Here is a 72,089-nt window from a genome sequence, read left to right on the forward strand (position 1 = left end):
ATGCATCTTGGAATCTATGAAAGAAGAAAAACCACCTCAGAAGAGATGTCTGAGCTTACACAAGGACTGTTAAACAGAAACTGGGAAAACAGCAGATAACTGCAAAGAAACAGTGCCTGTAACTACAATACTACCAAGACTGTCTGATGAGGAGGTACTGACAACAGTATAACCAAATGAGGGAAGAAACCAGGCAAGTCAGAAAAGGGTGATGTGAGCTAAGGCTCTAAAGTCTATCTTAGCCTGGGGGGAGGGCCCAAGGTGGGTTCAATTTATAAAAATTGGTAAGGTAAATATGCTTGTAAAAATTGAAGAGCAACCAACGATGGGTAGAAATACATTACAGCGACTCAAAAGTTTGCAAGAAAAATAGAAAGAAAACCAAAGAAACAAATTCACGCCTTCCAATATAAGATATAACTCAGGAAAGAGAAAAAATAAGTCCAGGAAAAACAGAAAAAATAGGATGCAAAAAGTAAGCTGGTAGAAAAAGTAGTAACTAATAAATATAAACATAAAATCACTAAGTAAATCAGATTGAATAAAAAACAAAATCCAGGCCGGGCGCGGTGGCTCAAGCCTGTAATCCCAGCACTTTGGGAGGCCGAGACGGGCGGATCACGAGGTCAGGAGATCGAGACCATCCTGGCTAACACAATGAAACCCCGTCTCCACTAAAAATACAAAAAAAAAAATTAGCCAGGCGTGGTGGCGGCGCCTGTAGTCCCAGCTACTCGGGAGGCTGAGGCAGGAGAATGGCGGGAACCCGGGAGGCGGAGCTTGCAGTGAGCCGAGATCGCGCCACTGCACTCCAGCCTGGGCGACAGAGCGAGACTCCGCCTCAAAAACAAAACAAAACAAAACAAAAAAAAAAAAACAAAATCCAGAGCTGGACGCAGTAGTATGCACCTGCAGTCCCAGGTACACAGGAGACTGAGGTGGCAGGATCACTAAAGCCCAGGAGTTTGAAACTGTATGTGCTTTGATTGTACCTGTGAATGGCCACTGCACTCCAGTCTGGGCAACATGGCAAAACTCTGTTGAGAAAAAAAAAAGAAGCAGCAGCCAAAATCCAATTTGTGCTGTTTACAAGAGACACACCTAAAATATAAAGAAACAAGGAAGAAAAACATTTTTAAAAAGCAGATTTTGTACATTTATATTAATATTAGAAATCATAAATTTTAAGAAACAAAAGCAGAATTTTGAGTAAAGAAGATAAGTGCATTTTAGTAAAGTTTTAAATTCATAAAGAAAATTTTAAAAATGTAGAACCTAAAATAGCTAAAGCAATTATTGAAAGTGTTGGAAAATTTCAGACTAATGTAACTAAATCCACCAACACTATGAGATATTACAAGTGTTTTTCTTAATTTTGATATACAAAAATAATACTAGTATTTGAATTAACCTTGATTTACACTTGTATAGACTTTTACATATATAATGTGAATCTGAACCTTCAAATCACATGTTCTCATATATGTAAAATATATTTACAAAGATGCATCATAAAGCCTACAATCGCTAAATAGGACACTAATGCAAATGACCAATATGAACTGAAACACAGGAAACCCCATGCACTTGGTACACTTAAAACATTCTAAATCTATTATAAGTTGAAGAGTTATAAAAACGTAAATTTTCATATTTTCATTCATTTACAAGTGAAACATAACAGAAAAGATTCTCTATATACAATGTGGAACACAGATATATTATAGCCTAAAATGTTTATAAAATATTTAAAGGCTAAAAGTTAAATTAGCTAAGCATGAATCTTAAAATGAATATACAATAACAAATCACTGTGCAATAAGGCGATTCACATCACCAAACCTTGGAATTCTGAAGCTGTTGATTAAAAAATATTTTAGATAAAAATACTAAAACTAAAATGGGAGCATCACAACATATGCCAGGTTTTAAAAGGCTTGAAAAAGAAACACTGAATAACTTTGTTACTACATCAGGAAGTTGTGGTAAACACATAAATTAGAAAAATTAACCTACAACAACTGAGTGAGAGAAGAAGCCTGAATAAGTCCAGCAAAAATAATTAAAACTGAATCATTAGAGTTTTAAAAATTCTGTAAAAAGTAGGCCCGGATGTTTATTCAGGTGAATGCTACCAAAACCTTCCTGAAAATTGAAAGAGAAAAAATATGTTCCAATTCATTGTAATAGGATACTGATACATTGACATAAAAAACAAGCAAACAAAAAATACAGGCATTCTCATCTAAAACACTGATGTAAAAACTGTAATCACAACATTAGCAAAACAAATTTCACACTATTTAAGTAAGAAAGTATATGTTATCTAAGCTCTCTTTATCTTGCTAATGCAAAGTACCTTCCTATTTGAAGAACTGTAAATATCATTTACCACATTAACATATCAAATTAACCAAAGTTTGTAATCATTTGAAGAGATTTAGTAAAGATCTAACTCTGGTCAAACTCTTAGCAAAAAATATAATAGAAATGTTTTCATTCTTCATAGAGAAATGCTAGAAGCAATTATACTAAAAACAGGAAAAAGAAAAGGATGCCCACCACCACTAACTCTATTCCACACTGCACTGAAGTTTCTGGTCAGTCCAATAATACAATTAAAGTGGTTTAAGTGATTTATTCATTGGGATGGAAAAACGAAAATTGTGTTTAGTCACAAATTGCAGACCTTTTTCACCCAAAATGTAAAAAAACTTTTAGAAATTATTGGATGTGAGTTCAATATACTGATATAAATTTCCATTCTATGCAATAGGAAAAGACACTTAGAAAAACATTTGAACAGAGATATAACATCAACAGTAAGAAAAAGTGACAATAACAAATATAAGGTATCAAGAAATATTGTAGTGATCAGTTTGCCAGAACTTTTGGAAAACAATAAGAACTTTTTATAATATATTAAATGAAACTTAATATTTAAGAAGGTTTACACAAATCTAAACAGAAATACCATATCATAAATAAAATAAATCTTTCCCAATTTACCTACATATTTAATACAATTTTAGTAAAATTATGATGAATATTTTAAAGCTTATTTTTAAATCTACAGATAAATAGCAAAGAATAGTCACAACACTTCTTAGGAATAAAAAAATAATTAGAGGGTATTTTCCAAACACATTAAGGGTTTACGATAAATCTATAGTGTTGTAAGCAAATTGACTGACCAAAATAACAGAGAACTACTGTCTACGAAGAGGTTATTCATAAAAATAGATACTTGAGTTAGTCAGAAAATAGTAAAAAGAATCTCAAACCCACTGTATTAGTCTGTTTTCACACTGCTGTAAATAACTCTCTGAGACTGGGTAATTTATGAAAAAAAAAAAAAGAGGTTTAATTGACTGACAGTTCCTCAGGCTTAACAGGAAAGCTGGGAAGCCTTAAGAGTTAATGGGTGCAGCGCACCAACTTGGCACATGTATACATATGTAACAAACCTGCACGTTGTGCATGTGTACCCTAGAACATAAAGTATAAAAAAAAAAGAAAAGAAAAGAAAAGAAAGAAAAGAAACTTACCATAAAGGCAGAAGAAGGGAAGCAAGTACCTTCCTATGGAGGCGAGAGAGAAAGAGCAAAGGGGAAAATGTCACACATTTTAAACTATTATATCGCATGAGAACCCACTCCCTATCACGAGAACAGCATGGGGGAAACACCTCCATGATCCAATCACTGGGCTCCTCCTCCAATTCGACACGAGATTTGGGCAGGAAGACAAATCCAAACCGTATCACCCACATTGATTTATGACTTCATTTTACCACCAGTTTACAACTTGTAAGAGTTAAAATAAGTTGTTATTTCATTACAAAGATACATTCCTCTTTAAAGACATAGAGAAAAATATGTACCTATGACTGCCTACATGCATGTATAAATACGTGTATACAAATATACATAAAATCTATTTGAGCTTTATTGTTTAAGATCAGTTAATATTTTCCTAGTTGGTTTTAAAAATTGTTTTATATTTAATGTAAAATAATTATGCTTCATATTTACCTTTTTCAAAAGTATCTAGTTACATTTATGCCACATTTAAACATCAAATTTGGTAGATACTGTACATCAGTTAATTTGTTGAAGATTGTAAACATTTTAACAATTTTAGTTATATAAGATTTATACATATCAAAGAATAATTGTAATATCTCAGTAACTTTAAAGATATTAATAATAAAGTGCACACATTTCATCCAGAAATTAATGTTCATACCATAACACTGCTGCCACAATCCTTGCTCCTGTATTCCTCTTCCCAATTCCAATTCCTGCCCCCAAATATTGACACACCCTACCTTGACTTCAATTTTATAATACCCTCCATGTATGATGTTTTAACTAACATATGTATCCTAAATAATATGTTGTGTTGATTTCTTGCAGTAAAGTTTATTCATAATACATATGTAGTGTTTAGATAATTTTTTACTTGATTTTATTTTTTCTGAAATTCTTTTATGATGCAGTATTAATAGTATACAGCATTCTTTATTTTTAATGCTTTCTCTTCAATCTAGATGCTATTAGCTAATGACAGGATTACTGTTCTGTCAATCTGATTAAAGAGAAAACTTAAAAAATTTCAACCTCCTAATTTTAAACTCTGTAGAAAAATATTTCTATTCACAACAATAGCTAAGGGAGTATGACGTAATAAATCTGAGAACAATTATAGATGCCTTCCCTTTTTCTGTCTCTTTAGACAGACATATCTACTTTTCTTGTAAGTTGGAGTCAAAATATTCCTTTTTTTTCCATATGCACATTCTTGGACCAGCATGCTGAGAGATTTTCTGTTTGACCACTCATCTAAGCTACCTAATTCAGTCTCTTCTTCTCTTATGTAGGAGTCTACCATTTTCCTAATAGGGTAAAATCAACATACTGCATACAAATATTAGCATGGAGAAATACCCACCCATTTCTTAATTAGAGCTGATATTGTCTTAGTTTTTTACTTTGGAAAGAGAAAATATTAGACTATTACATTTTATACTATTCATACATAATTGAATTTATAAATCTTTCTCATAATTGAAATTTATACTCTTAGAAATTAATAACTAAAATGGTTATAAAAGAGAATAATATAAAACGCATATTAAATGAACAACTGAATTTCACTATAGTTTTATTTTATCTATGCTGGATTATCCATGGCAACTTGGCATCATCTCTGCCACCCTTCTAAGATTTTCTCTGTATTTCAGAGGATAAGCTAGAGATGTAATTTCTCAGAATGTCCTTCCCTACATGTTCCAGGTTACAATTTTCTAACACAAGAAACATATGTGAGATTTGGAAGATGAAGAAAGAAAGGTCATTGTTCTGTGAATGGAGCTACCACCAGACTTTCATGCAGCTGTGGGATTCACAGAGCCTTCTTGTTGTGTACTTGGAAAAACCCACACTGATGCTGCAAAATGACAGAGATGATGGAAGCTGTTTGGGAGACATCTGAAAGCTGAAGTCATTTTTTTTTTGGTGGTCTTCTTAGAATTATGCATCATATTTGGATGCAAAGTTTCCTTTCCTTTACTGATAGAGTTTATTTGGAGTTCAAAGCCCAAGAAGGCTCCATAGCAGTTCCTGCCCTCCATACAGGCTTATGTGCCAACTGGGTCATGGCACCCATCAGATAAAACAGTGATTAAAAGAAGGAAGGATCTTCAGCACATATAATTCCATATGGAGGCTTTGGCCCATTTTCATAGATTATTCTTTTACGTTGACTTGCTAGGTCAAGAGTCTGAAGACCACCCACATGTTTAATGCTTCAGTAAAAGGACTCAATACCATATGGTTGTACTCACAACTGAAACTTACTACAGAGACACAGATAGAACATGCAGCAGGATCAGTAAGGAGAAAGGATGAATCAGATGGAGCCTCGAGAATTCATGCATACAATTCCTGTTACTTTCGCTCCTGTTTGAAAGGGTCACACAATGGATGCTGTTTTTCAAGTAGTAAGATGCTTCCTTACATGTCTGCAGTGTTTCTACCCAGGGAGGTCCTGTGAAGATTGACTGTCCAGGGTTTTGCTGAGGACTGTGCATGCAGACATCTGCCCACTGACATTTTGGAGTCTCTGAAGGAAACCAAATTCTCACATTGTTTATAGAAACAATCTGGATAGACTGGCAAAGCCCTGCATACAAACCCCACCAGGCATGGTGTACCTTTTCCTGCACATAAACATACCAATATCTGCAAATGCACACAACCATGTGAAAATATATATTCTCTGATTGAAAAATAACTTCTGGTTTGATACTTATCCCTGGTAGAGACTGAACACTTGGTCACAGGCTATCAAGTACTATGCCCCTCAAGCTGCCCATCATGAAAATGCTGTGAACACAGGAAATAGTAACACAAGGCAGGCTATTTTTAAGTTAGTTCTGAAGAAGAGAAGCACACATAGGTAGTTTAGAGTGTTATAGCAATTATACCTATTTTATTGAATCCTATGTCTCAACCCACATCTATAGCACCATAAGGGGTTAACTATGACAAGTGGACCATGGAGGAAGGTATTATTTTTTGTGGTTTTCTGATGATTTTACACATAAAAGTGGTACACATGAAACCAGAGAGCTAGATAATTAGAATTTCACCCAGCTTTCACTGTCTGAAAGACAGTGATAAAAATAAACTCTATGCACCAGCAAAACTTGAAACAGTGATGTCGGGCTTTCCACTTTACCTGAATGACAGTATGAAGGAGGTGAATATCTGTGTGTGTATGTGTGTGTGTGTGTGTGTGTGTTTTCTTTTTTTTGAGACAGTATCTCATTCTGTTGCCCAGGCTGGAGTGCAATGGCATGATCTTGGCTCACTGCAACCTCTGCCTCCCGGGTTCAAGTGATTCACCTGCCTCAGCCTCCTGAGTAGCTGGGATTACAGGTGCGCGTCACAATGCCCGGCTAATTTTTGTATTTTTAGTAGAGACGGGGTTTCACCGTGTTGGCCAGGCTGGTCTTGAACTCCTGACCTCAAGTGGTCCACCCGACTCGGCCTCTCAAAGTGCTGAGATTACAGGCGTGAGCCTCCGGGCCTGGCCTCAATGTATGTTTTTAAACAGCTTGACTGAGGTATGATTAGCATACATACACGTGTGTATGCATATTTATGTATACATACACATATATATGTATACATGCAAACATGTTTAAATTCATAAGCACGATTAAGAAACTGAACATATCCATCACATCCAAAAGTTTTCATGTGGTCTTTTGTAATCTTTTGTCTCCATCTCTCCCTAAATTTCCTTCCTAGACATCCACTGATCTGATATTTGTCACAATACTATAGTGACATTTTCAAAAATTTCCCTTTAATTACTGGAAGCTAGAATCACATGTATACCCAATTTTTGTCTGTTTTTATGTGATTCAATAATTCCTGTTTTATGAGTTGTAATCTATTATTTGTATACACCACAATTTGTTTATTCTCTAAATGATACATATTGAGTTATATTTAGATTTTGATATTACAAACAAAACTGCTATGAAGATTTTTGTACATAACTTTGTATGGACATATGATTTATTTTCTCTTGGGTAAGTCTCTGGAAGTGGAAAGACTGGGTCATATGATAAGTGTTAATAATTGTTTAACTTTCTTGACAAGCTTCCAAACTCTTTTCTAATGCAATTACACCATTTACATTTGCACCAACAGTGTATGAAATTTATACTTCCACCACATCCTGGCCAGTAATTGGTATGGTCAATCTTTTTAGTCACTCTAATTTTAGCTATTCGATTAGGCGTATAGTGGGATCTCAGTGTGGTTTTAATTTGCATTTTCCCAGTGACTAATGACATTGCGCATTTTTTATGTGCTTATTTGCACCAAAACATGTTCTTTGATAAGAGGTTTGCTCAGATCTTAGGAGTTCAGCTTAACTCTTGACCAGAACTCTATATATGATTTTGCAAGCCTGACCATAGGCAATTACAAAGATTTTGTCTGACAGGTCTGGGAGAGAAAACTGCCCTCCCAACATCAGTGTCAATGCACAGCTAACGCAGTGCACTATTTCAAGTGAGTTGTAGTCAAGGACTCAGGGTCTAATGGCCAGACATTTTACGCATCTCCGTGTTCCTAGCCCACATGCTTGCACACAGGATTAAGTTTCCATGACCTTGGTTTTGACAATGAAGTCTTTGATATGAAAACTAAGTCATTATAGATAAAAGATACAATAGATTAATTGGATCTCATCTAAATTATGAGCATTGTACATCAAAGGGCATTGTCAAGAGGGTAAAAATGTAGCCAACTAATTTGGAGACAATATTTGCAAATTAAGGTCTGATACGGTTGAACTCTGCAGAATATATTAAAAAAACAATTACAACTCAACAACAAGACAGACAACAAGCAAATTTATAAAATGGTCAAAGGACTTAGACATTTCTTCAAAACATGTATGAATGGCCAACAAGTACATGTAAGGATTCTCAACATCATTAGACAATCAGGAACTGTAAAACAAACCCGCTATCTGGTACGACTTGACACTTACCAGGACGGTTATGATAAAACATTGGAAAATTAGTGTTACAGAGATCGTGGAGAAATGTAAACTCTTGTGCATTGCTGTTGGAAATGGAAAATGCTGCAGCCGCTGTGGAAAAGAGTTTGATGGTGTCTCATATGTGCTAAAAATAGCATTTCCAAGGGAAATGCAAATTAAAACAACAATAAGATAACACCACATACCTATTAGACAAAAACCTAAACACTAATATTGCCAAATGCTGGTGAAAATGTGGAACAACGCACCATCTGCTTTACTGCTGGTGGGAATAAAAAATGCTACAGCCATTTTGGAGGACAACTTGGCAACATACTCTCACCATAGAATTTAGCAATTGTGCTCCTTCCAACACGAAGGGTTTGAAAATTTAAATGGATACAAAAACGTGTACAAGGAAATTTGTAGCAACTTTATTCATAATTGCCGAAAGTTGGAAGCTACCATGATGGTCTTTAGTAGGAGAACAGATAAATAAACTGTGGTATATGTAGATGATGAAAAAACACAATTATATATATAATGACATATATAATACTTATAAAATTTTAGAATATAAAAAATATATTTAATTATATATATGCAACTATAATATATAATTATATATTGTACATTTAGTTATATTACATATTATATACAATAATTATACTTTTATATATACTAACAAATATTAATATAACTAATATATGTGTTATATATAATTATATACTATATATTATAATGATGGTATATAATGATATAAAGTTAATATAACTATTACATATTTTATTTGTAATTATATTATATAATAATATATAGTTAATATCACTATGTAATAATATACAGTTAATATTACATATTAGTTAAACCAGTTAATATATTATTTATATTATATAATGATAATTATACATACTATGATTTATTTATATAGTTGAAAATATATTTGTTTATATAGTTTATATAAGTTGAGGATTTGAAGTTTATGTAAGTTGAATATTTGAATAGTTGAAAATTTATATAAGTTGAATATATAGTTTATATAACTTGAATATTTTCAACTATATAAACAAATCAAGTACTGATACATAATGCAACCTGGATGAACCTTGATAATATTAAGGCATGTGAAAGAGGCTTTATGCCAAAAGTCACATATTATATGATGCCATTTATAAAAAATATACAAAATAGAAAAATCTATGAAGACAAAATACAGATTAGTTGTTACCAGTGGTTGGTGGGAGGAGCAAATAAATGAGGAGCAACTGCTTAGTTGGTTTGGTTTTACTATTCAGGTAATTAAAATACTTTGGAATTAGATAGAGGTAATGGTGTTCAATTATTTTTAAAGAAAAATACAATTTTCCTAAGACAAAATCACATATTTTTTAACCATTTTAAGAAGTGTTATATTTTTAGGTTTTCCATTAGGCCTATGATTCATTTTAAGTTAGTTATTTTATGGAATACAAGGTATGGATAAAATTTCATCCTTTTTTCATATAGATATTCTGATGGTTCTAGCACTATTATAAAAATGCTATCGTCTCACCACTCAATTGTCTTGGCTTCTTAATAAAATATCAGTTGTCCTTATACAAGTAGATTTATTCTATAGTTTTTGGTGAATAGGTCTTTTATATATTTTATCAGATTTAGATATTCAACATTTTAAATGGTATATTTTAATTTCAATTTTCATAATTTTGTTACAAGTACACAGAAATGCACTTGATCTTTTTATATTGATTTTCTATATTTTAACATTGCTAAACCTATTTAGTTCTCATATTTCTTTTGTAAATTCAAACAGTTTTTTTTTTTTCCATGAGGACATGCTAACTTCAAATGTTTTACTTCTTTCTTTCCAGTCTGGATGCCTTTCCTTTATTTTATTTGTCTTATTTCTCTGTCTAGAATCCACTGCAAAATTGAATAGTAGTGACGAATGTAGGATGTCTTTGCCTTCTTTCAGATGTTCAGGATAAAGTATTTAGTATTTGACCATTAGGTAGAATAGTACCTGTAGGTTTTTTGGTAAATGGTCTTCATCAGATTGAGAAAATTTCCTTTACCAAAAGTTTTTTTCCTTTTTTTTTCTTTTAAAACTGAAATGAGTCTTAGGTATTTTTTTTTTCATTTATAGAGATGATCTTACATTTTTCTTCTTTAAATTATTAAACTGCAACAACTTTGCATTGGTGGAATAAAACACACTTAGTCATAATATATGATTTTGTTCATACATTGATGAATTCTGTTCATTTATAGTTTTAGCTTCCTCGCTTGTTTGTTTTTAAAATTCTTGCTTCAACATTAAAGAGAGATCTCATTCTCCAGTTTTCATTTATAATATCTTTTGTTTGATTTTATGGTCTCAAACCACATTTTTTTCCTTTGAATTATCATATCTTGTTAAATCTCCTTAAGGTATGCTACATAATTCTCCGATATTTCCTAATTTCTGTTTTAACCATTTTCACAAGTAGACTACTTTTCTGAGCCTCCAGATTAATGTTACATTTCCACTTTTCTGCCATATTTGTAAAATAGTTTCACTGTTCCTGTTTTGCCTTTTGTTTTTTTCATGCTGGCAAGGAAAAAGAAAAGCCCCTATCCACAGTTTCTACTTACTAAATGACAGAGCTCTTTGCTTACGATTGGTCCTTTTAGCGCATTTCTTAAAATGATAGATTCTTTTCTGAGATTAACAAATTTTAGAATGTTTTATAATTGGAATTCCTGATGTAATATCCAGATTCTACATGGCTATTCAAATTGTGCTAATATTCTCCATTGATGAAATACAGAGAGGAGAAAAATTATGTATCTGATAGATGTATTTATATGAGGCAGTTTTATTTTATTTTACTTCCTTTCTCCCTTTTCATAATAATTACTATTATTTTGAAAGGGACAGGGGTAGGCAACGACCAATTGCAGACAACATGGGAAATTATTTTCATACAATGGTGATTTCTAAGTACACTGCTAGCCTGCAGGGAGTCAGAGAAGAGAAGGGCTCAGATCACATTAAGGTGCTGGAATCACAGGGCTTAATGCATCAATTTAAAGTATTTAGTCAGAAACGAAAGGAAAGGGATAAGATAAAAGAGCACACAAGGTAGACGTAAGGGGCACATTCCCTGAGTTCTCCAATATTCACCATTCTCTCCCTTCCTTCCCCTCTCCTTTTGTCCCTCTCTCTTCCTCTCCATCAGTCTTCCTCTCTTGCAGTGTGATTATGAGGACCAGGGTGAAGTCTCAGCAGATAAAAGGTGCTTGTGGCTGACTCATGCTCTATCTGCATGGTTGAATATTCTTGACCCTACCCATATAATGAGCTCATAACCAGCTAAGCAGCCACAGATTTTATCTGTGAGTCTCAGGGCCAGGTCATATAGAACCTTGAAAATGGGGGTCACCAATGGTTAGTCAATTGAAGTCACATGAGTATCCGGTGGCTCACGAGACTCATGACTATGGGTTTCCATTTGCTCTTCTTATCAATGCTTCTTGTGTTCCGCACACAGATGCTCTACATACTCTATCTGGACTTAATTTACATCCCAAGCTATGAGCATCTCAGCTTTGTTTCTTCTATCCTTACTTATTTGTGTCTCTCATTATCCATGTCATACATTAATTTCTCTTAATAATGCAATATATATAATAAGAAATAAATAAATAAAATACATATGTAGAGTGAGAGAGGGAAATTACAGTGATCTTAGTTACTTTCTTCCAACTTTTTGAGAATTATAATGTTGGAATGAAGATTAAAGCAGATTAAATTATAGGTAAGATGTAGAAATTTTAATTGTGTGGTTGCCTCAAACGTCAGAAACAATAGAGAAGCTATTCATCTAACCCAGAGTCCTGGTAAGAAACTGGGGTAAGAAGAAAGAAGGTTTGTCTATATCAGCATTAACTTGTTTTCTAAATAATTGTTATTGCCCAAGTCAGCGGCATCAACATAGTACATGCTCACTTTCTCTAAGTTTCTGGGAACTTGACTCTTCAGTGTTTGCAAGTGTTCATTTTTTTCCCTATATTTTATATTTGTTGCCATAGATTACTTTTAGATGCTCTCTTGCAATACTTAAAATTAAGGTAGGCAACTGACACCAACAAAAGAAACAAAGAGGACTACTAATTTCTCTCATTTAATAGTAAAGACATTGGAATTAGGGATACCAACATGAAAATGATTGCAATAATGGAAAACATTTAGTTGTTTTCCAAATACCTCTTTTGGCCATCAGAGAAATGCAAATCAAAACCACAATGAGATACCATCTCACACTAGTTAGAATGGCGATCATTAAAAAGTCAGGAAGCAACAGGTACTGGAGAGGATGTAGAGAAATAGGAACACTTTTACACTGTTGGTGGGACTGGAAACTAGTTCAACTATTGTGGAATACAGTGTGGCGATTCCTCAAGGATCTACAACTAGAAATACCATTTGACCCAGCCATCCCATTACTGAGTATGTACCCAAAGGATTATAAATCATGCTGCTATAAAGACACATGCACGCGGATGTTTATTGCAGCACTATTCACAATAGCAAAGACTTGGAACCAACCCAAATGCCCATCAAGGATAGACTGGATTAAGAAAATGTGGCACATATACACCATGGAATACTATGCAGCCATAAAAAAAGATGAGTTCATGTCCTTTGTAGGGACATGGATGCAGCTGGAAACCATCATTCTCAGCAAACTATCACAAGAACAGAAAACCAAACACCACATGTTCTCACTCATAGGTGGGAATTGAACAATGAGAACACTTGGACACAGGAAGGGGAACATCACACACTGGGGCCTGTCATGGGGTGGGGGCATGGGGGAGGGATAGCATTAGGAGATATACCTAATGTAAATAATTTGTTAATGGATGCAGCACACCAACATGGCACGTGTATACATATGTAACAAACCTGCACATTGTGCACATGTACCCTAGAACTTAAAGTATAGTAGTAATAGAAAAAAATTTATGTGTATTTTGGGGTATTTGTTAAAATAATTTCTTTTCATTCAGATCACGTGAAAGATACCAAGTTCCTTATTTTTTGTCCGTATATATTAATGTATGATAATGGAATCATGAATTTGGAGAAAATATGAAGGATAAGAGTGAATCAATAGTTAATGAACTCCAGTTTTCTATTTCTTGCAAGATAGCATACAAAGAAACAGTTTGCTTAGAGTTTGAACCTGTGAGTACTACATTTGAAGTCTACAGTTTTAAAGTACAACAAACATTAGAGAAACTACAGACAATCCAAGTGTTCATGGAATAGAAGTATTGTGTGCAGGGGTTTACAACAGCCGTAGAGTGAATAGCAGTTTAAAAAGTAGTTAAAGAAGTTAAAATGAGTTACTTTCACTCTGTGCCATAGTCTGACTTGTTGTCTTTTTAAAATATTGGTATTGTCTCACTCCATTCAGTTTAATGAATTGCCTTTAAAAGGTTGTGCTTTCCTAATAGATGAAACCTGAGTATAGGAATCGTCCCGTTCCATTGCAGTATCTCTGCTAATTATTTAATAACAACAGCATATTGGGTCAATTCTCAAATATAAAGACAAGTCTCAAACAGCAAACACAGAAACATTTTCAAGAGACACGAAGCTCATTTTATCAAAAGATTCAATACATTCCCTGGAGCCAACCACAACAGGGGTTTGCTATTGCAGTTCAACTTCTCTGTCTGGATCCAAATTATTTTTGTTATTTAAGAAACTTGCACAATGTTGCTTAAGACACATACTCAGCAATCTGATAATGAGAAGAGTTTTATTCAATGCTTATAGCAATTGATAAACTTTGAAAACTTAAAACAAGCCAAATTCACAGAGCATTTCTAATGTGTGTGTTGACAATACCTACCTCATACACCAATAAACATCACACTATCTTATCAATGGGCAAAAACTTTTGTCAGTATCATACCTTAATAAAATTTTGCATATTAGAAAAAAGGACATTCTTAGAGTGAACACTTTATTTACTTCATTTGTGAAAATATTAAGTAATGTTATATAGCTAAGGTTTTCAACAAGAAGAGTTCTTTGTTCAATATTTGCAAGACCATCCAGACTTCTTCTGGAGAGTTGATGGAATTTAAATTACTAGAGGTTATTTTAATTATTTATTTATTTATTTAGAGACATGGTCTTGCTCTTTCTCCCAGGCTGAAGTGCAGTGGTAGGATCTCAGCTCACTGCAGCCTCAAACTTCTGGGCTTAAACTATCATCCCGCTTCGGCCCCCCAAGTAGTGGTGCGTGCCACCATGTCCAGCTATTTTTTTTTTTTTTTGCTTTTTGTTTGTTTTGTTTTGTTTTTGTAAAGACGGGGTTTACCATATTTCTCAGGCTGGTCTTGATATCCTGAGCTCAAATAATCCTCCAGCTTCAGCCTCCTAAAGTGCTGGAACTACAGGTATGAGCCACTGTGCCAGCCATAATTGAGGTTATATTTATGGAGCCAAATGCATTGGAGATTATTTGCCTGAAGAAATGCATTTCTAAGGGTCCTTTTGGTGTTAGCTCTTAATCCAATGGTAAACTAATCGTATTATTTGGAATGTATTAGTAAACACACTGTTTAAATATCTGTGAAAATAAGAAAATGGAAAGCAGTTTTTATTTACACATTGATAAGAAATTATTTATTTTGAAATATTAAGTACCTAGAGGGTTTTTCTTTCCCTATTTTAAAAAATGTAATGTGTTAGAATAATTGCTCTTTTGTGCTAAAGGAATTTCTTTGAATCAAATTAAGGTATGATCATGAAGATTGTATTTTTAAATCAAATTATTTTACAGATGAGAAAACTAAAGTCAAGAAAGCCAAGTTGATTAAAATTGTGATTTGTTATTGGCAAAAGAGAGATTAGAGTCTTGGCTATCAACCTAATGTTGATCGCACCCTCCACTGTGCTACTGAATGTTATATGAGATGATTAGATTTTAATATCTGGCTGCTTAATTATTATAAAAAAACATAGAAATCCTTCCTCAACAACCTTATTAAGTAATATGTGCAAAATAGAAGTTAAAAGATGTCAAAATGCTTTTAAAGTTAAGGTGCTTATCATATGTCATAAATTATCCTATTTTAGATGGGATCCTTGAGTAAACCAAAAATTTTGGGCAGGGCAGTTCCTTGTATCTCTTCATAATGAAACCCAGCAGAGATTCCACCAAATGTATTCATTGTACCTGTCTGCTTTAATGTATCACCTTCATCTTTAAATAATCTTAACTCACCAAACCTTCTCCTAAGTACTTAGAATAAAGTTTTCAAAACGGAATACTTTAAAGATTACTTAGAAGGGAAGTCTTGCTGTCACTTTTCACTTTGTGAATTATTAATTATACTTACACATCTTAGTAGTGACATCAGATTGATGATATATTACAGAAGCAAGTAATCAGCACAATATTTCCTTAATAATGTATTCCCTCAAGTCATCAACATCATAGCATTACAGAGATATTACATCCACAGTGGTTTCCACGAGCCTATCATCCATGCAATTGCACATCACTCCAGAGAGGAGGCATGCTCATAAATCATTTGCTGCCACCTTAATAGAGAGTATTAATTTAATGCTGCCATGAGGTAACCGAAGGAATAGATTCTCTTCTTCGTCTATTACTCATTGTCCTGGGAGGTTAAAGTCTTGGATGTCTGGATGCAACAGAAATATAGTGAGATTTCTGTCCAAATATGAGAAGCCTTTGAAGTTTAGAAACAGTCTTTGTGCTGGACAACATTTGTACTTTGGGGGAAAGTAATTCCTGTTGAAGATAATACGAGCATGTATTCCTCATTAAAGGAAAATGACTGTTTAACACACTTTAGGAAATACAGCAATAGTTTATCTATTTTAAGAGTGCTATTTTTGTGTAGATGTGCAATCAACTTTTGAAACAGCATAAAAGGAAAAACTGTAAATAATAAAATTTGTGTAATTTATTTTTTTCTCAACTGTGTCTTTTTTGCACTTTTAATAGAAAAAATAGGCTCTCCTGACAATGACTGTCACCCGGGCTGAGGTGGGAGGATCACTTGAGCCTGGGAGATCGAGGCTGCAGTGATCTGTGATCATGCCACTGCACCCAGCCTGGGTGACAGAGCGAGACCTTGCCTCAAAAAAATTAAAAAATAAATAAAATAGAAGTAAATAAACACACACACACATTATCTCTGTATATGTGTATAGAAAATTATATATAACATGTAATATGTGATATAATTATGTGTGGGTATATATCTATATAAATCCATCTATTATCTACCTATCTGTCTGTATTTCTGCCTGTAACAAACAAAGAGGCAGAGTTTCCCTTTGCTGGTGTACTAATAATCCTGTCTTCTATTCTCAGTGCCTTCTAATATTCTCACTTTATCAAATGTTTCTCTTTTCCATAACACATGGAGTTAAGTGAAACCCTCCATCTGCTTTAGATGCCATTGATATTACTTTGTGCTATTGTTCATTAATGAACTTCATTCATTGCTTTTCAACCACGACCACTTTCCATCTCCAACACTTTTTCTTCATGCCAATCTGATAATCCATACTCAATAAACAGTAATTCCCCATACTCCCAATCCCACAGACTTAGACCCTAGAAATCACTATTCTACTTTCTGTCTCAATGGACTTGTCTATTCTGGGTGCCTCATATATTTGGAATCAAATAATATTTACTCTTTTGTGCCTGGCTTATTTAACTTATTTAACTTAGTATAATTGTTCATCTATGTTGTAGAATATGTCAGAATTTTATTCTTTGTTAAGGTTGAATCATATTCCATGATGTGTATACACCACATTTTGCTTATTCATTCATCTGTACATGGATATTTGGACTGCTTCCTCATTTTGAATATTGCAAATAATGCTACCATGAATATTAGTGTACAAATATCTCTTTAAGTCTCTGTAAAATAGTGCAGCCTTTACAGAGAACAATATGGCACTTTCTCAAAAATTAGGCATATGGGGGGGCGGAGCAAGATGGCCAAATAGGAACAGCTCCAGTCTCCAACTCCCAGCGGGAGCGACACAGAAGAACAGTGATTTCTGCATTTTCAACTGAGGTACTGGTTTCATCTCACTAGGGAGTGCCAGACAATCGGTGCTGGTCAGCTGCTGCAGCCCGACCAGCGAGAGCTGAAGCAGGGTGAGGCATTGCCTCACCTGGGAAGCGCAAGGGGGAAGGGAATCCCTTTTCCTAGCCAGGGGAACTGAGACACACAACACCTGGAAAATCGGGTAACTCCCACCCCAATACTGTGCTTTAAGCAAACGGGCACACCAGGAGATTATATCCCACACCTGGCCGGGAGGGTCCCACGCCCACGGAGCCTCCCTCATTGCTAGCACAGCAGTCTGCGATCTAACCGCAAGGCAGCAGTGAGGCTGGGGGAGGGGCGCCCGCCATTTCTGAGGCTTAAGTAGGTAAACAAAGCCGCTGGGAAGCTTGAACTGGGTGGAGCTCACAGCAGCTCAAGGAAACCTGCCTGTCTCTGTAGACTCCACCTCTGGGGACAGGGCACAGCTAAACAACAACAAAAGCAGCAGAAACCTCTGCAGACGCAAACGACTCTGTCTGACAGCTTTCAAGAGAGCAGTGTATCTCCTAACACAGAGGTTGAGATCTGAGAAGGGACAGACTGCCTGCTCAAGTGGGTCCCTGACCCCTGAGTAGCCTAACTGGGAGACATCCCCCACTAGGGGCAGTCTGACACCCCACACCTCACAGGGTGGAGTACACCTCTGAGAGGAAGCTTCCAAAGCAAGAATCAGACAGGTACACTCGCTGTTCAGCAATATTCTATCTTCGGCAGCCTCTGCTGCTGATACCCAGGCAAACAGGGTCTGGAGTGGACCTCAAGCAATCTCCAACAGACCTACAGCTGAGGGTCCTGACTATTAGAAGGAAAACTATCAAACAGGAAGGACACCTACACCAAAACCCCATCAGTACATCACCATCATCAAAGACCAGAGGCAGATAAAACCACAAAGATGGGGAAAAAGCAGGGCAGAAAAGCTGGAAATTCAAAAAATAAGAGCATATCTCTCCCGGCAAAGGAGCGCAGCTCATCGCCAGCAATGGATCAAAGCTGGATGGAGAATGACTTTGATGAGATGAGAGAAGAAGGCTTCAGTCCATCAAACTTCTCAGAGCTAAAGGAGGAATTACGTACCCAGCGCAAAGAAACTAAAAATCTTGAAAAATAAGTGGAAGAATTGATAGCTAGAGTAATTAATGCAGAGAAGGTCATAAACGAAATGAAAGAGATGAAAACCATGACACAAGAAATACGTGACAAATGCACAAGCTTCAGTAACCAACTCGATCAACTGGAAGAAAGAGTATCAGCGATTGAGGATCAAATGAATGAAATGAAGCGAGAAGAGAAACCAAAAGAAAAAAGGAGAAAAAGAAATCAACAAAGCCTGCAAGAAGTATGGGATTATGTAAAAAGACCAAATCTACGTCTGATTGGGGTGCCTGAAAGTGAGGGGGAAAATGGAACCAAGTTGGAAAACACTCTTCAGGATATCATCCAGGAGAACTTCCCCAACCTAGTAGGGCAGGCCAACATTCAAATCCAGGAAATACAGAGAACGCCACAAAGATACTCCTCGAGAAGAATGGGAAGGAAAAAATCTTAAGGGCAGCCAGAGAGAAATGTCGGGTTACCCACAAAGGGAAGCCCATCGAACTAACAGCAGATCTCTTGGCAGAAACTCTACAAGCCAGAAGAGAGTGGGGGCCAATATTCAACATTCTTAAAGAAAAGAATTTTAAACCCAGAATTTCACATCCAGCCAAACTAAGTTTCATAAGTGAAGGAGAAATACAATCCTTTACAGATAAGCAAATGCTTAGAGATTTTGTCACCACTAGGCCTGCCTTACAAGAGACCCTGAAGGAAGCACTCAACATGGAAAGGAACAACCGGTACCAGCCACTGCAAAAACATGCCAAAATGTAAAGACCATCAAGGCTAGGAAGAAACTGCATCAACCAACGAGCAAAATAACCAGTTAATATCATAATGGCAGGATCAAGTTCACACATAACAATATTAACCTTAAATGTAAACGGACTAAATGCTCCAATTAAAAGACACAGACTGGCAAACTGGATAAAGAGTCAAGACCCATCAGTCTGCTGTATTCAGGAGACCCATCTCACATGCAGAGACATACATAGGCTCAAAATAAAGGGATGGAGGAAGATTTACCAAGCAAATGGAGAACAAAAAAAGCAGGGGTTGCAATACTAGTCTCTGATAAAATAGACTTTAAACCATCAAAGATCAAAAGAGACAAAGAAGGCCATTACATAATGGTAAAGGGATCAATTCAACAGGAAGAGCTAACTATCCTAAATATATATGCACCCAATACAGGAGCACCCAGATTCATAAAGCAAGTCCTTAGAGACTTACAAAGAGACTTAGACTCCCATACAATAATAATGGGAGACTTCAACACTCCACTGTCAACATTAGACAGATCAACGAGACAGAAAGTTAACAAGGATATCCAGGAATTGAACTCATCTCTGCAGCAAGCAGACCTAATAGACATCTATAGAACTCTCCACCCCAAATCAACAGAATATACATTCTTCTCAGCACCACATCGCACTTACTCCAAAATTGACCACATAATTGGAAGTAAAGCACTCCTCAGCAAATGTACAAGAACAGAAATTATAACAAACTGTCTCTCAGACCACAGTGCAATCAAACTAGAACTCAGGACTAAGAAACTCAATCAAAACCGCTCAACTACATGGAAACTGAACAACCTGCTCCTGAATGACTACTGGGTACATAACGAAATGAAGGCAGAAATAAAGATGTTCTTTGAAATCAATGAGAGCAAAGATACAACATACCAGAATCTCTGGGACACATTTAAAGCGGTGTGTAGAGGGAAATTTATAGCACTAAATGCTCACAAGAGAAAGCAGGAAAGATCTAAAATTGACACTCTAACATCACAATTAAAAGAACTAGAGAAGCAAGAGCAAACACATTCGAAAGCTAGCAGAAGGCAAGAAATAACTAAGATCAGAGCAGAACTGAAGGAGATAGAGACACAAAAAACCCTCCAAAAAATCAATGAATCCAGGAGTTGGTTTTTTGAAAAGATCAACAAAATTGATAGACCGCTAGCAAGACTAATAAAGAAGAAAAGAGAGAAGAATCAAATAGATGCAATAAAAAATGATAAAGGGGATATCACCACCGACCCCACAGAAATACAAACTACCATCAGAGAATACTATAAACACCTCTACGTAAATAAACTAGAAAATCTAGAAGAAATGGATAATTTCCTGGACACTTACACTCTTCCAAGACTAAACCAGGAAGAAGTTGAATCCCTGAATAGACCAATAGCAGGCTCTGAAATTGAGGCAATAATTAATAGCCTACCAACCAAAAAAAGTCCAGGACCAGAAGAATTCACCGCTGAATTCTACCAGAGGTACAAGGAGGAGCTGGTAGCATTCCTTCTGAAACTCTTCCAATCAATAGAAAAAGAGGGAATCCTCCCTAACTCATTTTATGAGGCCAACATCATCCTGATACCAAAGCCTGGCAGAGACACAACAAAAAAAGAGATTTTTAGACCAATATCCCTGATGAACATCGATGCAAAAATCCTCAATAAAATACTGGCAAACCGGATTCAGCAGCACATCAAAAAGCTTATCCACCATGATCAAGTGGGCTTCATCCCTGGGGTGCAATGCTGGTTCAACATTCGCAAATCAATAAACATAAGCCAGCATATAAACAGAACCAAAGACAAGAACCACATGATTATCTCAATAGATGCAGAAAAGGCTTTTGACAAAATTCAACAGCCCTTCATGCTAAAAACGCTCAATAAATTCGGTATTGATGGAATGTACCTCAAAATAATAAGTGTTATTTATGACAAACCCACAGACAATATCATACTGAATGGGAAAAAACTGGAAAAATTCCCTTTGAAAACTGGCACAAGACAGGGATGCCCTCTCTCACCACTCCTATTCAACATAGTGTTGGAAGTTCTGGCTAGGGCAATCAGGCAAGAGAAAGAAATCAAGGGTATTCAGTTAGGAAAAGAAGAAGTCAAATTGTCCCTCTCTGCAGATGACATGATTGTATATTTAGAAAACCCCATTGTCTCAGCCCAAAATCTCCTTAAGCTGATAAGAAACTTAGCAAAGTCTCAGGATACAAAATTAATGTGCAAAAATCAAAAGCATTCCTATACACCAATAACAGACAAACAGAGAGTCAAATCATGAGTAAACTCCCATTCACAATTGCTTCAAAGAGAATAAAATGCCTAGGAATCCAACTTACAAGGGATGTAAAGGACCTCTTCAAGGAGAACTACAAACCACTGCTCAGTGAAATAAAAGAGGACACAAACAAATGGAAGAACATACCATGCTCATGGATAGGAAGAATCAATATCGTGAAAATGGCCATACTGCCCAAGGTTATTTATAGATTCAATGCCATCCCCATCAAGCTACCAATGAGTTTCTTCACAGAATTGGAAAAAACTGCTTTAAAGTTCCTATGGAACCAAAAAAGAGCCCGCATTGCCAAGATAATCCTAAGTCAAAAGAACAAAGCTGGAGGTATCACGCTACTTGACTTCAAACTATACTACAAAGCTACAGTAACCAAAACAGCATGGTACTGGTACCAAAACAGAGATATAAACCAATGGAACAGAACAGAGTCCTGGAAATAATACCACACATCTACAGCCATCTGATCTTTGACAAACCTGAGAGAAACAAGAAATGGGGAAAGGATTCCCTATGTAATAAATGGTGCTAGGAAAATTGGCTAGCCATAAGTAGAAAGCTGAAACTGGATCCTTTCCTTACTCCTTATACGAAAATTAATTCAAGATGGATTAGAGACTTAAATGTTAGACCTAATACCATAAAAACCCTAGAGGAAAACCTAGGTAGTACCATTCAGGACATAGGCATGGGCAAAGACTTCATGTCTAAAACACCAAAAGCAACGGCAACAAAAGCCAAAATTGACAAATGGGATCTCATTAAACTAAAGAGCTTCTGCACAGCAAAAGAAACTACCATCAGAGTGAACAGGCAACCTACAGAATGGGAGAAAATTTTTGCAATCTACTCATCTGACAAAGGGCTAATATCCAGAACCTACAAAGAACTCAAACAAATTTACAAGAAAAAAACAAAGAACCCCATCAAAAAGTGGGCAAAGGATATGAACAGACATTTCTCAAAAGAAGACATTCATACAGCCAACAGACACATGAAAAAATGCTCATCATCACTGGCCATCAGAGAAATGCAAATCAAAACCACCATGAGATACCATCTCACACCCGTTAGAGTGGCGATCATTAAAAAGTCAGGAAACAACAGGTGCTGGAGAGGATGTGGAGAAATAGGAACACTTTTACACTGTTGGTGGGATTGTAAACTAGATCAACCACTATGGAAAACAGTATGGCGATTCCTCAAGGATCTAGAACTAGATGTACCATATGACCCAGTCATCCCATTACTGGGTATATACCCAAAGGATTATAAATCATGCTGCTATAAAGACACATGCACATGTATGTTTATTGCGGCACTATTCACAATAGCAAAGACTTGGAATCAACCCAAAAGTCCATCAGTGACAGACTGGATTAAGAAAATGTGGCACATATACACCATAGAATACTATGCAGCCATCAAAAAGGATGAGTTTGTGTCCTTTGTAGGGACATGGATGCAGCTGGAAACCATCATTCTTAGCAAACTATCACAAGAACAGAAAACCAAACACCGCATGTTCTCACTCATAGGTGGGAACTGAACAATGAGATCACTTGGACTCAGGAAGGGGAACATCACACACTGTGGCCTATCATGGGGAGGGGGGAGGGGGAGGCATTGCATTGGGAGTTATACCTGATGTAAATGATGAGTTGATGGGTGCAGCACACCAACATGGCACAAGTATACATATGTAACAAACCTGCACGTTATGCAAATGTACCCTAGAACTTAAAGTATAATAATAATAATAAATAAATAAATAAATAAAAATAAATAAAATTAAATTAAAAAATTAGGCATATAATTACCATATGATACAGAAATTCCACTTCTGAGTATACACTCCAAAAAACACATATTCCCAAATTGTGTATGTAGCAGTATGAACAATAGAAATGGTAAATATATATTTTAAATAATATAAAATATGGCAAAGCAGTGATTATAATCAAAAAATGAAAAGAATATTTAACATTAAGATTATTACTGATGAGATCCAGAAAAGGCCATTATTATCTAATTTGGGGAGATTAATGAGTAACATATGCAGCATATACAGGTATTGTGTATTTTTTTATAAGTAAAAAAAAACAAAGATAGCCATAATTAGCTTTACCATAGATCAACAAAAGAAACTTGCAATACAAACTTTCTCCCACTTCATAAAGGAGAAATAATAAAGAACATGTCTATATAATTCATATTGATAGATATTTTTCAAAATGTTGTAAAATAATTTAAAAAATGAAGGAAAAAAGTAAAGCCATTAGATACCTATACTTTCAAAAAATTTAGCCAAAACTCCTTTAAATTTTATATGCAAAGAAACCCTTAGGGAGTTTCCACTGTACTTTTAATTATAACAGGACAAATTTATTTTCCATTTTATTTAATAGTTTAAATGTGATATTTTGCTTTGTATTCTCAAATTTAGACTATCCCATGTAATACTATCATATAAATCATCCTTAAGCTTCTTCAAAGCTCAGAAAACACATTGATTGTGCCATCCTTTCCATTTATTAGTGGTGTTTCTTCAGGTCTGGTTTATTACTAACAAGTGCATAGTGAATAAATGGTATCTGACACTATTTATAAGGTGACACAATGCAATGTAATATGCTACATTCAAATATCATATAAATAATATATGACTTCATTATATTAGCAACATTTCTAATGGTCCACATTTTGCTTTTAATTGCCTCAGCTACTGATATTAGAGGCTGCTTCAATCAACAAAATAATTTCTAATTTGAGTAAAAACAAAATAATTTCCCAAACTAAAAAATGCAAATAAGCGTAGATCTATATTTACATATCTATGCATAGGTAGATATTTCATAAATAGTCAGATTTTACTACAACCACGTCATGGAGTCTTATTTTTCTGAATTTTTACAATGTGTTTTGAACACTTTATAGTACCTTAAAAAGTAATATAATGGGGTCATCAGGTTTTAAAAATAAACCTCCTAGAACCTAGTTTATGTGTGTGTGTGATCATTGTATAAAATGACATGACTTCTAAATGTTTTGTGAGGTGATTACAAGAATATTATCACAATTAACACTCTGATTTAAAACATATATTTTTTTTTAAATGGTCGTTCCTCTCCCATGAGTATCCAAATATAACGAAAACAGATGATGAAAGTTGAAGGGCAGGGGGAAACCAGGGTGTAAGAAATTGTCCTATCTCATTTTCATATTGGATTTCCCAATTCTTGTTATATCTCATTCTCCTCTCACTCTTGGTGGCACTTCTGGACAGGCTGATACAACTGATGAATTCACATTCTTGTTCGTTACACGTGAGAAATTTAAGCTTCCCCTGCCTGGGAACTTTTTGCCATTCTCATTCATTTGCCGTGTTATAAAGGCCCAATCCCACTTCCTCTGCTTTGCTCAAGCAAACTCACACCTACTCATGTCCTCCAGGAGCTCCCTGTGCGTCCTTGTCTGAATAATACATTTTCTCTCCTGTTTTGTTAATGCGGGGAGTGTCCTCAGCCTCAACTTCGGCACCGCATTTTGGGCGGGAGTCTCTCCCGCTGTTGCAAAGGGAACGGTACAAAGCAGAGGAAGGGAAGAGACCTTTCGTAGCCTTGCAAAATAGAAAATTAGCAGTAGAGAAATATTCTGAAAAAAATTAGGCAAAGATACTATGAGAGAAATATGATGTATAGAGTGATGACAAATTCAATGTTTAAAACAGATACAGGAGGAACACCCTGAGAGCTTAGTGAATGGGTTTTCCCAACAAAGAGAAGCGAAGCCACAAAACTGGCAGTAGCAGGAGCACGGAACAAGGGTAAAGGTAGGCAGGGCCAGCCTCATGTGCATGCGCTGTGGGAGGGGCACAGGGCCCCACGTTCAGAAGTGTCCCACGGTTGGTGTAAGGCTCTGCTATTGCTGGCTTGATATCCTTAATAATTGTTGAAGAAAGAGACCTAGATTCTCATTTTTTCAGTGGGCCCCACAAATTAGGGAGCTGGTCTTGATAGTAGATGAGTGAAATAATCTGAGTAGCTTGGTATCATAACCAAAGCTGAAACACTAAACGGCTGTCTAATGTTATCTGAGTACCTGGCACGATTAATACAAGGATCTGCAAACTAAGGCTTGCTGGCCATATCCCATACCTTGGCCTGTTTTTGTAAATAAAGTTTTATTGGAAAGAGATCATACTGATTCCTTTACATAGTGTCTACGGTTGCTTTCAATTTACAGTGGCATAGGGGAGTAGCTGCCACAGACACTGTCAGGATTGTGAAACTCGGTTGAGTTTTGGTGTGTGTTGGAGTTTTTATTTTATTTTATTTTATTTTATTTATTTCAGTTTAGTTTATCTTTTTGAGACAGAGTTCTCACTTTCTTACCCAGGCTGGTCTCCCTTTCCCGGGCTTAAGGGTCCTCTAGTCTCAGCCTCCCAAGTAGCTGAGATTACAGGCAGGCCTCAGGTCACTTTGTTTAAATCTTAAAATATTAACTGTCTGGCCTTTACAAAAAATATTTCCCAATCTCTGGATTGAGTCCTGGACTTTGCTAAATGGTGTCAAAACACTGACTGAATGTTCATGTAGAGAAAATAAATCTCATATCAGCTTTTTCCAGGACTTTTCAGAAATGCCCTCATCTCCTTATTGACAAGTAATGTTAAGTTTATGGTATTTTATATCTCCTAGTAGCACCATCATTGGTCATTTTGAGTTATGCATATCTTACTGTCCCTTCTTGATCCACATATTTATTGGAGGACTGATGAAGAGATTTAGATTTAGGTGCTCACCATAATTCCACACGAATTCCTGTCTTTTCAATTTACACTTTTATTAACCTCATAATTTCACTTATTTATCTTTTTTACAACATATTATTATATTTTATTTGTCATTCTGAAAATAGTTATTAATGATTTATTAACTCACAACACAAATAATATACCTTATAGAGTTAATTTATATTTCATATTTTTATTGTAAGTTAACAAATTATAATTGTATATATCTGTGTGGTACAAAGTAACATTATGGTATATGTAGACAATGTGGAATAATTAAATCGATATATTCATCATCTAAAATACAATTTTTGTAGTTAGATCACTTGAAATTTACTTTCTTAGCAATTCTGAAATATATAATTCACTATTATTAACTACAATCATCACGCTATGCAATAGATCTCGAAGACTTGCCTTTCATGTCTAACTGAAACTTTGTATGCTGAGACCAGCGTCTCCCCATTCACCCATCCTGCAGCCCGTGGTGAAAACCACACTGCTCTCTGTTCCCATCAATTCAATCGTTTACATTCCATATATATCATGGTGCTTTATATACACACAATCCACTTATATGACATGTATGCCCACATGCACACATTGATATATTTATATATACAGTGTATATATTTGTGGTATAAAACATGACGTTTTGAAGTAATTATTACAGTCATGTAGATTAACCATCTTTAATTAATTTTTTGATGGGTGTGTGATCACCAACATTTTAATGTACTATCTAATTTTCAGCATACAATATATTATTATTAACTATATTCCTCATACTGTATATTAGATCTCTGGACTTATTAATCCTTCCTAACTGTAAGATTGTACCTTTGAAATAATTATACCCATTTCTTCCCCATACCCACCCCTGGTACTGACTATTCTATTCCCCATTTCTATGCATTTGACTTTTTTAGAAAAATATTCAACCTGTAATTGAGGTCATATGGTATTTTATTTTCTGTGCCTGGCTTATTTTATACTTATTATTATGTCCTCCAGATTTATCCATGTTGTCATGAATGTCAGGGGCTCCTTCTTTTAAAATGTTGAATCATTCCATTATATACATTATATATAGAGAGAGAAATATATACAACCTAATATATATATTTTCTTTATCCATTTATCTGTCAATAGGCATTTTAATTGTTTTATTATCGAAGTCTTCTAATAAAATGTCAAACACGTTACATCAACATGATGCAGACTGTAGCTTACTTTTGTTTTTACTGCACAAAAGTGAACCTTGAATCTCCAGTAACAAAGGAAACACTTGCTTATCTACTTTGCATATGACATGGACTCACTGTGTGCATAAGCTTACTACTGGGGTAAGAGTAACACCAGATTTATTTATCTGAGATCAAAAAATGAGTATTATCAAATAGATTTGTCTCATTTTAAAAGAATATAAAGGTCCATATAAATTGTACTGCCTTTTTTTAATCAATGCGGAGCCTAAAATAAATTAATAACAATGTGGAAAATTTAAAATCAGGATAAGAGATAGCTTTCTTTAGCAAATGAGATAGCTTTAGACAGATAGCTTTGATGGATCTGTATGTGAAAAATGTTGTTATTGCAGGAAAAGTATTCCCAAATATCTTATGAGAAAGGATACAATTCTACTTCAAAATATGTTGCTATTCGTTCACTGCCAAAGACAGATTCATTTTAAATCATTGTTTTTTTCGTTATTAAAGCCTATTAACCATCAAAAGAGGTCAGTGTATGTATAACCTTTCAAAATTAAACAAAAGTCACAAAAATTAACCCACAAGACTTAAGGGATTATCTCTTTCAAAGGTCCCTTTCCACATGTAGCTATGAGAATGTCAATTTGTAATGTTAACAAAAAGACCATAAGTAGATCTATCATATTGGTGATATTTAATGACATTAGACACATTCCTGCCACAATTAACATGCTGTGTTTTTCCTTCATGGCTTTATTGTGGCAAGGATTAAAATTCTATGAATACTAAAAGTAGACTTAATGAAGGAAATCATACAATGTTAACAATCCATGCCTATTATAAATGTATGCAGCTTTTCGATTTTGTTATGAAGCAGAACCAGGATAGTACAACTGCTTGGTTATTCAATCAGATTTCACCATGGCAAGAATTGTTTACCCATGTACTACTTTCTAAAAGCTGTTTGTTATAAAGAGCTAGTAACAAGGTTAAACACTTCATAACCATTTATAACTCAGGTATATGTATATGGCCTAGGGTAGTCATGAGGGAATGGTCTAAAGTAGTCATGAATGTTTAGCGTTTCCTCATGTTTCATTTCTGAAACAGGTAAAGTCAATATTCAATTAACGACGTTGCATTTGTATGGAATATCTTGATAATGTATGTCTAGTCTATTTATTACGCATTTTTATTTTTCCTGTATTATACTTACTCAAAGTCTAATGGGTGAAATCTAGAGTTATATTTTTATTATTGCTATTGTCATTATTTTTCTGGACAAATCTTTTTTTAGGATCTACATGAATTTAAAAAATGATTGAACAATTTATTGATTTTTTTTGTTTATTGCCAGAATACTTCTTAATTAGACCTAATAGAATATGGATGATTCAGTTAAAATGAATAATGAATCTTTGATCCAATTTATAGAGTCACTGATATAAATAGCTATGACTTATGTGTATAAAGCCTAATTTCTTTCTAAATGCTTATTTTGTTTCAGTTTTATCTCATATTCCATTTCCTTGGTGATGTTAAGATATATTTCATAAAGTGTTTACATAAAGTGTAAAATATGAAAAACAAGAAAAAAATTGATGATGCTTTCCCAAAAGTGTTGATAAATATATCAGAGTCTTTCTTTAAAAATGAGATGTTAACAGTGATGTCTCAATTCATCATTTACAGTGTAATGTTTCAGGTGCATTATTTCTGTGTGATGTAGTTGGTGCTGGTATTGTTTTATCTGTACTCAATTAAATGGTGCTTAGTGTGTATGGGCAAAGGATAGATCCATCACACATTATTTTTCCTCCCAGGTGAACTGTTTATAATTTTATTTTTTTTATCAGCTTTAAGTGGATGACTTATAGCTGAACAAAGTAACACAATTTATAAAGTAAAGGGAAGACTGCCATCAAGATAGCAATTTTTATGCTGTTATTTATTTTTGAGATACTTGAATTTCTATTTCTTTGGTCTTATCTTTAGGATACATTGAATTTTATTTTTTTGGTTTCCAGTATTTGAGGCCCCAGATCATATTTATTATTAACTATAATCGGATTTAAGAAATATTTCTAATTTTAAAGCATTTTTACCATTCTTACCTTCTTTAGTTATAAGTAAAACATTAAGTTATGTTTGTGTACATTTATATAAGTTAGGTCTCTATATTCTGTTTTCTTAGTATCCAATCATTGTTTTCATAAACTTTATTTTTACGCATTTTATTGTTATTAAATTATTTGTATTTTACTTATATTCTATACCTTTACTGAAAACTATCTGTGTTAATGTCAATGACATTTATTTAAATATACACAAATATGAACAATTATATAGATAGATATATATGACAGCAGTTTAAAATCGAATTTAGGAGTGGTCAACTAAGGTGCTATTAAAAGCGTAAACATTGCACTTTGACAGTAAACGTATCAGTAAGGGCCATTCTCTGAAGACCACCAGGGCAAGCCTTTTCTCAAACCCTCTAATTCAGTAGCCAAAAGTTTTAGTAATTAGCACATTGTATATTACCATTTCTTATAGTAAGCATAACTACTATTAGAAATAGGCTCTTATTAGTAAAATTGAAGGGACGAAGAAGGGAACTTTTATCATCATCATCTCTAATTTAATGAACAAGGCCACCTTTCCCTTGAAATCTGCCCTGGTACATTTCTTGTTTGATCAATAGCAGAATTTTGTTAAGCATACTTAGTGTAGAATGGGCATTTTTTAAAATATCTGGACATGTTAATAATAGCTATCGTTTTATGAAGCTAACTATTTTTAATAAATATGTACTGAGTCAGAAACTAAGAATCATCTGTTTGTGAAACTGACCTAAGGTCCAGGACACAAAGTAGAAATCAGTAATTAAATGGAATCCCAACTTCTACCAACTAATGTTTAAAAGTATGTCATTATCGAATTATTCTTCAAAAAGTCATAATGGATATTTGCCATAGGATTTTTATTTTTTTTTTAAATAACCATTTCGAGGGTTTTTATGATGTCTGGAATTACTGCTGTGTTTTTCCGTAACTACTGTTTTTCACTGATGCACATTTGATATGTAGTAGGATGTTATTTTTTCTTATCCAGTTCAGCTGGTTTTCCAATTGCTTTTCATATATCGTTCCCCGCAGCTTTTCATTTTTCCCCAATTGAACCCAAGAATGTCTCAGCATGGGAGACTGTTGCTTATTTGCAGGTTCAGTTATTTTCTGCAGTAAAAGTGGGTTTCATTTTGTTTGGTATTTGGTTTCTCTGGCCTTCACCTATTGGACTGAGAAAATGATGAATGGCAAAATATTAACTTGTGTTATGGTTTTACATGATAGATTATTATATTTTAAATTATTTACCTTAATTTAAATATCGTTAACAGCAAGTTTATTGAACAACTAGTATAATTGTTTAAATGCTCAGAATAACATATAATATGGGTTGGTTTAATATTACTGCACCTTCTGAGAATTCAGAATAATCTGTTTAGATTACCTGCTCTGCCTTTTCACATTGTATGTAGTTAGTTGGGTATATATGAACTTCTTTAACTCAATGCTAGCTCCTTGAGAATACAGTCTGATTATAGTTTTGTTCACCCACCATAAAGCATATTGCTTGGCACATTGAAGGTCTACAGTTGAAAACACAGAGACACACTTACAATCACAGAAACGAGACCTAACTTTAGCCTATAAGAAGCTCATTCAAATATAAAGATGCAAAACAACTGAAATATAAAGGATATAAAAATATGTGACATTCTAACACTAATGAAACTGGAAAAATTCAAATGGCAATTATTATAAAAGTTGACTTCAGAGCAAAGAATGTTGCTACACGTAAAGTTAATATTTCATGATAATAATGGGGTTCATTCATCAATAGTACACTAAACCAGATAGACATTTATGTACCTAATGATGGAGTTACAAATTATATAAAATAAAGACATAAAATTACAGGAAAAAAGACATACACATATGTAATCAAACATTTTAACATCTCTCTCAATAATTGGCAGGTAAGGTCAATAGAAAAAACAGTAATAAAATAGAATACTTTAGAAATGTTATTGTACTAGTCAGTGTTCTCCAAAAAAACAGAAACTATTTTAAAGAGAGATATATAACAGGGGATTTATTATGTAAATTTTCTCATACAATTATGGGGGCCAAGAAGTCCCACAATATGCTGTTCGAAAGCTGAAGAACTAGGCAAGCTAGTGGTGTAATTGAGTCTTGAGTGCCAAGTCCTGAGAACTGGGGAAATCAATGGTGTAGCTCTCAACTGGGGGCCAAAGACCTAAGAAACTGGGAAGCTGCTGGATAAGCCTTCATGGCTGAAAGTTCTAGAACTTGGAATTTTCATGTCCAAGTCAGGGGAAGAGGATGTCCCAGCTCCAGAACAGAGAAAGGATGTGTTCCTCTTCTGCCTTTTATTTTTCTGTCTGAGCCCTCAATCGATGAGATGACTCTTGTGCACAATGGTGAGGGCAGATCATTTTTACTCAGTCTACAGATCTAAACACTCATCTATTCTGGAAAGTCCACTACAGATACACTAAGAGATAATGATTTTACATCTATCTGATTATTCCTTAACCACTCAAGTTGACACATAAAATTAACTATCACAGCTACCAAACATCTTGACCAACGTGGCATTGACCAGACGCTCTAAACCAGGGGTCCGCAACACCCGAGCCATGGACTGGTGCTGGTCTGTGGTCTGTTAGGAATTGTGCTGCACAGCAGGAGATGAGCAGTGGGCAAGCGAGCAAAGCTTCTTTTATATTTATAGCTGCTCCTCATTGCTGGCATTACTGCCTGAGTTCCACCTCCTGTCCAATCAGTGGCAGCATTAGATTCCCATAGGAGCATGAACCTTACTGTGAACTGCACATGTGAGGGATCTAGGTTGCACACTCCTTATGAGAATCTAATGCCTGATGATCTGTCACTGTCTCCATCATCCCCAGATAGAAGCACATAGTTGCAGGAAAACAAGCTCAGGGCTCCCAGTGATTCTACATTATGGTGAGTTGTATAATTATTTCATTACATAATACAATGTAATAATGATAAAAATAAAGTGCACAATAAATATAATGTGCTTGAATCATCCCGGAACCACGCCTCCTACCCCAGTTCATGGAAAAATTGTGTTCCACAAAACTGGTCCCTGGTGCCAAAAAGGTTGGGGATCACTTCTGTATACAATACCAGTAGAATGCATGTTATTTCCTAGAACATGCAGAACATTCATTGAGATGGACTACATTCTTGGCCATAAACTGAGTCTTAACAATCCTAATAGGAGTCAACGCATACAAAGTAGTTTCTAGGGCTACAATGAAATTAGCATGGCCTTTAAAAAACAAACATGTTGAAATAATAAAATATATTGATCAGAAACAAAAAGTATGATGCCCCAAAGACAAAGCTCTTCTGCTTTAAAATAATATATTCATAACATACGTAACAAAAAAAGCAATAAAAAATGCTGATTAATACGGGACTAGTTAATTTAAGTCAGTGGGTGATATGTCCACTAAAAGAACTACTGTGTAGCCAAAAAACAAGCAAAAAGAAAAGAAGAGTGAAGGAAAAAAGAAAGAAAAAGATAATATTAATGAACTGTTATGCAATTATTTCAATTACATATTTTCAAGTGAGAGAAATGAGATTCGAATGTTTACATTTATTATGTTACCTGTTGATTATTTTATTAATTAATTATTTTAAAGAAGAAACAATAAAAGGCTAAGCTAGGTTTTAAAGAAAATGGTTACCCTTTGAAATAGTAATAATGTCAGGAGCTCACTTAATGGGAACAGGAGTTCCTGGGTATACATTTTTACATAATTTAACTTTAAACAATTTTTACATATTAAAAAAATGATTGATTAAAAATAATAGGCTTTGACATTTAAATGTAAATATAGATATAAATAAATGAAAGTATGCGTAATTCTGAAAACCTCATCAAACACCAAGAAATAAACTAACTATATATAGTACTTTGACTCTAAACTCCTAGTGCAATATGCTGAAGAAATCTTGGCCGGGTGCGGTGGCTCATGCCTGTAATCCCAACACTTGGGAGGCCGGGGCAGGCAAATCACGAGGTCAGAAGTTCGAAACCAACCTGGCCAACATGGTGAAACCCTGCTTCTACTAAAAATACAAAATAATTAGCTGGACGTAGTGGCAGGCACCTGTAATCCCAGCTACTCAAGAGGCTGAGGCAGGAGGATCACTTGAACCCAGGAGGCAGAGGTTGCAGTGAGTCAAATTGCACCACTGCACTCCAGCCCAGGTGACAGACTGAGACTCTGTCTCAAAAAAAAAAAAAAAAAAAAAAAAGAGAAATCTTGACCTGATCTGTACAAAAAAAAGTTAAATGTATAAACATATGATGGTGTAGTAATTTCAAAATTATTTAATTACCTCATGGAATAGAACAGAGGGAATGATATGATCACACAAACATCTTGACTGTATAAAAAGAAAGACACAAATACGGCATGGGGAATGAAAGGACACAACATTTAAATTGTGAAATTTTAAAATATATTGGTAATTTGACATCAAAAATGGCTAGAAGCAGACACGCTGCATTGGCCATAAGCACACACAGCATCTGGGTCTTTGTTTCTAAGGATAAGTTGCCACTAAAAGAAACCAGGACTCCTTGGCAAAACTAATGATTCCAATTCAGGGCAGATAAAGTACATTGTGAATATTAATTGTATTTGTGTTTCTGTGTGTATGTGTGTGTGTGTGTGTAAGAGAAAGACTGACGATGCAAGAAGTGGGGATCAAATGAAAAAGTTCCGTGAAGAGAGCAAAATGTGGAAGAATGACAAAATTTAAAAATTTCCATATTTCAACTCCCAGTGAGTAACTCTGGCAAGGTTCATCGCTGGGAGAAAGGAAGTTATGGAATTAGACATTCAGTCTCAAATTCACATGATGGATTACTGATTAATTAAAAACAACATATGAAGCAACACTAGTAAATGACTAGCCTGGATCTTTTTATGAGGAAGCGAAAAAGGAAAAACAAGAAACAAAAATCAAAACCCAGATTTGGGCCTACAAAAAGAAAAGACTAACATATCTTTAAAAGTTAATGTCATGAAAAAAGTATGTGGATAATTCTGTAATGAAAGACAATAGCCTTGATTTAATCTTGATTTGAAAAAATATGAAAATTTAGGACCAATTGGATAAAATAAACTGTATACCATATAAAATTATATTATTGAAATAACTACTTTTCTTGGAAATAATGATAATTACAGAGAAGCATCCTGTATTCTTAGTAATGGATGCTGAAAGACTAAGGAATGAAGGGTCATGACCTCATGATTTTGGGCCTTACTTTCAAAAGTTTTAGCATCTAAGATGTATATTTATGTGTGTGTCTATATAAACAGATATGATATATAATCACTTATTATATAATTTTCTCAATTTTTAAAATTCTATAAAATGTTTTAAAAATACTTTCAAATATCCATTTGTGAATTATTTTAACACTGATATATATGTGTGTGTATATACGTATACAGATTGCTTTACTACATTTCCTAAAATAAATCAACTCTATTTTATTACCAAAGCAAATTTAAATAATTCAAAGTTTATATAATCCTTCCAAACCCAGAAGCTTGCAAGTAGAACCCTAATATATAATAAAAATATTATTGAATAAATTATGGTATTGGACAGAAGATACAACTCTATGATTACCATAATTACAACTTAACAAAATTATTATTTAAAACATTTCTGTTAATTATCCACAAAGTGATTTAACATATAGATTAGTATAGTTGAAGTAAACATTGGAAAATTTTGCTAAATTTGTTTCAGTTGCAGTTTTACAGTAATTACTTATTAGTCATAGTTCCAGTTATATGTAGGTATTTATTTATTTTGAACCTGTGTTTTTTTCTTTCAATTCAATAGCATTTAAATAACTTACAGCCATATTGCCAACAGCAGAATTCTCCTAAAAGGGTTAATAAATACTTTGAACACTTTAAAAAATGGCAAAAATTCAGCTTAAATCACAACCTATAACTCATCTAAAATCAAATAGGATTTTCAGTACAAGGTGAAAGTATAAGGCAATTTAATATAAATTTAATATAATGAAAGAAATTTTTTTTGTATTTTATTTTTAAAATTACTAAACATCTTTATATTTGTGGCATGTACAAACTTAACTCATAAACTAACTGCAATGTGTTTAAAAAACTCAATCCAGAAAGGAATTGGAAGTGGTTTTGTGAATAAGAGAATCTGAGAAAATAGAAATAAATTTACAAATAAGAAAAAAACATTAGAGTGGATAGAAATGGTGGTTAATATGTATTGAATATTTTGAACATATTTACCAGTCATTATTATACATTTTTAATATTTTAATACATAAAATAAATTTGGTATCTAATTAGTTAATGTTAAATACTAGCATAAAAATAAAAAGTTAAAATCAGGTATCTGGAGAAAATTCTACAAAAAGGCTTATAATTGAAATAATTTTTCTCTTGTTCTTTGACTTGAAAGCAGAAGGTGTTCCTCATAAATGAAAATGGTAGAGAATTTTTTGATCTATCTTAAGTAGTGATCCTTTAATGGTCTGATGGATTATATCACACCTTCCCATTTCTAATATATTCATTAAGTTCACGCAATGGAAACTAGCATAGCAATATAGGAAGTCAGGGAAGCAGATTTCCCTTTTTTTAAGCTGTTGTTGCATTCAAGAATCAGTGCACCATTATTTTTACCTTCTCTCAAGAATCCCATTTCTGACTGTGGCACTAATAAGCTTGTATGGCTTTGGGTCTGTAGGTTTCCTAGAAAATGAGAAAAGTAAATTCCATCATCTGTTATACTGCTATATATCTGCTCTGGGCTATAATGGGTAGTTTTTAATCAAACTCTTCTGATGACATAAGCTATAATAATCTGAGAGAAAAATACAATAGCTCTTTGAATGAACTACAGACCAATTGAGTTAGCCAGGATGAAGTGGTCAAGATCCTTGGAAGAAAGCAAATGAATTCAGGCAAGGCCATCATTTTCCACTAATAGTTCATTTGAGACAATTGATAACGCGCCCACAGCCCTGGGCCCAGGGTTATGCTTTCAGCAGCCTTACAAAAATGGGTCAATGCTGTCCAGAGTTACTAAGGATGGCAAAAATTGAGTACCCAAGATAATGGGTATCAGAGAACCACAGAGACTTAAGCCCGGTATTTACCATCATATTTTGTCTCAAACATCTGCTGATCTCTATAAAAGGCCAAAACCCAGGCAAAACTTTCTAGTCTCACAGTGCTGAGAAAAGAAAAAGAAAAAAGAAATTAAAGCCAGACCTACAAAGAAAGAAGTGTCCTGGTTAGCAGCCCAGGCTTTCAAATGAGATCACTAAAGGCTAAAACGTAATAGTAGGGGCAAACGTATAAGCACTGTAATAAGGATCAGATCCTCTTGAACCTTGTTGGATAAAGGTGATTTAACCATAAATTTACAAATTTCCAGAAGCAAATTTTATGTTTACAGGAAGAAAATAACTATAAACACGAAACCTCTATGATTTTATACTCTGTGAAATTTTCATATACCCTATTAAGCAATTTGCACATTCTCACACAACCAGAGAGCCCATTTTTAAACTCAAGCAAAAGAATAGTAGAGAATATGAGAACAAAGGACTAGGATTAATGCTATTTACATCTAGCAAAGGGCATAGCTCTTCCTCTGCCAGACTGCAATGGGGTGGGGGTGGGGTGCTATGGTTTGAATGTGTTCACCAAAAAGCATGTGTCAGAAACCTTACTACCCAAGGTAACAGTGTTGAGAGGTGGGAATTTTAGAGGCAATTAGGTCACGAGGGCTGTGCCATCATAAATGTGAAAGAATTAATGTCCTTGTTACGAGAATGAGTTTCTTATTGACAGTGGGAATTGTTATAAAAGCAAGTTTGGGTCTCTTTCTCTTCTTCTATGCGCAAACACACGCACTCAGTCTCTCGCCCTCCTTCCTGCTGCCATGTGATGATGCACCAAGAAGACCCTGCCAAGTACGGGCTCACCAACCTGGAACTTCCCAGCCACCAGAACTGTCAAAAAACAAATTTATTTTCTTTACAAATTTCCCACTCTGTTACTCTGTTACAGCAACATACAATGGACTAAGACAGGAAGTTACTTATGGTCACTTAGCTTTTGGTCTACATTTTTTTAAAACCTTACTCTCCTTTGAAGAAGGGCATATACTGTAGTGCTTACTCTATGATTACTAATTATTTTAGAACACAATATTTTCAACCAAACATAGTTGGAGCAGTAGAACTAATGTTTCATAGTTGGAGTAGTAGAGCTAACGTTTAAGAATTCTTGAGAATATAGGGTTTATCTTCACACACACACATACACACACACACACAGTAACTATGTATGGTGATGGATGTGTTATTTTGACGGTGGTCTTTATTGCACAATGTATAGGCATATCGAATTATCACATTGTACACTTTGAATATGTAAAATGTTCATTTGTCAATTATACCTCGATAAAGCTGGGAGAAAAGCAAACAAAATTACAAGAACTGCAGGATAAATAGAGTAATGGTTTAGATTACGCTAGGGAAAAGTCAAGATATATCCATTAGAATATGATTTACTGTTGGCCATTTCATGAGTTGGAATGCTGTGTACCCTCTCTTTGATGAAAAACAGGACAGTTAAAAGGAGTGTTAAAAAAGTGAGAGAGTAAAGAAGAAGGGAGAGAATAGTGCCATGAAAACGTAGTTTTTAACTTGAAACATCAATATGGTGCCAGTAATCGTCAAATGTAATTATTTTGTGTGACCTTGGCAATTAGGATGAGTGTTCTATGTCCAGCTAGAAAACTACTTCCTTATCCTCTACTGAACAGTGAAGTATAGAAAAAGTGCTGAAAAAAATGAAAGGGCAAAAATAATCTGTCACAGGAAATAATAGTTTACCATTTAGGATCCTGTGTCAGGGAGAGAAGACAGGCTGATGACTGATTTGGAGTTCATAATGCAGACACCTGACCTAATATCAAAGATGGACGTTTGCTCGATGAAAGATTTTTCTCCAACTAATCCTACCTTAGTACATGCAGAGGTCCCCGTGCAATTCATTTCACAATATGGACAATTGCACTGACTTTTCAAATACCATTTATAAATAAAAATGTGACCTTAATATTTCTGTAGCCTTTAATGAGGCTAAATCAAAGAAAATACCAATTCAGGAAAGGCTATGCAACAGGGAATGTCAAAATGTAGAACTTTTCCTTGAAAGGTTCTGATTAGAAAGAAAAAAGTCACAAGAAATTTAACAAAGTTACAAGTTATGCTGGGAATGGAGACAAAATAATAAAAGTATTTAAAGAGATAATATCTGTAATTTCTTCTTCACAGAATTTTAAAGGTAACTGAAAGAAAAATTTTGTCCCAAATTATTTTAATTATTTATTAGGGACTATTGATTAAATACATCCTGTCCATCTATACCCAATCTTTTCTTATAGGAGATCATAGTATTTCTAGTTTTCCTCATTAAGTCAATCACATCCTGCATGTTAACTTGATGCCCAGACCAGTATCTCAAAATAAAGGTCATTTTATTTGTTTTTCCCAAATATGAACAACTGAAAAAGATTCCATCTGAAAAGATATGTATAAGAACAGTCCTTCCAACTACACATTTTAATGTACTAGCCCATTTTTATTATCATCGGTTGGCATTATATGCTTCATCTTCGTCTTTGATTATTTAAAATAACATACTGAAATTCAAGCCCTTTTCTCCTGCTTTTGTCATATTTGTTATTTGTAGTAAAGGAGTGACTTTGGTAGCGAGTGCAAGATAATTCAGGTTGAACAACATTGGGGGCCACTTTGATTTCCAGTCTATACAACCCTGTCTTCCCTGCACTTTGAGACATTTGATATGTATCTACTTACCCAGATTGAACATAACATCCTAGCACCAAGCCCAAATAGCATTGATACACAATCTAATTCACAAGCTGTCCTTCTCCCATCTTTGCTTGTAACTATATATACAAAATTATATTAACATCTGTGCACACATATCACCACACTAGAGAAGACTGCACCTGACCATACTTGCTACATTTTACTTACATTTTATGACTCCAGCGTGAACGCTAAGCACTGGCTTAATATGTTTTCCTCGCGTCCTTTTAGGGTAACCAAATATAAATAGTAAAATAATGAATTAATAATAAGTTGAATTCTAGGAAAATAATACTAGTCTTCAATTATTTAAAAGGAAAGAATAATACAGTTCTGTGAAACTGTATAGGAAAATACATGGTTATATATATATAAACTCAAATAAATCAGTGATTCTGTTAAATGCAGAGAAATTAATCATTCTGTTGAGAAGACTGAACTCGTCAGAGTAGATGTTTAAAAAGTGAAGGTCGGCCGGGCGCGGTGGCTCAAGCCTGTAATCCCAGCACTTTAGGAGGCCGAGACGGGCGGATCACAAGGTCAGGAGATCGAGACCATCCTGGCTAACCCGGTGAAACCCCGTCTCTACTAAAAAACAACAACAAAAAAAACTAGCCCGGCAAGGTGGCGGCGCCTGTAGTCCCAGCTACTCGGGAGGCTGAGGCAGGAGAATGGCGGGAACCCGGGAGGCGGAGCTTGCAGTGAGCCGAGATGGCGCCACCGCACTCCAGCCTGGGCGACAGAGCGAGACTCTGTCTCAAAAACAAAAACAAACAAACAAAAAAAAGTTAAGGTCAAACTAAAAATATCTATACTCATTGTGAGAGACATCTTTTCATAACTAATAAAACAAGCAAAAGCAATTAAGAAAAAAAAAGATTTGAACGAATCTTAGCCTAATGCACACACACGCACACATACACACACACACACGCACATGCACACACACTGGATGAGTGTTTCATCAAGCAAATGTTCATCTTTGATATTAGATCATGTGTCTATTATTAACTAATTGGTCATTAGCCTGTCTTCTCCCTGACATAGGATCCTAAATGGTAAAATACAACATCCTGTGAAAATTATTTTTACCTTTTACTATTATTTGCAATACTGTTTCTACGCTTCACTGTTTAGTTAAGGGTAAGAGAGCATAAGCAATTTTCTGGTTGGAAGTCTGGGGGGTTGTGTGTGTGTGTGTGTCTGTATGGAATAAATGACAGAGAAACTCAATAAAGGCAATCAAGAAAATTTTAAAAATCAAACGTTTGATTCATTGAAAATGCTAGTCAAACTATAAATCCCTAGAAAGACTAAAGCAAGAAGAAATACAAAATAGCAATACGAAGAATAAAATGAGGGGTCACTTGAGACCTTAATTATATTGAAAAGAGAAGAGACTATTTCTTACTTTATGCCATTAACTGAAAATTTAGATGATGTGGAAACATTCTGAATACAAAAGTTACCAAAACTCATGTGAGAAATTTCTTTGAAAATCTGAATACTTTTAGATATAGCTTTGCTTTACAGCTGCCATGAACAAACTCGCTCTATCTCTGGGAATGCCCAATGTCTAGCTTTTGACTCTCATCCAGAAGTGGAATTTGTAATGTGCTGTTAAAAAGTACAAAACTCCCTGTGTGACTCCCAACGTCAGTCTTTTCATTATGTTTGAAACGGCCTAACCAGTGTGACAAGACTGACTTTATATAAAGAGATCCTGAGAGCGCCTCTGGCGAGCTGTCCACGCTAAGATTCCTCGCCCGAATCGTGGAGGTTCAGTTTAGGACACAGCATGGTACTCAGGAACAGGGGGTCTGTGGTAGCCCGTAAGTGTGTATCTCTTAGAATTGCAATGTGTGCCTGCATCTCTTTATCTTATTGTATCTTATTCTTTGCCTTTAAATTGCTGTGCAGTCTGTGAGTCTTTTCAAGTATCTAACATGGGTTAAAATGCACCTAGATATTCTAAAGACATTGAATATGTAATTGAGTCTTTTCAAAAATACCCAAAATGACTAAAAAGGAACAAACCACAAGGCTCCACATGGATGTAAGTAGATTTCCTTTTGTATTCTTCCAAACAGTTAAGGAAGTTATACACTCAATGTTACCTAAACTCTTCCAGAAAAGAGAAGGGAGGAAAAGCTTTGCAAGTCATTTTATGGATTCAGGATAACTATTATATTAAAACCTGACAAAGATATCAAATGGGGAGTGATGGCAAATTTACAGGTCAATTATTATAATATAGATATAAAATTCTTAAATGAAAATGTCAATCAATTAAACCCACTACAATAAACAAGAGATAATGCATCATAACCTTGTACTGTTTGTCTTAGGAATTGCTTTAGCATTTAAATACCAACCAAAGTAAATTTTCATATTAGTTGGAAGAAGAAAAAGCATATGAACAACTCAGTAAATTCCGAACAAAATCATTTGATATGAAACAGAAAAACTTTTTAAATATAATAAAGTGTCTAAAATTAATACAAGTAACTTTATTCATAATGGTAAATAATTGAGAATTTTTCTTCTGAAGTCTTCAATAACTATCACCATTTGTATCCAGCATTTTATAACCTTCAGGGTAGTGTCGGACATAGTATATGCTCAGTAATTGCTAGCTCTGCCATCATTATTTTTATGTGAATAAACTTATTTTTGTCACCTTATGGAAGTTAAGATGTTCCATTTCATGTTGTTGCTAGGGCCTTACTACTTCATTTCTGACTCCAATATGCAGATATAGTTTCCTATCAGGCTACTCTTTTCAACTCTTCCTGTTTATCAGAAAAATCTTGGACAGAAACTTCCTCTGGGATATGATTCCCTCTTTTATACTCATTTTTAAAAGATTTGTCTTAAATTTGGTGTTCTTACAAACTCTTCACATTTAAATCTTACAAATTCTCTTGTACTAATTTACTGCCTAAACTTTTTGATCAAATCATATTATTGTCATATATCCCCTCCTTCCTCCTAGACTCTATAAATCACTGACCTTTAACAATGTGTGAAAACATTTCCCTGGAGTTCCATGTCCTCATGGTCTCCTCTGCATCTTATAAATTCTTAAAGTTCCAAATTAAGCACCATCTACAGGATAACAACCTTTCTAACTCCTCTAACACATTCAGATCCTGGTATAGTCTGAGCTGTAAATCACATTATCTTTATTTTGCATCTATCATAAGCTCTTCCATACTGTACATTTGCATATTAATAGTTTATGGACAAAACAGCATTGAAAGCTTCTAAAGTCAAAGATCATAACTCTGCTTTTTATTATCTCCTAAAATGCTTATCATATTTTGGCTTCATAAAGATTGACTGGTTTATTTTTACATGGCTCTCTAATAACAAACACCTTTCTTATTGCTGCAGCACTGGGGCTAAGATGAGATGAATGAGGTATTCGCCTTGGGCACAAAATTAAGGAAGGCATCAAACAGTAATAAAAAATAATTTACTGCAATGTATTTTAACAATTTATAATTAATATAAAAGTCATGATAAACAAAATATGACATTTTAAATAAATGCAAGATCAGTGTTACTGATTCTGTCTTTTGTTCCAGGCTCCCATGTTGCTTGGAGCAGCTATGTTCATTCATAAGCCAAGCAAAAGTATAAATATCTAGGATTTTCTAAATTAAATGTTTTCTAGGGAACTGTAAGCTCAAAACTAAGATGACAGAATGACATCAAAACTCCTATGGGACATGTAGATGTACTTAATTTTCAAATACTTTATACTGTTAGGGAACGAGTTGTAGTGGTCAAAGTTCAGACAATACTGTCACACAGATTTCTTTCAGAACTGTGGTCCTTTTGAAAATATTATTAACTAGAAACTCTTTAGAAAATTTCCTAACATTTAAGATATAGCTTCCTCATTTATAAAAAGAAAAGGATATGAATTTCCTTGTAGGGCTATTATGAAGATTAAGGAAAAGAACTAACACATTTATTTAAAACAAGTGCTGCAAGCACTGTAATAATCTCCAAATTACAGATAAAATGGTTACTACAAACTATTTGTAAGATATGTTAAAAGAGTTACTTTCTCGTCTGTGATGAATCTAAAAATACAGGTGACTCCTGAGAAGTTGAAGAAGATTTTGTCTGTGCTTCCTGGAGTCTACAGACAGCTGGAGGTAAATAAGTACACTGGTTGAACCTGGAACCCTAGGGTTCTCTGAATGGATCAGGGGCATCAATAAGACTCCCAAATCCATTCCTGACAGAACCCCCTTCAACACCAACAAGAACAAACTGCAGTTAGCATAAAACAGGTAGACGGAGCGAGAAGGACTCCACTCCCCTTGAAGTCAAATCTGGTGTAATAACATTGAATTTCGCTCTCTGTATACCTGGAAAAATTGACATGTTTTAGAATCCTTGAAGAATAACATGAGTTCTAGGGAAATAAACTTTATTTACAATCTCACTCAACAAGGAATGAGTAAACATTTATTATGGACCAAAATAAAAATAAAGGAAAGTTTAAGAATAATAAAATAAGAAAAAAATAAAGCAATTAAAATACTGATAAAATATAATCTGTGTGCAGCAATTCACAGTCTAATGGAAAGACAAACAGTAGTGACTATAATTTAAGAAAAACTGAAAATTTATTAAAATTATTATAGAAATACAAAAAGGGCTCTTAAAATAGTTCCTTTTACTTTTTTCTGGTAATCAGTGTTCAGAATAATGTATTTAATATATCAATATATTTAATATATCAATATATTTACTTACAAATAAAGGATAAAATCAGATGCAGCGGAGGTTCTAGTCAAAACGAATTAATATTATATTTTATTTGCACAGAAAATACAATGATCCTTAATCTATACGCAAGAAACGGATACCATTGCTTACCTTCACTAGATAAAAAGTTGCGTGGTCACAAGGTCAAGGGTGAATGGAAGACAAAATTTCAACATGATTTTTGCTTCTGAATAAGTAAATCTCCTGATTTAAAAATAATAACAACAAAAATTTATAAAAGCCCTGCAAATGCATGCAAATATAAACAAACCACCCAAGGCTCCTACCAATTTCACAATATTAACATAGAAAGAAATCATTTATGTCAAGTGATTTAAATAATAGGGTGTTGCCTGTACTTGAACATTGCATTTTAAATTGAATGCATTTGAATGAAAAAAAAGTACAAGATAATACTGTATTATTTTCCACTACTTATTATTATCCCATTGTATTTATGTTTGTTTTTGTTTTGTTTTGTTTTTTTGAGATGGAGTTTCACTCTTGTCCAGGCTGGAATGCAATGGTGCGATTTTGGATTACTGCAGCCTCAGTCTCCTGGGTTCAAGCAATTCTCCTTCCTCAGTCTCCCCAGTAGCTGAGATTACAGGTGCCTGATACCATGCCAGGGTAATTTTTTGTATTTTTAGTAGATGGGGTTTCACCAAGTTGTCCAGACTGGTCTCGAACTCCTGGCCTAAGGTGATGCGCCTGCCTCAGCCTCCCAAAGCCTCTGTATTTATTTTTAGTAATACAGTTGATTTTTAAAAAATAATTGTTATACATTGTATAAAAAGGTAAGTAATTATGTTAATGATACAAATGAATATTTTCAGTTTATGAGAACATGTAAAAATACAAAACAAATAAAATAGTGCCATAGTATTAAAATTAAATCAGAAATAGCAATATGAACTTATGGATTTAAAATACATGCATATATAAGGCTTTTATTATATATTATATGTAATATATAAAATACATATGAATAATTATATATATTTATTTTAAATATTTTTCTGTTTATTTATGTATAAACATTGTAAATACATGTATGTATGTTGATATGCTTTGGCTGTTTCTCCTCCCAAACCTCACCTTGATTTGTAATAATCTCCATGTGTCAAGGGTGGAGCCAGATGGAGATAACTGAATCATGAGTGTGGTTTCCCTAATGGCATTCTCAAGGTAGTGAATAAGTCTCACAAGATCTGATGGTTTTATAAATGAGAGTTCCCCTGAACATGCTCTCTTGCCTGCTGCCATGTAAGATGTGACTTTGCTCCTCCTTTGCCTTCCACCATGATTGTGAGGCCTCCCTAGCCATGTGGAACTGTGAGTCAATTAAACCTCTTTCCTTTATAAATTACCCAGTCTCAGGTATGTCTTTATTAGCAGCATGAGAACAGACTACTACATATATGAACCTTTTTAAGCTGTAATGAAATGGCTTAGAAATAATATTCCCTCAGTAATAATGTGTAACCTTAGCATCAGTTGAGGTTTCTAATAACCATTCTATATTAAAAAGAATTTGGGTTCCTGAAGAATGGTTTCAGGAGTGAAAAGAGGAAGACATACGATGAACCTATGATATTATATTCTGCTTAAAAAGGGGGAACCTTTTAATAATTTGGAAGGACTGTATAAACAGGATATGGAAGTCTACTTCAATGCAATTCTACCTTTCAAACTTGCCAAAGAATAATTTGTTGGATAAATATTCATTCAATCATTAAAAGATCCATTTGTTCCTAATACTGCTCACAAAAGAGAGAGCTAGATGAAACCCATATGTCAGCATTAGACATATGGGTATTAAATCTGTTTTTTTCTTGAAAATATGGTAATTAATACAGAAAATTAAATATTTATCAGTGAGTCTGTTGTGTTAGGATAACTAAATGTTATCAGTCCATATGGAAATGAAATAATTTGAAAATCGTAAGTTTATAACTCATAAGTATATATATGTGTGTGTGTATATATACATATATGTGTATAAATATATATTTCTTTTAGGTATTCGTGTTTTCATTACCATTAAGGGAATGGTTGATAAGGTATTAGTTCTTTATATAATGCCAAATAAATATTACATGTATGACTTGTTACTCAGAAAGAGAGAAAATAAACTATTCAATATCAGTGCCTAAGCCATTGATAACCCCTAGCAACAGTATGATATGGTAGCTAGGATGATTAAGTATTATGTGATGTAGACACTACAAAGTATGCAACCTATAAAATGCATTTTAGCCAAAAATCTGAATCTATGTTTTTTTTTTTTTTTAGAACTAATGTCCATTGTACAGAAAATGCTGAATTTAGAGGATACATGAATGATGGCCCACATTTCTACTCACTGCTCTTCAATGTCTCCCATCGCTATGAAGTGGACATAGTCACAGGAGGAGAGGCAGAGGGAGAGCAGTGTCTCTGCTGACCTGTAGCCCTGCAGCCCGAGGCTGTGCTGCCCTGAGCATGGTAGCTCGTGCTTATGGTCCCAGGCATTACTGGGAACTCCATGAAGCATTACTTCAAATAACCAGTTTGGAAAATTGAGACGTTGGAATAATGTGGAGTACAACAAGCCTGATGCTTTCAGTAAGTCAATGACAGAAAAACGTAATAAACTGCCCTAGATTAAAGGAGATTTAAGTATAATGTTAACCCAATGCAAAAAGATGTCATAGACAGCATCTGGGCAGGAAAAAATCAACTACCAGAGAAATTTCAGAAACAAAGGGGAGTTTGAATATGAAATAAATATTTAAAGAATAACATTCAAGGAAATGGAAAAGTGGAAATTAGTACCTCAAATATATAATTTAAAACTGTAGAAGAGAAATATTTGGAAGGATGTACTACACCAACATGTTAACAGAGATACTCTTTGGGTAGTAAGGCTATGAGTTCTTTTCTTTTTCTTTTTGCCTGCTTCTAACTATGTATTGTGTGTATCTCCCGCTTTTGACATGTAAAAAATATTTTAGTTAAAACACAATATATAGACTATGTATAAACCACTGAGGAAGATCTGTCCATGAATGCCTTCGGATTGGCTTCAAGCAACATCTGGAAAGATGGAGAACAGAGAGCTAGGTTCAGAGAATTGACAGCTTAGGAAATCATAGCAAGAGCACATAAATCAGCAGGACTCTGAGAGGAGATCGGAGACTGGAAAGGCATAGCAGTACATGACCAGAGGAAGAATAGCAGGTCAATAACAGCAGAGACGCAGTAAGGACATTGGACAGAGCCTTATCTGGTGACCGAGGACATTTTTTAAGGTTGCTTATACTAATAATTAACTTACTGGATCCAGGCAAGTCACTAAGTTTGAATGGGCCTCAGCTTTCTCACCTGTGATATAATAGAATCGGATTCATTAATTTCTAGGATTATTTTATCCCTATTACTGCAAATCAATATCCTCAACATAACTTGCGACTTCTTTCTAACTGGAAAACCCTTTTGCCCACGTGAGCAACCTGGTCAACCCGGATTTATCTCCCAAACACTAACAAACTTTATTGCTTTGAGATCATCCCTAACTCCTGCAAGCAGATAAAATCATTGCCAGTTTCAAATCAGAGACCATTTTGTTAACATTTTTCATTGAACATGCTGCATCTCAATACACAGTTCACCGCATGTTGCAGCTGTGAACTGGAATACCCGACTTTCCTAGGAGCTTGTCTCTTCTGTGAGGCCGAGTGTTCCTTGTCCTCATATTGTTGATTCCTGTGTGCCTAACACAGTATTTGATCATTAGTAGAGTTTTTCTAGATTACATTGAGCCAATCGGTAAATAAAGCTCACAGCAAGAGAGAGTCTGCTGTTATTAAAATGAATGATACACAGAGCAGATTTTTTTTTAAAGGAGATGCCAGAATCACTGTCACGTGTAATACATAATGTCACATTACATCCTCATGGCTATCTTGACTAGTCGCATTGCCTGGAAGCTCATTTTAGTTGGTAAAAGAACATCAAATCTTCATCTGACTTAGTTGCTCTAAGAACGCACATTTTTATTATCTTTGTTCTGTTAAAAATGACAAAATAATTCAAAATAAATAAATGTTAATTTGCAAGTTCTGAGTTAACCCAAATTAGTATTGCATCTGTAGATAAAGGAAGCGGGCAATGTTGAAGATAGAACAGAGAATGATAGGTTTTCTATTTGACCTTTTAAAACTTTGTGCATTCATTGTTCATCCCCTGTGATTTCCCATGTCGTAGGGATAGCTCCTCAAACAAATTTTCACTTGTTTTTCTCTTTTGGTGTCAAATTTAGTTCTAAGTTTTCAAATATGTGTCCATGTTTGAGTTCAGTTTTAAAGGGAAATTGCTAATTTTTGTTCTTATGCTATTTTTATGTATAAAACTGAGCTAACAGTGCTTATGCTCACTAATTGAAAAACAAAAGCATCCATTCTACATTACAAATATTTTGATGAATTTCTTAACTGCAATTTTATCCATACATTTGGAGGCTTTAAACTCTTAATTGGAAAAGTAAATGAAAATACGTCAATTTGGAATGGTGATCAGTACAAACACTAATTTTCCTCCTAATTTTAGAAGTTGCATTTTCCCTTTTCATATGTTTATCAGTGAATAGGAATTGAGATAGACCAAATTGTATAACACAGAACAACAAAGCTGTAAATCTTCAGCGCATTTCTGAAGCAGCAATAGAGATGATTCCGCAAGTGCCGTTTGCATAGAAACAGGAAAGTCCTCAATATGTTCAGAGCTACTACATCAAGCAAATACATTTACAAAGCACTAGAGCCAGCGGGTTGGCTGTTTCTGTATGAGATGTCTGAATTATGTTGACAGTCTAATAATGCAGCTGAGTAGCTAAAGGCTGATGCAGGCCTTCAGGAGTTAGTAATGTTGCTGCAACATTTTACAACATTAATGGCATCATGGAGATAAATGAGACTAATATACTTTGAAAATGATCATCTCTCTTGTTTTAAAGAAAGATTTAAAATGCATAAATATTATATATTTATATGCATATGCCACATCGTTCACATTATATGTCTGAGTACACTGAGCATTGCATACAAAGTAGAAGAAACCAACAGTGGTATGAAATCTTTCTGAAATTCAACCTAACATTTTCTTTAAAAGGCTCATCAAAATATAGTAAATAATAAACACTGAGTTTAAGTTCTAAATGTGATTTGTAAGAGAAGAGAGAATGCAAATTTCTTTTTTCCAAGCAATGGGTATATTTTTTTTAAAAAATTCATGAAAATAATATATAAAAAATTTAAGTGTGGGTGAAGATATCAACTTAGATAATAGGCATGATAAAATGCTTTATATGTTATGATAATTTAAATATAGTCCAAATACTGGTCAGAACAAACAAATGGTTAATGAGCTTGTTTTATTCAATTTCAAACAGTAACTTATATTCAACTAAATTGTAATTGCATTACAGAAGTTACGGACTATTTATTATGAATGCTTTGTATTCAGTATGATTTTATTAACATTGAAATAGTTTCAATTCCTATTCAGAAAAAATATTAGAAAGTAACATGAAGAATACTGTGTTTCTTGCCACATAATACATTTTAACTAATTGCTCATGTATTCATTTGTAGAGACATAGACATTTGCTCTGAATAATTACTTTAACAATATGTAGGTTGTAAGTAAAAGAGGCTAAGAAAACAAGTATATATATGCAAATGTTGTCTTGACATTAGTTAAAATAACATTTTTGTCTTTTATTTGATAATAAAGGGTTTACATGGTTATTAATTTTCAGCATCTCAGGTTTCTTTGTTTCAGAGACATAAAAAAACATATGTCCAAAGGAAAACAAAAACATGAAAATAATAAGCCTCAACAGACAGCACCAAGGTGATTTGATCCTGATAAAAAATATAAATTTTCAGATAAAAGGGGGAATTCATATGACTTTAGCTGTGTAAAACTGCACATTGCACAAATCAGAGAACTTGTTGCAGCACCCAGCACTCCTCAGATGTTATGGGAAAACCTGCCAAAGTAGCTAGAGCTTTACAGTATATTCTGGGACAGAAGAGGGCCCTCGCAGTAATCTGGTTCAGTGAGCACCATCTTATCATCCACACATTCACCCCTTCACCAGTCGTTACTGTGCCCCTTTTATTTGGAAAGCACTTTGGTCAGATCCTAAGGGAAATTAAAAAATGACTAAGATGAAGTTTAGAGTCAAGATAACCATGTATCATCTGCCAGTTTTTTAAGTCAGGCCAATCCATCAGGCTTCCGTCACTTCATGAAAATAACTTTAAAATAAGTGAATTTTTTTCCACAATAATCCATCCCTCCCTTTACTTTGGCTCCGCATATCCTTGGTCTTATCTCCCTGCCACAGGACTTCTAATTTCTGCATTCTTTCTTTTCAATATACCTACCAGGTCACTATTTCTGTGGATTCTCCACTACCTCCAGAAGACTCGACATTGTCACATTGTTTCTGAGTTTGCTCAATCCTTTCATTGTGGTGTCCTCTACCGTTTCCGCTGACAACACTCTATGTGCATCCTTCATCACTTGCAGCTGGCCTACCAGTAGTTTAAAATACCACTCTACCAACTACTCATGCCATAATATAGGGGATTTGGATATTTTATTTATAATAGAATGAAAGTAGATTAAAATATATTTTAATATGAGGACACAGAAGAAAAATAACAGAAAATTCATATGCACAGAAAGAAACTCAAATAAATTTATCAAAGCATAAAATATCTTTTCATTTAAATTGAAAATGCAAGTATCCATTATACTGTGATTCTTTTTTTTTTACATTTTTTAATCTCTGGTCTACATTAATTTGGTAACAGGTGAAAATTTGTATTTCACATGGAAGATGAAAGCTGCGTGAGGGCTAAGTGCTTATTAAAACAGCATTGAATGTGTTTTGGGGAGACATAGGTGAAGACTGACATTAAATATTCCAGAATTTTTGCCACGTACACAATAATTATAGGCAAAATGGCCGTAGCATGCAACAATAAAAGATCAAATTCATGAAATACATGTTTGGATATACTTTATTTTTGGAGGGATGAGTTGTCTTAGAAATCTAAAAACATATAAATAAAACTGTAGTTATAGACTTCTTTTTCTACTATTTATTATTAATTCCTAAGGTTTTGACTTTCCCTCCCTGAAGGTTACCCATTGCCTGTATTCTCTGATTCCTGGCATCCTTGTTAATCTCCATGTTTCCGCAGCAGATTTTGATGGCGTCAACTTGAGACCATCTACAAAGAACATTTCATCCTATTATTTCCTGTTTTAAATCAGTATCTTGAATTTTATGCTAATATGAAGAAAAAACATGAGTCATATAATAATGTTATGTTGCTTATTAAATGATATGCCATTTGGAGAAATATTATATTAATGATTAAATACATGTTCCATATAAGAGGGTACCTTGGCTGGTCTTATTTTTGTCTTAATAGAAAAAATAACTTGTACAATATTTTATCTAGGTAAAAAGAACCACACTTTCTATCTTTACATTATCCCTTTGGCTACATGTAATCAAGATGTGCTTTTAGCAAAATTGATGAAAGAAAAATAAATTAAAACAACAAAGAATACAAACCGTCCACTTCCCTTTTAGTCCCAGACTCCCTCTAGAGGCACAGAAATCGCCCCCCAGTGGCTGCTCTCCCAAAGCGCACAGCTGTCCTCCTTCCGCGTGAATATACTTGGAAGATCTTAATATGTTGCTGCCACAATTAAACGTGTAATGGCTGCAAGTTTTATTTACAATTTCCTGATGTCGTGGCTTCAGGCACAAAGTGTCAGGAGGATAAGGAGAAAAAAGCAAAATCAATCCAAGAAGGATGTAGTCTGTCTAAAGTTTGGGAGTATCTATGTTTTACTTCTACCCTTCGCTTCCTAGCTCACATTGGAATTCTCCAACTACCAGCGCCTCTGCTGAAACAGTACACATAAAGTTCATTAAGATATATTGATGGACAGATTTTAGGAGAAATTCCTGCCTCCAGCGAGTGACTTCGAAGAATATTTGAGGAGCAAGGCCGGGCACAGTGACTCACGCTTGCCATCAGCATTTGGGAGGCTGAGGCGGGCTGATCACTAAGGGCCAGGCGTTCAAGACCAGCCTGGCGAACACGGCGAAACCCCGTCTCTACTAAAGATACAACAATTAGCCTGGGGTGCTGCCGTGGGCCAGTAGTCCCAGCTACTGCGGGGGCTGAGACAGGAGAATCGCTTGAACCCAGGAGGTGGAGGTTGCATTGAGCTGAGATGGCATCAGTGTACTCCAGCCTGGGCGACAGGGCAAAACTCTGTCTCAAAAATAAATAAATAAATAAATAAATAAATAAAAATAAAGGAGATAAAGGAGCTAGAAGAACGTCGCTGTGCTATATGTCAGACTTCGTTAATTTCATATGGTATGAAATGGTCTATCCATTTGCAAAAGGAGGGGAGAACATATCTTGCAATTTGAGGGAGATGAACAAAAAAATGAGAACATTTAATAATCAAGATAATGCAAAGGGTAGGCTGTAAATACAGTGTTAATAGTTACATAAGCCAGGGTGTACTTTTGATTAATAATCAAAGATGGTCACATGGGAAAATTTGAATTTCACCACACAGCCTACACATATTATGTGTTGCATTAACTTCCTATTCTTTTAAAGTAATAAAATAGAAGAAAAAAGCGGAGATTGAGAAGGCAGGGAGGGGGTAGTTCCACATGAAGGAATGAGGGAAGGAATGAGGAAGGGAGGAAGGAAAGCAAAAAAAGTTTTTTTCATCATTTAAAAAATCCCTAACCATATTTAACCATATTTATATTCATAATTCAATGGAATTTCAGAATATCCAAGGGGAATATGAACTATTTCTTAAAAAATGCAATATATTAAGCAATGCCAAATGTCATTATCTGTCAGTAACAAGCATTGTGCGAACTGATTGATTGATTGATTGATTGACTCCTGTGGGGACAAATGAGAAGACTCAACTTTAGGCTACATACTTGGGTTTGATTAAGGTCTCAGATCCATGTGTCTTTTGGATCTGAGACCAGAGGTCTCCACATAATACTAGAGTTAGCAAAAACTGGTTGTGTTTCCTAAAACTTCTTTTGAGAATAGGCACCTTGAAATTTCTGCCCTCATTCCCTTGGCATAAGAGAGTCATCTGGCTGCCAATGTCAATGGGATGAGGAAAAACTTTCCGTGTGTAGTGGAGGAAGATACAAAGTCAAATATCAAAGAGAACAGATAGACATAAGAAGGAGAGAGTGAAATGTTAAGAATAATAACTCAGTTTGCCCCTGTTTTCTAGGCTTAACAGAAAAGTCATTATAGTGAGGTAAATCCATACCAAATTTTACTTAAATGCTAGTCAATACATTTCTCTTAAACTCTTAGTATGAGTTAAGGGATTTGTAATATATTAGAGTTCTGAAGATTTATGCAGCTAAATTTAATTTTGAAAGGCTTATTCAGAGTCGCTTTTGAAACTAATTTAGTGTTTAGTTCCTCTCTAGGGTAACTCTGAATGGCTTATAGGCTCAGAATTAAACCAAATTACTAGACTGAAGACACAAGAAGTACATGTTTTTAAATTCTATTTAAGAGTTGTTTTGTTTTTTATCAATATGCGTAAATGTCCCAAGTGGATTCTTTCAATTGAAAGAAGTACTTTTTAGTTATTTTCTGTGGGTAGCATTTATAGTAGCATACCCTATACTTATCAGGTGCTTGATAAGTGTTTATTAAATCCATAATAATTTTCTTTCAGCAGAGTATTACATATTAATTTGTAATGTAATTTGTAGCATGCTAGATTTAAATTTAAATTTAAATATTTAATACATCATATTATATCATGAAAGACAGATCATGTATATTTTCTTTAAGAGTAAAATTATCAGATTTGTGGGCCATTACTCAAAGCACATATATGTATAAATAAATATATATGTATAAATCTATATATATATTTACTATGCATATATATATAAATAAATATATTTACAGTGAAGGAAAAAACTTGGCTTGATTTCTAATTATTTCAACTGAAAAATAATAAAAGACAGTAATCAGAGAAGGAAGTGAAACATCTGTGTTTTCTCATTTCTGAATATCATGAAACAAACTACTAAGCATACTAAAATGTTAATTGTACAGCATGGTGACTATAGTTTATTATGATATGTTGTATTCTTGAAGAATGTAAAGACAGTGGATGTTAAATGCTCCCACCATGACATAACTATGTGAGGTAAAGCTGTTTTTAATTACTTATATTTAACCATTGCACAATGTATGTATACATTAAAGTGGTACATATTAAATATTATCTGCCAATTAAAAATGAAACAAAATCAATTCAAATAAAAATTTTCATTTCATTGATAGTAGTAATGTTTTACAATGACATGGGACATTTTAGAATTAAGTTTTTAACTTTCCATTTAGTTGTCTTCATATAGATGTGTGCATTCATGCAGTGCTGGTGAGATCAGTGACTGCGTTAGGGTGTGTCCTTGCAGTGCTGGTAATGACTATTATAATTGAAACAATGCCCTGTGGATCAATGAAACTATTCCTTCAGCTTTTCCCTAGACTATTTGTCCACAAACTGCCAAATAATTTACAGTGTATAAAAAAGTGAAAGCTGTCTTTTTTTTTTTCTGTTCAATACAAAGTTAGTTTAGTGATAACAGGGCAAATAGAAATAAAAATTTTAGATACGTATTCTATGAAGATAGTAATATCCTATTAGTCAAGTAAGGTTATATGGCCAACCCAGATTTAAGGGTCATGAAATAGACCCATTTCTTGATAGAAGAGAAAGTTTTTAGGGTAGTTAACAAAGTTATTGCAATCCACCTCAATCTTTAATCTTTACCCTGCTGTATAATTTTCACATTCCTCTTATGTGCAAAACATAATCACTTCCATTCGAAGACTCTCTAAACTGTCATTCAATTATAACGTTAAATTCCAGGATCATAATTTCATTGCATCGTCTATATCAGGTCCAGATGAAAATGTGACTCTTGTGGGAAAAGCCTTTCAGGTATGGCATCTCTTCATCTGTAGGCCTCTGAACTAAGGAACAAATAATATCCTTTTCACACTTGGAATATGATGATGAGACAATTTATAGATAACTGTAGTAAATGCCCACATTTGGATAACTGTAATAAATGCTCGTTGACCACTGGTCCATAAGATTTTAAAAATTCAATGTAATAAATGCTCACAGTATATGGATAACTTTAATAAATGCTCATCAGTCACTGGCCCATACGATTTTTAAAATTCCACTGGGTACATGGTGCCAGGATCCCCTAAATAAGCAGTCGTGCCCATTGCTTAAATTGTACCTAGTTGTCTCTGGGAATAGGTCCCTACTCCATTGCTCTCTGTTTCCTGCCTACATTATATGGAATCTTTACTCTGTCTCCTGAGATATCCCACTCTTTTCTTAGGAAATTGCCAACATTTGTAGCCAAATAACTTTCTCAACATATTTCCTGCTTGTAAAAATTTGGCAACACCAAAGGCATGTCTCATATCGTATCCATGTGCAATTGTCCAGAAAATGTAATGAGGATAAAGATTCATCAAACAAGCTCTATACTTTGGTTGCCTATGTACCTGTTACCATTTTCAAAAATCTAACAGTCAACGTGGATGATAGCTAATTGTTACTTGTCAAATAAAGTTATAAAACCACCAAAAAAGGGGGCATTTTGAAATTTAAGCAATTTCATTTTCTTTTAGTTTAAAACACCGTATTTCCCTTAAGAACTTTTGTGGGGATATTTTGGATCAGTTTATATTCTATTCCATTGGGGGGGAAAAAACTTACTTTTCTTTCTGTGACAACCCTCTCTACTTGGTGTGTTTTGACTTTTGTGAACCCAATTCTTCTAGTTGAGAAGGTTTAGTAGGCATTGTACTAAATCTTTTGAAGTTATTAATAAGAAGTGCTATAACCGCACCTTTGATATTAACTATGGCTTTAGGTCTTCTTTTGATTCAAGAACATTTTACTCTCTCAGAGACTAGGGATCAGAGTTTATTTTCCAACCCAATAATTTATGGCTCCTCTACAACCCTTTAACTTACTATTGCAATCATAACAGTTTCATCTATAGCTCATCTCTCTCCTGGAGTTCTTTATCATATGCAGCTGGAAACATCCAGCTGACACTTTCAATATTCTGTCTAGAGGTATCTTTGGACAATTCATGTTTATTAGGTACATTTTCTATCTGACACTGTTACAGTTCTGCCAGTTGTTTCACAACCACATACATAAACGGCCAATTTTTCCACCCTCCAATAATAATTTCTGCCAGGCACAGTGGCTCACGCCTGTAATCCCAGCACTTTGGGAGGCCAAGGCGGGTGGATCACGAGGTCAAGAGTTCGAGACCATCCTGGCCAACATGGCGAAATTCCATCTCTACCAACAATACAAAAGCAATAGCTGGATGTGGTGGCAGGTGCCTGTAATCCCAGCTACTTGGGAGGCTGAGGCAGGAGAATCGCTTGAACCCGGGAGGCAGAGGTTGCAGTGAGCCAAGATCACGCTATTGCACTCCAGCCTGGTGACAGAGTGAGACTCCGTCTCAAAAACAAATACATACATACATGCATACATAAATACATACACACATAAAATAATTTCTGCACTGTTTCTCTAGCCTTTTTTCCAACAGAGTCCCTGGTGGCTTTTCATTCTCTGTCACCCAGTTCCAAAGTCAATGCCATATGTTTTAAGTTTGTAAAGACCCATTTCTAGGTATCAGTTACTGTACCAGGTAGCTGTTTTCCCTTGTAACAATCTATACCAGAAGTTAGTAGCTAACAAGAGCAACCCACAAAAAACATTCATTTAGATAAATAATCTGTGATTGCTCTGGTTTAGTCAGCTTGGTTGCTTGTGCCTCTAAGATGAGTGAGGGTTGGAAGCTGCTGTCTGTCGTTTAGCAGGCTGCTGGTTCAGCTGGGTCAGTTTATTGCTTCTTCTTTGTGGTCTCTCATTGTCTAGATGCCTAGTTTGGCCTTGCTCATAAATTTTTCTGAGGCTAGACAGCAGCAGCTAGCAATCAAACACTTTCAATGCTCTCTGTGCCTCCGGGGATTGGTAATGTTCTAATCACCATTGCAAGTAAAGCCTGCTACTCATTGCACGGCCAGCTCATATCCAAGGGTGGAGATACACATGACATATTTTGATGCGTGGGTCAGGGGGGTAATTTGTCATCATTTTTAACTCTATGATAGTATGTTTCTATTTGTTCTTTTCTGTTTCTTAAAACATGAGAAGAACACCACCCACGGATAGTTTCTGGTCTCCCCAGCTAGCCCAGAAACGGAAAAACAAACAGACCTAAGGTCAATACACAGAAAGGAGCCATGGCCAGCCAGAGCTTTAGCTTTAAGTAGAGCCACCCAGACAGCTCGCCACCAGTCACTTGATGTCCAGCAAACACATATGGAAAAGAATATGTGAGCATTGCTTCGCACCACTGCACTTTAAAATGGATTATTATACAGCAATAACTAACCGATACAGAAATTAGCCCTTAAACACTGAGTGCTTCTATAACAAAGTATGTAAGCATGTGGTAACTGACTTGGAGGTAGGTGAAATATAGCAAGATAAATAATAGAGAAAATGAGAATCATTTTGAAAAATTATTATGGGAAGCTGCAAACAGGGTAATACATGCTATGTTGTGGTGACGTATCTGTTAAAACTGCCTCCTGAAATAATCTGGAAAGAAGAAAATAGAGAAAACTAAAAGTAGGGGATCAAGCAGTATTTGTCCAGTGCGATCTCAGAGTTGTTATAACCCAGTGACTGTTATTTACCTTTTATTTTTTTCCATTTTACTCATAGTAGCTTCACTCTAATCTCTCACTGCATGTTTGTTTTAGACAGGATATTACCTTTGCTGTTTAGGATCTAACTCTCCAGATTCAACAGAGGCTGATACACTGAGGTGCGCTGCAGCTTTCTAAATTCGAAGCATAGGGTTATGATAGTTTAGATACTTGGGAGTCTTGAGAGGGAGATTAGATTATTTATTTTGCAAGAGAGCACATGGTGGTAGACTGAACTATTAGCCCCCGTTCATCATCCCTCCCTGTACCTTGGCCCTGTGCCACGTGACTTTGCAGTTATAGTCTCTGTCAAGTAGAAGCATGAACGTACCCCTTTCATATAGGAACAGGCCAAGACCTTGCCTTGGAAAATGGAAATGGGGTAAGTGGCAGCGTGTTGTTTCCCAACCTCAGCCTTCAGAGGAACTGTGTGCTTCCAGTTGCCTTTTGAGCTTCTTCCAACACCACAATAAAAGCTTTCTCTAGGTAGTTTCTTCTCCATTAGCTTGTACCCCACAGTGGGATCACACAGAACATATTTAACCCGGCAGGAGGCAACATGCAGTGGGCAGTGAGTCCAGTGAGTCCAGTGAGGCCTGTAGCTTGAACCATATCATCCAGCCTCACCCATTCTACATCAGCCGCCACGACCAGACAGGCATAAGTGTGAGTGAGAATAAATGATTGTTACTATATGCTGCCAAGTTTAGAGTGTTTATAATGAATCAATGCATGACCAATACATGTAAACTGATGACCAGATGACTGGGGTGGGGGAGCGGATAAACTGAAGACCTCATCTGTGCATCTGGGTTGGTTTATGTCAGATAAACTACAAATGTTCATAATGTCTACCTAATTATTTCTCTGTCTAAACCAATACATTTTCTTTCTTCATGCTTCAATGATAAGAGCTGCATGTGGTGATAAGAACAAATGGAATCAATCTGTTTTCTTTGCTGTAAATTTTCATGATGAACAAGAAACCGGCAGATAAATCTTTTTTCATTGATGCATCGGATATCTTCAAGAAATTCTAAAAATCTCAGCTATATATTTGTACAGTCCAATACCCGGCTAATGAAAGCAAGGTCACAAAATAGCAAATGGTGCAGTTCAGTCCAGTTTTGAAAAGCTTTTATTTTTAATTCAATTTGTGCATGAACAATTTTACCTAAAGCATTGCTTGAGTCTCTCTGTTTGGGTATTTGTTAACAACAGTTAATAGCAATTCTAGAAATCAGAATTTTTTGATACAACAAAAGTTTATCTGAGAATAATTTAATAGAGAAAATGGAATAAATAGTGACGACTTTAAGAATTACCTTCAATAGAAATGAAACACCACCAAACACATACGTACATGCTCACAGGAACCAAGGTATTTTTCACTGGGGCAATGATTAACCCCAGGAATGAGTGAAGGGAGAGGCCCCTGCCTTAGATCGTTACAAACTACCGATTCATTTCTGTAGCACATGATTTTTAAATCATGTTTATCTGTACCAAGACACACAGCACTGATTACTTCCATGATTGAGTTATCATATTTACTCACTGCTTCTCATCTTTATGTACACATTGATTCAAAATACAGTCAATAAAACAGACAATATGTCATTTAAAATAAATACCTTCTTATCTGCTACTCAAAAGACCTATATGATATAAAGGCACTGCAGTACAACCTTTTTCCAGTTTAAATAAACTCTATTACCAAATTCTATAAGTTTCTTGTACAAAATATATTTGATCACCTTTTGTGGTATGGTGAGATACTGTTTATAAAAGTTGATGGTTTTAGGAGGAGAAAGGATTCTTAGGGGTTTAAATACTGCTTGAGCACTTCTCCACTTGTTTCAGAATTGAGCCCTTCAGCTGTTATTTTCATTGAAACAAAATGATGATCTGTCTGCAGCAGCCAAATGGGTGGCAGCTTTTAAAGTATTTCGTGGTCATGTCATGATTATGAGAATACCAAAAAATGATCCTTGGTTCTTATAAACTTGCTACATATGAAGTTCTACCATTTGTTTTGGTAGGAGGCTTTCTTGCCTTTGGGTGTTTTATTTATATTGCTTATTTTATTCTGAAGGTCTTGTTCAAGTATTTATCTACCAAACGAGGGAATCAAACTTCAAAAAGGTAGGAGGGCAGACTAGAAGTGTAAGTCTGTGAAATTTTCTAGACACAGTCCAATATCCCTGCAGCAACTTGTTATTCCTGCTGTTGTGTAACCGCAGGTGCAAGTTGCCTTTGATTAAGTAATTGGGTTCAGGAAACTCTCAGGCATGAACACACAATTATTGCTTCTGTTTGCTTTTTGCTCCTCTGACCCACAAAAAGACATCCGGCTCGACTGTGCCATCAGGAATAAAGGGGAGAAAATTGAACAACTGATTCAAATTGTAGTTTTTAAAACTTCTTACAAATCTTCTTTTCAACAAAAAGGGAACAGGAATTTGTTCTTGACAGTCCTTAAGAGAAGTAACAGGGAATCAGAAATAAAACCTGTATCAATTCAAAATAATAACTTTAATTTTTTTAGGTAATGTTGTTGCACACTTTTATAAGAAATAAATCGACACTTCAGTCTTTGTGGTCATCATTGAACAGTGAGTAATATCCAAAATGAAATCAGACACTGAGGAAGAATCATGGGGATGTGGATGTCCTTCTTTCTTTCTCCTTCTTCAATTATTTTTGCAGCTTCCATATTACCAGTTTTCAATTTAAAAAGAAAAATAATAAATCATAAAGATGCATACTGTTCAGAGATTTGGTGAGTTGCACATTCTGTACTCACACCGGTTTAAAATACAGCTAAATAAGGAGACAGATTATATTTTCTGATATTGTCAAATATTCAGTTTTTATCATAACAATGACACTTTTTATGTGATAACATAGGTAATAGCCTATGGAAAATCCTATTTATTATTCAAACGGTTACTATGATGAATTGTATTCTCAGATATCACATCTGACAACTCAGTTATTAAGCATAATATCTAGGCTTTAAAAATGTGATTCAATATATATTTCATGACTGGCTACAGAGTGGCAGGTCAAAGGTGAAGCTTATTGCTCACTACTGACACTACTGCAGTCATCTCTCTGTTTTGAAATATTTTAAACAATACCCTTCCAAGTTTACTCCACTCCTACTATGTAACATACACTTTTAAACAATGTTCCCTCCTTGGAATTCTAGAGGCCAGTTTAGAATATTAGCTTATAAGAAATAAGAAAATGAGAAAATAAGAAGCAATATTTTAATATTCTATATTGTTGATTTAAAATATCTATCCTCAGGGAAAATATAATGGTTACTTCTGGAGGACTGTCTGGGTTCGGAAGCAAATTTCAAGTGATGTAAACAGATGAGAAAACTTTTACAAACACCAATATTAAAACAAATTTTAGTGACAAGTTTTAGCTTAAAAGGTAATTTTGTAAAAATATACATGTGTAAACATACATGAAAGTATTCCTACATCTAAATGGAACTATTCATCACGGTAAGAAACTGTTAGGAAATTCAGCAGGCTTCTGCCATTGTGGTAAGATGAATGATGAATCAGATGCAAGGCAGGGTTCCTTAATAATTTATTGGGTCATGAGTTATGGTTTTGTTCAATTGAAAATTATTAGATGGGTTTGCCTCAGGCAAAGAGCATAGTGTATGGAAAGGGAAAATAGATTAAGCAAACATACCATGAATTTAATCATCTCAAACAGTGTGCTGGATAAAGGTCCTGATGCATTTATCATTAATTCCAGGGACAATTTTGCCCTTCCACAACATAATCACAAGATGGGAGTTATCAGTACAGTTCTATAAATGAGATGTTCATAATGAACAGTCAGTTTAAGTCATTACTTTTGCCCAGTGTTCTTACTTGTGAATGAGGCTAAGGAAAAATGCAGAAGCCAGAGTCTGAGCTTTTTTTTTAATTAAAAGGTAATATTTTTCCATCTATAATCATTAACTTATATTTTCACACTCATTTAATGTACTTTATTGAACACTAATTTTGTGATGGAGAAACTGTTCAAAGCTCATTGTGAAGAACCACTTTTACATAAATTTTTGGTGATAGTCACTTTTGAAGAGAGAACAGTTTTACATGGGCTGTCTTAGGCTAAGACATTTGTAATGTTGTTCAGGTTTGGCCAAAATAATAAAATTAATGTATAAGCAAAATTAAAACCCCAATATTTATTCAATTAACATCCATTTATAATTTGTGAGAAGTTAAAATATATTTATTCCTGTATAAAATAAAGCAATGATCTGTTAAACACTGCATAAGTAATATTTAGTTAAAGGGTATAAGCTAATGCTAACTTCAACCTCTAATAATTTTGTATTTAGTTTCATAGTTTTGGAGTTTTGTTTTAGGAGGTTTTTCATGATGCCTCAGATTGTTCTTTACCTAATGACTCCTCAGAAAATTGTATTGTCCTGGTCAAAAAACAACACACACACACACACATACACACACACACGTACATTATATTGATTTTATTTCCCTCCATGGTAAATATCCAATGTAAGTCTCAATATACTGGGATGTATGACTCTCAATGGCAAAATAGCATGGTCATATTTAAATTATAATGTTTATTTAGCAGCAAGCTTTCACTGAAATGCTGCTCTTAAAGACAAAGGGGAACATTCTACTAATTTTGAGTAGTAAAACATTTTAGCCACCTATCTCTAGGCTTCAGAGACAACCCAGTAACTGACATAATGGTCAACCTCAGGTGCCCTTTTCCTGAGGCTATGGATGAAATCTAGATTCCTGTACTGCCCTGGCCAGAGGTATCTGTTCATTTCTACAGAATATTGCAAAGAAAACTAGAAATGTTCTTACATATTAAGTACATATTTTTATTAAAAATGAAGTGTTCATAATACTCAAATTAATATGGTGTTTCAGTGCAATACCTATCAAATTACCAATGACATTACTCACATAAATAGAAAAAATCCTAAAATTGATATGGAACCTCAACAGACCCTGAACTGCCAAAGTAACCCTGAGCAAAAAGAATAGAACCAGAAGCATCATGTTACTTGACTTCTAGTAACCAAAAAAGGTATTGGAATAAAAATAGACATGAAACAAAATAGAAAACCCATAAATAATTTCAAGCAATTACAGCCAAATTAGTTTCACCAAAGGTGCCAATAAACCCTAATGGGAACAGAACAGTTTATTTAAGAAATGGTGCAAAGAAAACTGGATATTCACATATATAGAAATAAAAATAGACCCTTATCTCACACCATATACAAAGTCAACTTTAAATGGATTAAATACTTAAATGTAAGACCTGAAACAATGAAATCACCACACAAAACCATAGGGAAATTCTCCAGGACACTGATCTAGGCAATGGTTTTTTGGATACGACTCCAAAAGGAAATGCAGCAAACATAAAAATAGACAAATGGGATTTTATCAAACTCAAAAGCTTCTGCACAGCAAAGATATCAACAGGATGAAAAGAAAACTTATAGATGGGAGAAGGTATTTCCAAACTATACATCTGATAATGGGTTAATATCCAAAATATATAAGGAACTCAACTCAATGCAAAAGAACAGTTATCCCAATTACAAATTGGTCAAAGGAACTTAATGGAGAGTTCTTAAAGGAAGATGTACAAGAAGTACAACTGGAGAATGGGTATATAAAAATGCTCAACCTCTCTAATCATTTGGGAAATGCAAATCAAAAGCATGATGAGATGTCATTTTATATCAGTCGGAATGGCCATTATCAAAAAGACAAAAGACAACAAGTGTTGATGATCATGTGGGGAAAACAGGACTCTTACACACTATTGGTGGCAATGTATATTAGTGCAGCAACTATGAATAACAGTAGGAATGTTCTTCAAAAAATTAAAAATAAAACTTCCATATAAGCTAACAATCCTACTACTGGCTATGTGTTCAACAGAAATGAAATTAGTATGTCAAGAAGATATCTGTACTTTCATGTTTATTTCACCTTTACTCACAGTTAACAGAATTATTTTAAAAATCACCCAGTCACTCTTTTTACTCCGGTATTTATCACATATTTTGTGTAATAATCTGTGAGCTGCTGGTACATCAGAACTGAACAAAGCACTCACACATTTTCACCCTCATAGACATTATATTCTAGTGAAGCAAAATGGTAAGAAAAATAAAATCAAGTACAATAAACGGTATACTAAACATATGCTGTGGATAACATAAAGCAATAAAAAGGAATAGTGAGTCATACATAAAAGGGTTGTAATTCTAAATGTGTGTTTCATAAATTACATGGATGCCTTAGTGAAAATATAATATTTGAACAAAGAGCAAGGGTGAATAAGGACGTAAAACTGTTATCTTTGGAAAAAATGTTCTGGACAGACAGGATACTCGGTTACCAAAGCTTGTGCATTTGTCACGTATTTCTCGTGTTATGGTTTTCATCTCTATCAGTTCTTTTAAGGTCTTCTCTGCATTGATTATTCTAGTTATCCATTCATTTATTCTTTTTTCAAGGTTTTTAGTTTCTTTGCGCTGGTTACGTAGTTCCTCCTTTAGCTCTGAGAAGTTTGATCGACTGAAGCCTTCTTCTCTCAACTCGTCAAAGTCATTCTCCATCCAGCTTTGTTCTGTTGCTGGTGATGACTTGTGTTCCTTTGGAGGGGGAGATGCGCTCTGATTTTTTGAATGTCCAGCTTTTCTGCACTGCTTTTTCCCTATCTTCGTGGTTTTATCTGCCTTTGGTCTTTGATGATGGTGACGTACTGATGGGGTTTTCGTGTGGGTGTCCTTTCTGTTTGTTAGTTTTCCTTCTAACAGTCAGGACCCTCAGCTGTAGGTCTGGTGGAGTTTGCTTGAGGTCCACTCCAGACCCTGTTTGCCTGGGTGTCAGCAGCGGAGGCTGCAGAAGATAGAATATTGCTGAACAGTGCGTGTTGCTGTCTGATTCTTGCTCTGGAAGCTTTGTCTGGGGTGCACCCCGCCATGTGAGGTGTGAGTTGTCGGTCTGCACCTAGTGGGGGATGTCTCCCAGTTAGACTACTCAGGGGTCAGGGACCCACTTAAGCAGGCAGTCCGCCCATTCTCAGATTTCAACCTCCCTGCTGGGAGATCCACTGCTCTCTTCAAAGCTATCAGACAGGGGGATTTACCTCTGCCGAGGTTTCTGCTGCTTTTTGTTTAGCTATGCCCCGTCCCCAGAGGAGGAGTCTACAGAGGGAGGCTGGCCTCCTTGAGCTGCGGTGGGCTCCACCCAACTCCAGGATACATATTCAGTCTTCAAAACTGGAGATTGGAGTCGGAGCATAATTTTCCCCCTAGCCCCACCCTACAATAATAAATATCTTTTAAGATATCAAAAGTACTTTGGTTTTACTCTGAATACAGTGGGATGTTAGCATGGAGTTGGCATGATCTGAAATTGAAATTGACTGTATAGCTCTGACTGCTCTTAGAAAATAAACCAATGAACAAGGGTAGAAGCAGAGAAATTATTGGAAAATAAGACTATTTCAAAAAGTACAAAGATAAATTGCAGTGATTTGTGCTACACTGATAGTGGTTAAAGTGATAAAAAGTGTTCTGATTTTGGATATATTCTTAAAAGATGGGTTTCTGATAGAGTAGATGTGTTGTGCAAGGGGGAGAAGTAAAAGGTGATTTTTAAAAATATGCTTCTACTGAGAAATTGGAAGAAATGGAGGAGATACTGACTGAGATGAAGAAACCTGAGGGAAGGGGAGAGAGGGGATGGTTTTGTTTTTGTTTTATTTCAAGTTTGATTTTTTTCTAAGAGGTGCAGATGAAGATCTTATTTTGGGTGTATTTAGTTTGAGATGCCTATATCCTAGTGAATATGTCATGCAGGCATTTGGATATAAGAGAGTGGAATTGGAGAACAGGTCTGGACTGGAGATACAAATTTAGAAGAAGTTGGATTTTAGAAAGCATTTAGAAATATGAGACAATAAAAGATTCCTTTAAGATTGAGCATAGATAGAAAATAATTCTAAAGACAATGCCCTATAGCCCTTCAAATTTAAAAAAGTCTGTGGTATAAGGAAGAACAGACCAGAGTCTGAGAGTCCAGTGGTGTCAGCGAGAAGCCAGAAGAAAGCGGCATCCAACCAAGTAAAGAGACTTTTTCTAGCAGCAGGACATGATCAACTATACCAAATCCTGTTGGTGATTAAAAACCACTTACATTAATTTAAATGTTCAACCAATTTGCAATCAACAGACAACACATACTATCTTGTAAATCCACTAAATTACAATTAGTGAATTGTTTCCTAGAAATATTTTCCACAAATAATGTTATTGTTCTTCTAAAAGCCATGATCCCATATTTGATATATTTTTTCTTTCAAATCACTAAATATTCCATATAAACACCCACTTGAATTCATGTTTTTCTCAAATGTTCTTACACTTATTTTCTATATGTACATTCTTTATTAAAACTATTGTCTGCAAAATATTAAGCTCACTAAATATTCATACAGTACTGCTTTTGGCTTCCTTTTCACTATTTACTTACACTATTTTTCTCACATTTGTTTTCTATCATGTCTGCTTAGTTACTGTTGAGGAGATCATTGTCCATAGTCTGCAAAGTTTCATCCAACAAAATAATTTAAAAAACTGACAACATTTCTAACAAAATAATGTAAGTTCTAATATGTTCAGAAGGTTATTTTTATATTGCCACAAATGTAGCCTTCCAAAGAAAAGAGAAAATTGAAAGGTCTAAAATTGTATGTCACCAGAATTTTAAAGTAATATAAAAGTTGTCATAGGTTCTTTTAAAAAAGGTCACTACTAATTGTCTAAAGAGATGAGAAGAGGTAGAGGTTTATCCAAAAGGCTGAGAATCTTATGGGGAAATGTCATAGTTAACAATTTCCAGGATGTTACTTTACAGGTTATTTGGTGCTTCAGAGAATAATGTGAAAGTGTGGCATAAATTCTGTTTTATAAAATTATGTGTTCATCTTTCCATAAGAGTTTAAAAATTTCCTACAGTTTTAAACGACTTCATAGTAATTGTTGAAGAAGTTACTGGGGAGCATAAATTCATAGACCAGCAAAGGCCTTGGTTATTATGAAAAGGAGATTATTTTCTCCCTATTAGCAAAGTTTCTGGAAACAAACTTCTACCCTGACCTATTAAACATAAAATAAAAATAATAAAATTGATGATAATAAGATGCCTACCTATTTTACCTAATGATTACATACAGAATTAAATTGTTTTCCCAAATGACTGTAACAGAGGTAAAATGATTACCCATTTAATAAACAATTATTGTATATTAGCTCTGTTTATATTTACCAGAGAAATACATGTAATATATGTTACATGTTTTTAAAAAAGCTAATTCTAATATGTTTAGAAATTGATACCACTTAAAACAATAAAAAATGATAACTGGGTCTGTTGAATGTGTGTGTGTGTGTGTGTGTGTGTGTGTGTGTGTGTGTGTGTGTGTGCTGCATATTATCGGCAGGAAAGAGAAAGCACATTTAAGTATGCTCAGCTGAGTGGGCTACTTACATATTTATGTATAGGGTAAGGGGAAAAATAATGAGAGATGGAAAAGGAGTCATGACCTAACAACAGAGAGAAGCAGTTATCATCCCTGGAACTGAAGGAGCAAGAAAAGAAAATAGTGTTCCTGGAGCTCAGCCAGAGTTTGAGATGTTGAGGAGGAGTTTTTCAATAGGAGCTGTCACTCAAGAGGAGTGCATTCCCTGCAAGTCCACAGCAAGACACAGCAGAAACAGAAGAGGCCAACACTGCACCCTCTGCTTTTGCCCTCTTGCCTCTTGCTGTTGCCCCCTATTGCCTAAGTTCTACAGCAACTGGATGCCAAGGGGAATCTGGGAACCTAGGTGATGGAAACCCTAGAAGTCATCCTCCTTGAACAAAACAAGAAACAGAAAAGTGAAAGGAATCTGGTAAGCAGAATTTTCATAATGGTTTACTAAAATTAGAATAAGGGTACGTAATACTGAACACAAAGATACAAAACTATTGCAGTTATCTTCACATACTAATGCCAACTCAGTCAAATCCCAATATGGAAACTATATGCAATATTACACAGCACTAACACTCTTTAGTAAGAGTGTTAGTAAGAGTGTTTTAGTAAGAGTGTTTTCCCTCCAGGGAAAGGAGGAAAGTAAATAATTAATATGAAATATAGATGTGAAACATAATGGCTCCATAACTGACCAGAAGAACTGGGATTATCATCAGAGCTTTGTTCCAAAATGCATTTTGTGTTCCCCTTATTCCCCACAGAACCTCTTCTAGGTGGAGACTGATTTAGTGAGGAGATCAAAGCCATCATTACAAAGGGAACCATAGTATTAGGATCCCATATTGATTGGGTATTTGCTGTTTCCTAGTGATTAGCATTATCATAAATGGGGACACTAAGAGACAAGTGCCCTAGTTGCTGACATTGTCCTACTTGTCCCGATTGTATATAATCAACAGAATTTATTCTTTGCAGTTAAAATCAACAGTAACCCCATTCTCTGCCTGTTGATTCAGCATCACGAAGAGACCCACTGAGAGCATGAACTTTTCCACTTAAACTTCTTGAGTATATAGAAACCATGCCCGTGTTTCTTGTTAAAAATTCCCAAATTAATTGAAAGGTCTTATTGCTGAAGTGGTAGTATACAGACAACCAAGAGAAGGAGGTTGCAGTAAACCACTTGGTAATGAATTAGGTAGAGACATCAGTATGAGCACAGACTTAACTTCATTGGGCGCAGATGGCTAAGAAGCCAAGAGCACACCTAGCACTGGGATCTCAATTTTCAGTACCATTCTTCAATAAAAGGAGTCAGGACACTGTAGAGAAGTAGCTGACTCTAGGACAGAGAGAAGAAACATAGAAAGTGAATCAAGAGCATTTTGTGGTGCCAGAAAGAAAGAACATGCTAAAAAAAAATCCCGAGAAACAAGAAAAATACATTGATAGGGTAGGTCAAGGATGCCAACAGAAAGAGCTCCTAATGTTCAAAACTGAAACTATTTCAGCAAAAGCCAAAAGCAAAAATTAATATTGGATTTAACACAAAGTATGAAATAAGTATACATGAATCCATACTATATAACAATTGAATAAACAATAAAAGTAGAAACGGAGAGAAATCTTCCTTACAGAACTCCGAATAACTTACATAACCACTCACCATCAAGGTCAGTGAATGTAGCCCTTCACTTCAAGAGTGGTTTGTGTATAATTATTTCCTTCAAAAAACAAAATAAAACAAGAAATAAAAAGCATCAAAAGGTGGAGAAAAGGAGAGTAGCTTTACAGTGGTGAGTGCCCTTTTCTTTGAGTGCCTTTTTCAATTATTTTGGGTATATATGTAGGAGTGGAATTGCTAGATCATGTGTTAATGTGATGTTTAACTTTTTCAGAAACTGCCAAACTTTTCCCACAGTGGCTCTACCATTTTGCACTCCTACCACCAGTGCATTAAGATTTTACCTTATTTTTTTTGGCATCTTTGCCAACACTTGTTATTTTCCAATTATTTGGTTATACCAACACTAGTGAGTATAAAAAGGTATCTAATTGTGGTTTTGATTTGCATTTTCTTAATGAGTAATGGTATTCAGCATCTTTCATGTGCTTATTGGCTATTGGTATTTTTTTTTTTGTAGAAATGTCTATTCAAGTACTTTACCCATATAAATTTTTTCCAACTTTTATTTTATATTCAGGGAATATTTGTTCAGGTTTGTTACCTGGGTACACTGCATGATGCTGAAGTTTGGAGTAAAAATGATCCCATCCCTCAAGCATTGAGCATGGTAACCAATAGTTAGTTTTTCAACCCTTGTCCCACTCCATCACTCCTGCTTCTAGTAGTCCCCATTTTCTATTGTTGTCATCATTATGTCCAAGAATATTCAAAATTTAGCTCCCACTCGGAAGAAAGAATATGTGGTATTTGGTTTTCTGCTATTGTATTAATTCACTTAGGATAACGGTCTCCAGTTGCATCCCTGTTGCTACAAAGGATATATATTTGTTTTTATGGCTACATAATATTTCATGGTGTATATGTACAATATTTTCTTTATCTAATACACTGTTGATGGACATATAGGTTTATTCCTTTGATCTTTGCTATTGTGAATAGCACTGCAATGAGCATAAGAGTGCATGTATCTTTTTGGTAGAACAATTTGTTTTATTTAGGATGTGTAACCAGTAATGGGATTGCAGGGTCAAATGGTAGTCCTGTTTTAAGTTTTTTGAGAAATCTACAAATTGCTTTTCACCGTGGCTGAACTAATTAACCTTCCCACCAACAACGCTTTTCTCTTCAGCCTTATCAGCATCTGTTGGTTTTTAAATTTTTAATTATAGCTACTCTGAGGTGTGAGATGGTATCTTATGGTGGTTTTGATTTGCGTTTCTCTGATGATTAGTGATGGGGAGCATTTTTCATACGTTTGTTGGTTGCTTGTATGTCTTCTTTTGAGAAGTGGCTTGTCATGACTTTTGCCTATATTTTAATGGAGTTATTTGTTGTTTTGTTTGTTCAGCTTCTTCAATTCATGGTAGAATCTGGATAACTACACATCCTCGTTGGATGGGTAGTTAGTGAGCATTTTGCCCATTCTGTAGGTTGTCTGTTTACTGTGTTGAAAGTTTCTTTTGCTGTGCAAAAGCTCTTTAGGTTAATTAGGTCCCAATGTTTGTATTTTTGTTCTTGAGTTTTAAAATTTTAAAAATACGTTATGGTTATTAAAGCTTTATTAGATATATAATAAACACATATTTTCTTCCTGATATCTATGGGTGTTACATACATTTAAATGCCTTCAACAGACCCTGAACCATGATCTTGCTCTATCCTGGGGTGGGAAACACCAAGGCGAGCTGTGGCCTCGAAGTCCCTCAGGAGATCTTTCAGGCATGTAACAAGGAACAGCCATCATTTTTTGAGAGTAAGGTCCATATATCCCCCCTCTCCTGGCAGCATGACCACTGCAGAATTAGGTAATGAAGGATGATAACAAGGGTAGGGAAAAAGCCGCAAATCTTTCTTACTGAAATGTATTGGCCTTTCTCTTCGTTAAGTACTCTTATGGTGGCTATAAAGTTTTTATTAGATCCCAGAGTTCCACAAATATTGATTCTCTCAGTGTTTGTTAGCTTAATATTTGCTTCAGCATGGAAGTGGTGTTTGGAACTCTATACTCACCATATTTTATCATATCACCCCCATAAAAGTTTTGAAACTCTTTTGGGTGTCAGAATTTTTTTCTCAATTTTTAGATTTGAA

This window comes from Macaca mulatta, chromosome 18 (assembly GCF_049350105.2).
Source record: "Macaca mulatta isolate MMU2019108-1 chromosome 18, T2T-MMU8v2.0, whole genome shotgun sequence".
Classification (NCBI taxonomy): Eukaryota; Metazoa; Chordata; class Mammalia; order Primates; family Cercopithecidae; genus Macaca; species Macaca mulatta.